This window comes from Adiantum capillus-veneris, chromosome 13, assembly GCF_014529385.1.
Source record: "Adiantum capillus-veneris isolate H3 chromosome 13, ASM1452938v2, whole genome shotgun sequence".
NCBI lineage: Eukaryota > Viridiplantae > Streptophyta > Polypodiopsida > Polypodiales > Pteridaceae > Adiantum > Adiantum capillus-veneris.
In genome coordinates, this window is record NC_140943.1 from 115423552 (window position 1) to 115495640 (window position 72089).

At 43.4% G+C, this 72089-nt stretch overlaps 1 protein-coding gene and 2 pseudogenes across 1 annotated transcript; 2 read left to right on the forward strand and 1 right to left on the reverse strand.

The window, feature by feature from the left end:
• Positions 1 to 12787: 12787 nt before the first annotated feature.
• LOC147444701 (uncharacterized) lies at positions 12788 to 14549 on the forward strand (annotated as a pseudogene).
• Positions 14550 to 19177: 4628 nt separating this feature from the next.
• LOC147444702 (uncharacterized) lies at positions 19178 to 19821 on the reverse strand (annotated as a pseudogene).
• Positions 19822 to 20649: 828 nt separating this feature from the next.
• LOC147444703 (Mitochondrial transcription termination factor family protein) lies at positions 20650 to 59848 on the forward strand. Its single transcript, XM_086527250.1, has 2 exons — positions 20650 to 21367; positions 59559 to 59848. Exon 1 carries the CDS (start codon positions 20725 to 20727, stop codon positions 21364 to 21366), a length of 642 nt encoding a protein of 213 aa, XP_086383376.1. The 5' UTR covers positions 20650 to 20724; the 3' UTR covers position 21367; positions 59559 to 59848.
• The last annotated feature ends 12241 nt before the right edge of the window (positions 59849 to 72089 follow it).

Genomic DNA, 72089 nt, shown 5'->3' on the forward strand with positions numbered 1-72089 from the left:
GATTCGAAAACAATTAAGCAGCCATTTATTTGTATTCCGACAATCAACCAAAAGATACCATAGGCCACCATCCATGATAGTTCCAAGATTCATCTAAATATAATACTTTGAAAAAGTTTCAACCCATAATCCAGTAATATGCAACAAGCCTGTATAAATCTACCCCATCAAAGAGTCTAATGTATATTATGTATAGTAGAAAATCAACCCCAATTTCATAGTTTTCTTTAAGGTTCAGGGTCTCTATCCGTGTATACCAACAATATGATGCTAGTCAAGTTTCTATTGAGCTTGAAGTCAGTACAAAACCTTATAAAATCCAAATGCAATAACCATAACCAAATATGAGTTTTGCCAATAAATCATGTGTCATAACAACCAAGAGATGATACTCACCTCCAAGTACAAACCCTGGATAAAAAGCAGCTCCATATGACTATATTAATGAAAAAGACATAAGAAATAATCGTATTTAAAAACTAGTATGTACCATTCCATCATCTAGATTACCCATCTTTAAAGGAAAAATTTGGACAGCATCTCCTTTGTACAGCGGAAGATTTCCAAATTTCCAGTCAAAGCCATCTCTACGGAGACCCTCACAGGAGGTTAACGGCCACCACAAAAAGGAAAAAAAGTTCAAAATCTATAATGTCCTTGTAGTTCTATTCTTCCAAAATTAATAGCCCTGCATTTGTTTCCGTTACCAGTTTACCATTCATCTGAGTACATATTGTACTTTTTCTTGCCAAAAAAACCTGCAAACCAAATGTCTAAATTCTATATTTGATAGTGAAACAACTATGAAAGCCATCATGTATATGTCTATCTGTAAAGCTATAGTATGCCAAAACGACCAGAACCAGTTAAAAACTAAGCAACCTCCATATCAAACAAAGTACTGAATAAGTGTCGTTCATGGATTAAAGTACTTTTTTGTTGTCAATTGGGAAATTTATATGCTTTATCATAAAGAAAGAATGAATATTGTGCCCTAAATTCCGATTCTCGACATAAGCACAAGTTAGTGTTAAGATTTTGCCAGTATTTTGCCATTGCTTGTGACAATTTCCAAAAGAAACCAGAAGACCATTATCAAAAGACATAATAGAAGTCATAATGAATGTAAAAAACAGAATATATACTTTCTACCAGACTGAGTAGGTGCAGTGCACCTACCTGGACGATGTTGCTTTCCTGTTTGTTGAAGCAAGTGTTGTGTGTCAGAGCCTATGCAGTAGTAGCTCGAAGATATTCCACACTAGCTATTGCAAGGGAGACCATCTTGCTTGCCAAATTGATGTATGTATTGAGACACAAAAGAAGTTGAGAAGGTTGTTTCCAGGCACTGTTTCCCTGCTCGATACCCGATTGCAAAAGGTGCTTCGAGTATTGGAGGAGGCTTAAGGATGGGAGACCAATGGAGGAGGTAGAATGTAAACTCATGTGGTCTGCTGCATCTCGCAAGTATGCAAAAAGAGGGTGAACCCGAAAACGAAAATCATGAAGAGGTTTGTAACACCAAATAGTTATGTGGACAACGTCTCTCAAGAGGAAGGCTAAATCTCCTCTGTGTGTGTGTGTGTGTGTGTGTGTGAGAGAGAGAGAGAGAGAGAGAGAGAGAGAGAGAGAGAGAGAGAGAGAGAGAGAGAGAGAGAGAGAGAGAGAGAGAGAGCGTATACTCTGTAGATAGCATCACCAAGGAAGTGATCCTAAGTTGCACATATTCAAGCACCTGTGTGCATGTGTGTGTGTGTGTGGGGGGGGGGGGGGAAGAACATGTATACCAACTGTTGCAAGGAGCAGACTGAGGGATACGGTGTTCGGAGGTGTAGGAAACGAGCATAGAGCCTGAGGGATACGGTGTTCGAAGGTGCAAGCAATGAGCACATCGCTTCGTTTTCTCTAGGCTGGGCAGTTCACACGATACTGCACTTTTTTTAAGGCATATGAAGTATTCATCGGATAAGCTATTCAAATGAAAGGTCGACATGTGTGCAAGTTCAATCCCTTTAAAGCTCCTTATTGCAAGCCATGTGTGAGATATGTGTGTTTAACTATATGCACTATAAAAAGCAGATGAGCCCTTGTTTTTTTGCCAAAAAGCCTTTAACTACTGGGATCGAAAGGAAGGTAGGTGAGGTAGGTGCAGATAAGATAATGGGTAGCCTTAAACAAATGGATAACCTTGAACACATTACACCATATTTAAGTTGGAAACCAACTACTCAAGCCAGCCAAGTATGATCACGACCCTCAATTTATGGTAAAGAAAATAACTTAAAGGCTACCACCTTTCCTCTAGTGAGTGGGTGCTCGGAAATTTACTTACTTTGTGTGTGTACTGCACACTATTGATCAGGGCGGGCAACACAACAATGTATCGCCAAGCCAAGAGATCCCACATGGACTTCCAGAATGTCGTCATAGCGTAGATGTAAGAATCAACACTGTCAGCTCGTAGAGTCTGAAAAAGGTCGTGATTGGAGAAGGGTCGAAATAGAGAATAGTATCTATATTTACTAAGCAAGAGTGTACGTGGGTGTGGTATACATCTGGTAGAGATTTGCTACCATGAGCCATTACATGTGGTCTTGTCTAGAGACTCGGTGAAACTTTTCTAGAGAGTAGCAGCTCTAGATTAGCACACCAAAAAGGGAAGCGTCAGCCAAGGGTTAGCCATTGACTTGTCAGCTAAATAAGTGTGTGTGTGTGTGTGTGTATGTGTCTGTGGGCTTTCCAATCAACGAGCAAAGAAAAGCGAGCGAAGCCTATTCGAGCAAATATGAGCAGCACCCTTGAACAATTGATGTAAGCGCAAGGTATATTGAAGAAAATAATCATGGCATGTTGGATTCGACCAAGACCTCTTCACAAAAGGGTCATACACCTAAAATTACCACAAAGCAATGGAGGCTTCAAAATCTCAAACCACCTTACATGTTGAGGCCCTAACAAAATCCCAAGTCACGCAAGTACATATAGAGAAATTAATTATAAATGCACCAAAAATACAAAAAAAAGTTAGAACTAACAAAATTTCAGCAAGTCTATGAGGCCATTAGAGTACCTGCCAAGTCTATGACTATCGTGTTAAGCATATTTTAAAACTCAATCTGAGCATGTCTATTCTCCAATGTGAAATCATATATAGGCAAAGTTAAAAGCTCTCAAATGTAAGGATCATAAACATGGGCTAACATAGACAACCATCCTTCCATTCGATGCACATGCTCAAAATGCACCCACATATAATGCATGTTTCCTCCAAGACGCATATGGTTAGCCAAGTCCACCCCACTTCCACGGCCCATTATAGACATCTTGAAAACATGAGGCTGTTGGCCAATACCTAGTTGACCAGGGAAAATAACATTATTCAAGTAGGGATATCTACTCTTACACTTGAGTTTGAGCATTGACTCAGGATCGATAGATGTAATAAGAACGTTTTTCCATATGGCTACCAAAACTACTTTTTTGATGGCTAGCCTGTCGTTTGGAACCCCTCTAACATCAACAACGCAACCCTATACCACTCATTTTTAGTGACTACAACCAGTATGCATTGTCTTCAATTCAAAAGTTTGGGATTGAACAGGAAATCTGCAATTTTGAAGGCGAGAGGCCTTTCGAGATGGTGGTTCAACCACCCCCTAAACTAGCAACATTTCTCATCTCAGTGACACGTTCAAGAGCCCTATGAGGTTGCCTTTTCCATTCAGGGAAACACTATCAAATCAAGCCCTTTTGGAAAAAATTTCAACTAAATTCTTGTCCTCCTTTGGAAGCACCACATGGGTTGGACGTGATGGGGTACGTCAAAGGAATAGTTGTGGTGGTGAACAACACTGTGATCGACACCATCTTTGGGCTAATTCTTGGTTGTCACACTTGGATGGCCTTGTTTTTTAGCATGCCAATGAGGAAGTTTTCCAATCTTCCTATGAACGCTTCACTACACATCTCATTGCTCAGAATTATGCTTACAAACATGGGTTGTGAGTCCAAAAGGCTCCCTACTTGATACAACATTGCCCAAGTTTTGTATTTGAAAAATCCTATCCAACACTACTCCAAAACCTTGATGTGGATAGAAAGGGTGGAGAACAAAAAGGTGGAAGGAGTGGAGGGCTAGGAGGAGGAAGGGAAAAGAACGAGAGGAAAGAGCAAAGTTACAGGGATGCATGCAGCAACATCGCAAATTGTTGAAGTTTATAAAAACTTTGATAGTGTACTTATGATCCTTCAGTCCATGACGCATGTATACATCGGTTATTGTAGATTCGCATGTGTGGTACTTTAATTATGGTGCTACAAAAAACATCACTTCACATTATGACTTGTTTACCTCTCATGAGTCAGTCCCTTGTGGGAATACACTCACTTGTGCCAACAATGCTTGTTATCCAATCAAGGGAGTTGGAAAGATTGTGCTAACTACTACAAATGGTAGTTCTTTCACACTTGTTGATGCACTTTATGTACCAAGGATAAAAAAGAACCTTTGTATGTATCTGCAGTTGCAATACTTGGTCTTGGTGTCAAATTTGTGGATGACATATGTACAATTCATGATCTCAATTTTGGTGATGAAATAGTTGCATATGGCATTTTGTGCGTGAGCTATATAATCTCACTTTGTATGACAAGTGTGGGCAAATTTTTGCAATTGCAATTGTGGATTCAAAAGTTGATTTAGCGCAAAACTTTGGCATGCATGTTTTGGGCATCTGAATTTTTTCACTTTGTTGCGTTTGCAAAAATTTGATATGGTTGCTTCTTTGCCACATCTTGAAGCACCTTCAATGCACATGTTTGTGAAAGTTGTACTTTGGGTAAGATACAAGGTTCAAAATTTCCAAAGGATGGTTCAGTAAGGGCTACATGCAGGTTGTAACTTGTGCATCGTGATGTTTGTGTGCCTCTGCAAACTCCATCCTTAGGAAATTACCTATACTTTGTGACTTTCATTGATTATTACTCTAGGCATGGATGGCTGTATCCACTTAAAGCTAAGTCCAAAGTGTTCATGTGCTTCAAGAATTTTTTGGCTATGGCTGAAAATGTCTCTAAATGTACTATGGGCACCCTTCGTTCAGATCGAGGTGGGGAGTATATGTCTTGTGAGTCTAACACATTTGTGGCTAATCGTAAAACACCAATATAAAGTGTTGTATACACCTCAACAAAATGGTATTTTTAATACAAGAAACATGCCACTTACAAAGATGGCACGATGTACGGTCAAGATTTTCCACATTCGTTTGGCTCGAGGCTATCATGTGTGCTACTTATGTACTTAATATGTGTCCTACAAAAGCAAACTTTGCAGTCTATGACTCCTTATGAAGCATGGCATGATAGGAAGACATCTATTGATCACATGCACATTTTTGGTTGTTTAGCTTATGCTTTGGTGCCACAAACACAGTGCAGGAACTTGGATGATAGGGCTATTAAATGCATCTTTGTTGGTTACAATATTGAACGCAAAGATTACAAGCTATAGCATCCATAAACAAAATGTATCTTGGTTTCACGAGATGTTGTGTTTGTGGAAGATTCTGTTCAGCCTTTGCTATAATGTACCAGAGATAGTAATGTAAGCTCATAGGACATTTATGACACTTTTTTGCCTCTTTTCAATGGTAGAAACTTGAATAAATTCCAATGAGGCAAATGTACAGCCTGTGGAGGTTTCTGAAAATGTTATGGACCAGGCTATTATTGATGCAGATATACTTGATGTACAAAGGGCTGAGAATTAAGAGGCTAGAGGTATGTTAAAATAACTGGTGTATACTCTACATGACAGTAAATTGGATGCACCTATGTCTAGTCGTACTTGTTTAGGTTCTCGCCATGCATCTTATGCGTCAAACTTCTATGCTCTGGCTATTTCTAGTTTATGTGATGAGGAGGAACCTCTTTCTTTTAATGAAGCATAGAATTCAAAAAATTGGATGGTTGCCATGCAATCAAAATATGATGCACTTCTAGAAAATGGCACGTGGACCTTATATGATTTGCCTCCTAGCAAAAAGGCCATTGGTACAAAGTGGGTTTACAAGTTGAAATGTAAGCCAGATGGTGAGATTGATTGCTTAAAGGCTTGACTTGTTGTAAAAGGCCATGCACAACAAAAATGCATAGCTTATGAAGAGACTTTTATTCCCACTTGTCGCATGACTATTGTTCATTTTCTATGTGCATTAGTAGCTCACTTTGGATGGGATGTACATCAATCATACATTGTTACTGCTTTCTTGAATGGTGATATATTTGAGGAAGTTTTTGTAACGCACCTCGCGGTTTTGTCAAGAAAGGACAAGAAGATAAAGTATGCAAATGTAAGAAAGTTTTGTATGGGTTGAAGCATTCTCCTCGTGCTTGGTATGAGAAAGCTGAGACTAGTCATGTTATCAACGGTATTATGGTCCCTTTAAAATCACTAATTGTATTAATGTTAATTCCTTTTTATTAGCTCTCCCTAACTCTTGGAAAATTCACAATACATTATACATAACACCTCTTCATTCTTTCAAAGGTTCTCTACCATCACTCCTTATAATTGATGATCCACCCTTTTTAGAAGAAAATTCCTTGTACTTGAGACCATCATAGACCATCAAGACACTTTGAGATGGAGTGGTATGTTGTATCACAAGTATTTGCTTAAGTATAAGAATCATGGCTTTGAAACCTGAGGTTTGCCCTTTGGCTATTGACTATGGTATATCCTACCCGAGGTTTGACATTTCATTCAGTGGTAATTTGATGTTGAGGTTTGCCCTTTGACAGCTATTTAGTGCATCATTTCCTAATCGAGATTTGTCCTTTGACAGTTCATTCAATGGTAATTTGATAATGGGATTTTCCCTTCAGTGCATCATTTAAAGCAATATTTGACTAAGATTTTGCCCTTTGAATAATGTAAAAGGTGATTGCTTTTCATTGTTGTCATGCTCTTCAGTGCATCATTTTAAGCAATACTTGACTAAGATTTTGCCCTTTGAATAGTGTAAAAGGTGATTGCTTTTCATTGTTGTCATGCTCTTCTTGTCTTTGTTAGAGGGACCGCTAAGAAAGATCTCTTTCAATTCCTTAGATAGATACTTTGATATGTGGATTGCACATATCTTTTTGCTTTCAGTGGGAAGTTCCCTCTGAGTATTTTACTTGCTTCACGAACATATATCGTGTGGAGATCCGCTGGGTCTCCACACACATTTTGAAGATTCCTAGTCTTATTTATTTTTTGCAACCAAGAGCTGCTAATTCCCTACCGCGGAGGATTGTTATCACTATTAGTACTTTCGGACATTTTATAAAATTTTCTTATGTTTAATTCTTAAAAACCATTCAAAAGAAGCAATGTAAATAGATATTGGATGGTGGTGGATATATTACACATAATGAAATCTAACATTGGGACTTGGTTTACTCGGATTGATTCTAAAGTAATCATATTGTTTTTTGTCTATCTTAAGTTGGGAACTTTGATATGGTTCACCCAAATTTGTACTCATAAGCTAATGATGATTAGGAATGTTTGTCATGAAAATATCTTCTTTTGCAAAAGATATGGTCTTGAAAATTTATGTTTATATGATGAGGCATTTTTTTGGCATGAATGAATTTCAGCTAATAGTCTTTCTAGCCGGGATATTCTTCAAATTTGATGGATATCTTCTTTTTTTTGGACTAGATACCTCGATTCCACTACTCTGAGCGGTGTAACCTGATACATTGCTAAAATTGTTTCCTCTTATATAAATTGGCTAAACTTGTGATGGATAAAAGATGGGCGCTCTGCCTCATACACAATTGTTAAACTACGGACATAAACACATCAACTTAAGGATAATACAGACTTGCAAGATAAGTTATATACTATGTTCAGTAAAATTTTTGAATGGAGGAGGTTTACTTAGCTAGCTGGGGTTCTCACTAGTTAATACACTTGGTTACCTCGTGTGTATTCAAGCTTGATTTCTAGCTCAAAACTCGATCGTAAAACTGAGAATACTTTTGATTTTCAATAATTAATACACTTGGTTACCTCATGTATAGTCGAGCTTGGTTTCTTGCTCGAAACTCGATTGTAAAATTGAGAATACTTTTGGTTTTTAGTTGCTTCTCAAATCATTTTTGTAATAAGGATGGCTTAATTTGAAATCTTGAATAATGAAGATGAGGCTTGCAATGATCGGGTAGGTCGACCTTGGAGAATATTGCTTTAGCATTAGAAACTTCAAAGGGACTATCACTTGATAATCGTTCATACTTTTTGCACAAAAAAATAAAACAAACTATATCATATTATTTCCTAAAAACAGTAAAAATGCTTTGTCACACATTAAAATTAAGTAGTATCACTTGCATCAAAAGGTGTGATGGCCTTTCGATGCTTTACATTTATATCTTATGGACTATATACAAATAATTCTTTTTTTGGATGATAGTCTAAGGTGAAAAAAAATATTGTAAGAGAGGACAAGGATAACAAATGATAAGTTCTGTGATATTGTAATACATATTCAAGGCTAACGAATATGTTGTCTTGTTTATATGGATGCATGTGAGAATGCTATCTTTACTTAAAATGGTTTAGCTTAGCTGTTGTCTGACTTTAAAGATCCCAGCTAACTTCAGCCTGGATGACATTCACAACTCTATTACTTTTTTGTAGGATTATTGGAATGATGCCTCATACTATATTGTACAAAAATGAATCTAATACTGAGTCACTTTTGTACAAATCATTGTCCAGTTCTCTAAAGCTAGTTGTCTTTTGAATGTTATGTTGTTTTGTGTATATGTATTAAGTTTAATACAACAACACACACACACACACACACACATAATATCAAGGTAACAAAAAGCAGCCGGATTATCGTATAAATTAGTGGGGCCCTCAAAATATAGGGTGCCATGAAGTCCCCCTCAGAGTCTGTTTATAGATACACACTCGTAACTTGACAACACAACACACATCTGCTTCGTATATTGGTCCAAAACATGCATGAACACTCACATACTTAATACTATCAGTATGGTGGTCCTTACACACCTTAAGTATCGCAATTTCATCCAGCACTATCTTGGTTTTAGCACTCGTATTTACTTAGTAGGATATGATTTCTCTTTAATAATGGTAGTCGAGTCCCCACTGGTTAGTGCGCCTTCAATCAATTGCTATGCAGTCCTATATAGCTTCTCGAGCATCGGAATTCTCATTATCCCAATAGACACATTGGCTAGCCTGTGAAATGATGGAGTAATGGGAGATGCTCTCAGAAGAAGCCTTATCACGTAGGGGCTACATGGTTTGCCAACCCTTAGCCAATCTGGCAATTTATGGAATCACATGGTTTGGTTTTAAAACTCCTAACTTTGATGACCTGGAGTCTACCTAACTTGGAGATTTTAGAATACGGGGAGTTGACTCCTTCTAGCTACAACGAGCCTGCATTTCTTTCTCTATTGCACATGCTGGCCGATATCGTGACTGAGCCATGCATCTGCTGCTCCATGGAGCGACTTGCGCTTTGGAGCCCCCCTCATGCAACCATCACCATGCAGCTCTCTGGTTTGTATCAGCTCTAGCGTATGCTTCTCTGCAAGCAGTCTCAAAGATCTTCCATACTCGACATATTTCTTTTCTTTACACGCCTCCTCTCCTCTCTCTACGTTTTCAGCAGTAAAAACCCCTACTGCTTGGTCGCTTTGACTCTTCTTGACCCTGATGGCTCTTTGCAAGCAACTCGACCATGATTGCTGGCACCGAGTTGGCCCTGGCTTCTTGTGACATGGTCTGCTCTCTCTCTCTCTCTCTCTCTCTCTCTCTCTCTCTCTCTCTCTCTCTCTCTCACTGTCACACACACACACACACACACTGCACATCAGGTTGAGACTACATGTTGGCCCTTTCCGTATGATATTATTTCTCTCTCTAATCTCCCCACTTGTAATTCCTCTTGCTATCTCTATCTCTTTCACACACCCACACACCCATTGGCAGATTCTTGTAAGTTATCATCGATTTCATTGGGTTATTGTCATGGTCATCTACATAACACTCACATGATACCATAACAATGCTCTGATAGGTACACACTAGATATGGGTGAGCATAGCAGAACAACGGGCAGTAACCTTCTCAATCATCCTTGGAATGATGGTTCTCAAATGCGTACTCTTCAATACTAATATGATGCAAGTGATATGGATGGCATGGTGACGTACACACTACGACAAAGCTATGGAGCAACAGATAGGTGATTTTGAACCTACGTAGAAATGGTTATGGTTTATTAGTATTGTTATTGAAGACAAAATTCATAGACATTAACAATAAGTGCATTGAAGTAGCTATGGAACATTCATAATTGATTGAGTTTTGCTTTCCCAATGGTGGCAGACTTTTAAAAAAAAAAGCATGTATGTCAAATGGTAAGGTACATTGATACTTGCTAAGGTTTATTTGATACGACTGGTAAGCCATAAACCTCCCGTGGAGGGTCTCATTGTGAGATGGCATTAAATGGAAATTTTGAAAATTTGTTCAAGTTTCAAACGACATGCTACCCAAATTTTGTCTAAGGGTTCCATATTAGTTTTTTACCTTACCTACTTACCATATGAAATCTTTCTCTCTCTGTTTATAGCTGGTAAGCAAACGGTAACTCCTATCATGACCACACAGAGCTAGCTTCAGCTTATATGCACACACGACCACTATGATACTTGTGGCTTAGGTAGATCTCATGCATAATTCGTAATGGCTATTGGTTCTCATTCATGTTTGAACATATGTGATATATTGGATTGAAAAAAGGAAATGCTTGCAAAGTATCTTAGTCTTAATTCCTTTTTTGAGTTACAAACAAGATGCTAACAAGTTTTTAAGAAGACGGGTATATGAGTTGGTAGCATGCAAATATACTACTAGTTTTTGATACATGAGATACATGTTGTTTTTGATACGGAAGCCTCAAACCTCTTGTGGAGAGTCTCATGGAGAGATGGGAAAAGTTGAGTTTTTTGAATTACTAATCAAATTACAAGGGAGATGCTTTTGGAATGCCTTAAACCTCCCGTAGAGGGTCTCCTTGGAGATGGCGATTGCTGAAATTTTTGAAAAATCGCTAAGAATACAAACAAGATGTTGTCCAATTTTTGATAGAATGGCTTATATTGTTAATAACTTGTAAGACAAATGCTGAAAGTAAGCTTCTTGAAACTCTGAGACTGACAGGGACTGGAGATAGATTCGGGGTTTACATAATTCATAAAGTTTCATAAAGCTCGGATTTTTTTCATAACCATGGTATAAAATATCACTTGTTGCTATGGGATGCATAACATTTACTTGATTGTCTTCTCTTGGATATCGAACACACTGGATATCCCACATGTGGTGGTAGGCTGTAAACACACTCTTAAATTATAACCCCCCTTTTTTTGGCATACAAACACATAGATAGGTACATACAGAGAATTTGGTCAATTTTTGTATCATGAATGGTAGTAGATACTCGCATTGTTTTGAGTACACTCGGGGAATATTGGGATGCACACAACTCTACACTCAGAGGTTATATTACTTAAATTCTGGTTTGATGGCATCGAGGGTGCACAAGTGGGGCGCGCGGAGCAAGGGAATCTGGGTCAGACGCGTGGCGAGCCGCATGGCGGTGGGGGGGGAGGTGGTGCGTCTATGTGTCTGGACATCATTAGTAGGGGATGTAAGGGACGGCTACTTGCTCCTCGAGGTTGGTACCTTAGTTAGTACCTCGTACCCTCGGGGATGGGGCCTGCATTTGGTCTCGCTCTTTCTGCCTCTCTTTACAACGCTCTCTAAGGCGCTCGCCAACTCTTCTCCTCATCTCCTCTTCTCGGGGCTCCCCTGCTCAAAGTGGGGTTGCAAGTAGGGCACAAGGCAGGGCTAGGGGGTGGGAGGTTGTCACCGAAGGCTGAGTGCAGCTGCATATGGTGGGTGGAAAGACGACAAGGAAGGGGAAGGGTGGCAGCATGTGGGGTGCTTATTCCACCCCCCCCCCCCCCCCAAGGCTGCAAAAGGAGGAACCCGCAATGGGAGAAGTAAAGCCCGACCGCAGGTAATGGGGAGGGGGTTCACGGCCATGGGGTTGCTATTAAGGCTTGGCCTTTGACATGGGCTCCTTTTTTGCAGGTGACGATCCAGGAGGAGGAGGACCTTTCCTCACAAGGAGGGGAGGCAGGGATGTCGAATAGTGAACAGGTAAGGGTTTAGGGTGTTGCTCAATTAGCCTGGGTTTAGAGCACGAGGAGGGCATGTGATTCTCACCCTTGCACAAACTACATTGCAGGTCACGACGGAGGTGGTGGTGTCCGAGGAAAGAAAGGAGGACGATCCCCCTCCCACTCCTCCTATGAAAAAGAATCCAAGTAAGCTCCCTGTCAAGGGGGGTAAGGGTGAGAAGGGACCTCCTCCACAACAAAGAAACAAGCGAGCTCAAAGCTTAGTGCAATCCAAAAAAAGATCTAAGTTTCGTGAGGATAAGCATGTTGGAGATGACATCGAGGCCACTTTCTGTCAAAATCAGGTATGTCTGGGTTTACACTTGCTCAGAGGCATGTCCATGGGAGTGCTCGCTGAAATCTGTTTCTGATTACTGTAGGGTGCTAAGAAGGAGACAGAGGTCCAAGTATTGAATGAGGCCACTTCCAAGAAAATGCAGGTATGTCCGAGTTTACGCCTAATCATGGCCATTGGGGTGCGCTCTAAATGTCGCTCTTTATGCAGTGTGTTGAGAAGGGCAAGAAGACAGCCATACCTTCGGACGAGGACGAGTCTCAAATGCCGCGTGAGGATCCCACTGTTGTGGAGTTGGCGACAAAGGAAGGGATGCATGTATTTTCACCTTCCCCAACTCGGGTTTGCCTGGGTTTACATGTTGGGCCCATGTTTGCACATCGGGCTTGCCCAGGTTTTCATGCCATGCCCGGATTGGGTGGGTTTATCTTCAAGTCCGTGGTGCTAAAAGTTTAGGTTTCATGGCTTCTCTTTATAAGGTGGGTTGATCCCAAGGTTTTGTTTGTGGCCAGAGGTTAAACCTGAAGGTTGATGAAGGCCCGGATGGGAAGAGGAAGCTTGTGAAGCCTAAAGAGAAGGCCAAACGAAGGGCTCTGATGCGAAGAGGCCCCTTGTGAAGTCGAAGGAGAAGGTCCCAATGAAGGGTTTTGAAGCAAAGAAGGCTCTTGTGAAGCCCAAGGAGAAAGGTTCATATGTGGTTCAAAAGCCCTCAATTGTCCACTTGAAGGGTCATGAGGTAGAGAAACAATTCAAGGTGGCGAGTGAAAAGGGGAAGGGAAAGCTTCAACTGCAAGAGAAGCCCAAGCGAAATGCTGTAATTGCCACCGCAAAAGAAGCCAAAGGCAGTAAGAGAAAGCTTCTTGAAGTAGAAGGGGCCGGTTCACGGTGTACATCCAAGCGAAGAAAGGCTGGAACCTCTCAAGCATTGAGCGTCAGTCGTGTGAGTCCCTCTTTGACCCGGGTCTACATTTAGTCTCGAGCATGCACGGGTTTATATTTGGGTTAGCAAGGGTTTCATACCATTTCTAAAGTTATGTAGGTATGTTCTTTTATACAGGTGTGGAGAGCCGACTCATTGAAGTCATCCCGGCCATATGTAGAGCTTTACATTGATGGGAAGCTCGTCCGGATGTATCAAGCAGATCCGGCTTGCCCAAGTAGAAACACGCAGATGGACAAGCGGCAACGTATGGGGACCACCTTCGAAAGAAACATGGCCTAAGGGTACAGATTCCACATAGAGTGGGAGGGAGGGTGACTCGTGCTTCTTTAAACCCCATTCTAAAGTCTACACAAAGAGATAGGTTACATGCGAGAGAGCGATTTGAAGACGTGGACCGCAAGTACGAGTTGAGTCACAAGGCTATTCAAGCAAGGGCCCTCATCAGGGGCTTCGAAGCTTGGGATTCTATCAACAAGAAGAAAGTACGATGCACCAAAGACGACTTTCTCCTTGACTTCGTGGTGGCTCGTATGCAAAAGGCTGATGTTGTGCAAGAGATGAAGAAAAATGCTATAATGAAGAAGATATGGCAAGGCTACGAATGCCATGTGACTCTGTGTGTGTGTGTGTGTGTGTGTGTTTGTTGCACATCAATGTCCGGGTCTACACTGTCTAACATTGCCCAAGTTTACATAACCTGTATGTGCAGCGGCATGTTCAGAGCTTGATACCAATGATGGTGATGGCGGGGATGAGGAAGAAGTTGATGATGACCAAGGGAGTGACGAAGAAGGTCAAGAGGATTATGAAGAAGAGGGAAATGGGGACGGGAGGGACGAAGGGACTGAGGGCAGTGGGGATGATGGAGACAGTGGCGGGAGTGAGAGTGGTAAAAGTGAGAGTCAAAAATGGGAATCTGATCCTACATTTTTCTCTAAAAAACCTTTTTCTATATCTCTCTTTATCCTCTCAGGCTATCATTCTATCCAATTAGAGGGTAGGATGCCCAAATCTCACAGATAGTTAATATAAAAGTGTTGTTGTATAGCTGAGGTTTTTTCCAGTTATTCTTAGAAACTAGCATCTAGAATAGACCACTGATAGACAAGATTTGGTTTATATCAATGTACTACAGGGTGTGATGCTATCTATCGGAAGCCAAACTATGGGGGATATACCATCCTTTGAGAATGTGAGCACAAAAACTCGCAAGAGATGCTACCTATCCAATTGAAAGCCACGTCCCTCCGCCATACGTGATTTTTCGGAAGGATGCAAATAAGCCTTCATCATCAAACCTAAAACAACCAGTGTACCAGATGAAATTATGGTAGAGGAAAGTCTGCCAAACAAAATTATGGTGGAAAATACCGTTAAAAGACGGATCATGCCTGCTAGAGAAGCAAAGAAAAAACTCCCTTGAAATGCATATAAGGAGAGTGAAGGGGTTTAGGGCTATGTGACAACAATAACAAGCAGAATAGATTGTTTGGATACCTATCTTCCCATCAAGGTTGCCCATGTTCTAACTGGCTGCTTGTGTTGGATGGTGGCAGGTATAGGTCTATTCTCTCATGGATTCTGAGACTCAATTAGTCTCCTACCAGAATCGGATGTACCAGCTTCATTTATAAAAAGTTGGATTGTGTTGATTTTGTCTTCATATATTGTCTATTGTAATTTAGGTCTTATCTATTCTAGGTCAAGTGTCAATATATGGTTCTATAAGAGGGGATGTCAAATTTAATCTCTCTCTCTCTCTCTCTCTCTCTCTCTCTTTATTTCCCGAGTTGTCCTTGGTCGGACAACTACCATATATTGAACTTGCCTTCATTAATAGCTACTTACAAATTTATCTCTGGTAACATCCTTCAGGTTGGCTGGATTGTATCTCTCACATGATTTGGATACTCCGACGATAAAAGGTTTCATATCCCTCCTATTGGAACACAGTGCTTACTATCATGCTTCAAAGGGACTGGCTTTCATAAGAATCTCCTTGACTATGAAAAAAAAGCAATACAGGAACAAGAGCTTTCAGCATTAAAAACAACATCTGTTAATGACTGGTTAAAACTCTTAGCCCTTGCCAGAAAAGAACATACACAACTAATTAATTCACTAAATTCTTTTCTATTATCATTATGCTTTATTGATGCTCAGGGATGTTCGGATTTAGACTTCTACTTTTCATCCCTACCTTCCATAGTTAATAAGCTCTATTTGATCAATAATCTCCCTATCCTTCCTCTAGCAATTAGACAATCTCAAGAGATTGTGAACCCTCTTTTGGATCTAGATCTCTTGGATCAAGAAGAAAAGGAAGCCCTAGGCCTAATAGAGGACCCTTCTTCTCAAAAAATTGGAAGGTCTATGCCCATACATTTTTCTGAAGTCATTCCGCTACTCCCTTTCAAACAGATTGAGCTCGACGCTATTCGCCTTGAAAACAAACTCAGGGATTTTGAGATACTGAATCAATATGCTCCATTCACGATTGACTCTTTAGCTCTGCTTTGTAGTTTACCACCTGATGTGGTAGAACAATGCAAAACATCAACACTTCAATCAAAACATCTACTATTGCAGGATAAACCTTTTACACTAAAACAGATAAAACTGTCGGACATTGACAGTAAAAAGTGCTTTAATACTTCTATGGTAGCCCGTACAAAAGGACTATCACTAAATGAGAAAGAAAACGACATTTGGAAGTTCTTGAAGAATTGCTGGAAGGCCGTTGTCCATGCCCGAGTTGGGTGGTTGTCACATGCCCTGAATTTGTGAAATGCTTCCCTTTTGTGGAAATTTAATGTCCTTGGGAGCCCTTTCATCTGAAAGACATGAATAATCCGATCGTACCTGTCCTATCAATGATTGTATCTGCACCTCATCACAAGATGGGATACGTCTTTCAATCTCATTTAACTTACTCTTCAAATCTTCAATGCATTGGTTGAGGATATGTGACGAAAGGGATCGTTGGATGACCATGTCATTGGGAGGCTCATCTGGCCCTTCAATTATGGAGCCAACGTTTTCTTGTGTATTCTCCATCGCCATTTCTCTAGCCGTGTCAACGATTGGGAGAATATGGCACAGATGAGGAAAGAAGTCTCTAACTACTAGTCGCATGCCATACAGGTGCTTGCACATGCTTGCCCAATCTGCACAATCACAATAAGAGGATTGCAAGCTGGCATGATACCAGATCTCGTGGCATGACATACTCAACACCTTGAAAAGGAGGTCCGCTTCCTCGATCACTTCAACTGTTGATGGGTCACTTACATATCTGCAAAGCATTTGTTCTCCACCCGACAAGCGTTTCGTTTGCCCCTTATCATTCGCATACATGTTGTGTTTACCTAAGTCAACTGCAAAAGGAAAGGTAGTATAAAGACTCAATTACTCATACTATAAACCCGAGCAAGGACATAAACCAAAGACACAGTTATCGAGAATGCAGGATAAAAATACAGTCACTCAGAGTGTAAACCTAGTCAAGGAACTAAACCAGGGACACAATTACTCAGCATGCAATATAAACATACAGTTACTCAGAATGTAAACCCAGGCTACTGACCTAAACCAAAGACACAGTTACCCAGAATGCAGGATAAAATTATAGTCACTCAGAGTGTAAACCCAGTCAAGGAACTAAACCAAGGACACGATTGCTTAGAATGCAAGATAAAGATACAGCTAGTCAGAGTGTAAACCCAGGCAAGGACATAAACCAAAGACACAGATATTGAAAATGAAATATAAAGACACCGTTACTCAGAATGTAAACCCATGCAAGTACAAAAAAGGACACATTTGCTCAAATTGTAGTATAAAGACACTAATACTCCAAATGTAAACCCAGGCAAAGGCAAAAGGTAGACCGTGGCATACAAAAAACAGAGAGGAATTATCGATCTCCTGTTTCTGTCTGAAGAACTCCACAACAGTACGACCCATCCGCGTCCCTGTGATTGAATCGCCAATAAGGGCATGCAACAAGTCCAAGGCTGATCGATTGATCCGTGCATCCAACAAGGTGTACTTTATGTACTGCCAAAGTCTCTCCACCAAGTTTATGGTGTCAACGTGCCCATGAGGGAAGAGCCGGCCAAACTTTGGCCACAATCGACGCCAAGTGCATGTCTTTGCAGCCCATCCATTGCTAATGTATCTTAGAATGTTATCATGCTCCAAGCATTCCCGAAGGAGTTCTTTGTACTTGAGTTGAACTCTTCCTCCGTCGGGTATTGCATCATACTCTCCATTGCACCATACACATGGTCCTTCATTTCTTTGGGGACCTACAAGAACACGTGAGGAGGGGGAGGCAACATGAAAAATGGAGAGGCAAAGAAACATAAGCAAGCCTTTGGTCGCACCTGTGGCAGTAAATGCTCCACCCGAGCCTTCTTTGTGTGGAACCAACATACTAGCACAATGCATGCAACTTGGGTGATACTACCATTTTCACCCACTTCCCAACAAAATGGATCGACATCAACCACTTTCTTGATGGCTTGTAGTGAAGTGATGCACTTATTAAACACCAACGCCTTTGGGCGGATGTTGTTCAGTCTTTGAAGGAATAGTTTCAAAGTAACCTTCAAGGCGACTTTTTCTTGGCTAGTGCCTACATCACATGTGCATAGCATGAACCACACAGGTAAACCAGCACCATGCTGATTTGGTACCACTGCTTCATACAGTGGCATGACAAATACATTTGTCTTGAAGATTGAGTCTATTGCCCATGAACTATTGCTTGAGAAACACATAGACATGTGAAGCATCCAATCATCTTGGATAACTAGAATGAAGGGCCGGTCTGTCTCCTCAAGTGCATCAGGGTTGTAGGGCTGACAGTGTAGCACCTTGTTATGCTCTTTCAACTTAAGAGCCTCCCTGGACATTGATGACTAGTCGTCACTTCCAAGCCTTCCTACAGTAATGAATATGGTTAACATAGGTAAGTATAAACCAAGGCAGGCAACATATAAACCCGGTCAAGTGTAAACCCAGCTGCATTTCAGTTCACAAAAAGAAAAACCACAGAAAGGTCAGTACCTTCGACACACAATTTGTAGGACATCATCTGGATTTCCTTTGGAATCATGAAGAATCTATAGGATACTTGCTCTACAAGAGATGCCATGTTGATGTGGACGACTTCTTTAGATACACTCATCCTTGCAACATGGCGACATGTACCGACATCAAACAAATCCTCCATGCATCGCTTCTTCACCATAGGATGCAGAGGAAGGTGATATAGATCACTCCACGACCCTGGAAGGTGTCCTTTGTGACCTCCAAATACCCGTATGGTGACCTTCTCTATGTCATGTCATGGAAAAACCACAAAAACCATGAAGGTGCATCCACACTTCTTGGATGTGCAAAGTCGTCGACGCTCCTCGCCGTTTCTTCGCGCGTTGCCCCATCGATGGCACACAAATTTCCATTTTGTTTGTACTACCCAATTTAGTCTAACCAATCTAGCTTCGTGGTTGACAACTACATTATCTAATGTTTTTTGAACATCAGCAAAGCCCACTGTGTGCTGTTCAATACACACGTCTCTCTTGCTAGCACTCTCACCCCTGTCATGTAAACCCAGGCACTGTGTCACATCTCGTGTTTGCCTATCTCCATCCTCCAAAGTTGAAAACTGTACCACAAGAGCAAAGGTCAAGGACCTCCTTTTCAAATTCAAGTGAAATACCATGCATCCTAATGTTGGTGCACTGTGTTTCTGCGATTGCTATCCTGGTTGCGGTCCAATCAAGATGTTCACTTGTGTGGCATGAAAAACAGTCCTTTCCCAATCTTCTATGCATGGAATCCTCTTTCCTGTGCTATTGACAAGATACATATCACCTTCTTCATTGGTGACCATGTGTAATGATGCTTGGACTCTTCCCCATTTTCTCTAGTACAAGAGGCCCCGTTTGTCTACTGCTTTGAGAGAATCTATGGTTAGTCCTTGCCCTTTTTGTATGGAAGCAATCATCAAGCTGTATGCTTGTCTATCAAAGGCAAAGTACCGACTCGATGTAAATGCAAAAGCATTTAGGCATGATTGTTGAGCCATTTCAAACAAATCTTGCATTTCGTGGCTATCACTAGAGTCTCGCCCATCCATCTCCTTATCAGAGGTGCTATAAATTTGATACATGTCAAGAGGACCTTGTCACCCAAGGATCTGGTTTGAAGAGTCTATCCACTGTGGCTGTTGCTCAACGGTTGGGAGTTCATTCAAATCCCAATGACAAGCCATCCTTTCCATTGTTGCCCTTATTCTCTGTCTTGCCCGGGTTTACAAAGACTTTTCCACCTCTTCCCAACTATCCAATGATGAGGCCACGGGAAGAAAGATCCTCTGCCCTACTGATAGCATCAGATTTCTCCATTTTTTGCATTGCAATACCCTAACTTGCCTGGGTTTACAATTGAAGAGCTCAATTGTGGGTGGCTGTGGAGAGATGTCGATTCTCCATGATGAATGAAACTTGGCAATCCAGAGCAGGGACCTTTGCAATTGCAAGCAGGGAGACAGAGGCTCAGAAGTGACGAGCTCTTTCAGAAGAGGACAGGGAGAGGAGAGCTGCATCGACACAAGGCCATGGTGAGCTGCAACATCACCCGCTCTACCTGCTTGCGCTCATGCCATTCGGAAGAGGGGGAGAGAAGGCTCACAATGCCTGTCCCTCGACGCTCTTCCCACGCGCCCTAGAGGAGCATGCATGGAGAACATTCGTAGTACCACGGTGTAACTACCTCCGCAGCCCCCAATCATGTGATTTTTGAAATTGCATGACGTGGTACCCAACCCCGTCATCACCCCTGCCTCGCCACCTCGTCCACCGTGGCTTGCCTCGTAACCCCTCCACGTCCGCACTCCGTAGGCTCCGACGTGCCCGGGTTTACATATCGCAGTGTGCAACCCCCCCCCCCCCCCCCCCCCCCCCCCCCGCCATGCGGCTTGCCACGCGTCCGATCCAAATTCCCTCGCTCCCCGCGCCCCACTTGCGCACCGTCGATGCCATTAAACGAGCTCGTCACCATAATAGTCTACACACGCGTTTCCCGTGGGTTATCCTTTTTCCCGACCACTCGTTCTTGAGTTGGGCCACTCACACGATGCTGGTCGCCGCGCATCCGTTATGGGAAGCAGCAGCGGCTCGTTGCGATGGTGGTGACCACTATGGAAGGTCGCCTTTTACAGGCTACAATTTCTCCTCATTCCGGAAGTAGAGTTTTGCTGTCTCCTATGCGTCATCCTCGGTCAAGAAAAGAATTTGCAGGGCAAACGCCAAGCTTAACAAAGACAGCGGGATTGCAGGTGGTTGTTCAAGCCAAATTAGCAGGCAAGCCAGCAACTGTGCCGTTGGAGGATCAGCTGTCGAATAGCGAGGATCTTGCTAAGTGGCAGGCTGCACGTGCACCTCTTCTAGGGTTTGCTGTGTCCGAGCAAGAAGCTAATCAGGTTCTTGCGAAGTCTTTTGGATGGTTCCCTTCACCGTATTGGGGTGAAGAGAGAGCCAAAACGATGCCAGATCCTGCACTCGTGCAGAAAACCCTTGATTTTCTGTGCAGCCTCGGTCTTTCGGATGCAGATTTGCCTGCATTTCTGAAGAAATTTCCTGAGGTCTTGGGTTGCCTTCTTGAAGAAGAGATGCAGAAGAATGTGCAGATTTTGGAGAAGGAATGGGGCATCTCTGGTACCTCCTTACGCAATCTTCTCCTGCGCAACCCCAAGGTGTTAGGTTACAATGTTGACTGCAAGGGGGATTGTATGGCACAGTGTACACGGTGCTGGGTTCGATTTTGAGGTACATGTTACATGCGTCTAATCTTTCTGCTGTTAGTTATAACATGATTGTACCTCTCAATTACACAAAGAGCTGTACCATTTTAAACTGCATGTACGAGTATAACATTCAAATAAATACATTTATTGTTGTAAATAAGAATTTATGAGCTGGTAGTCTGTGCAGTTTTTTTTTGCATTTTTAAGTGCTGTTTAGTATATGTGCTACTATGTATGATGACTTCTTACATTACTTGTTCAATGTATTGTGTTTGGCTTGAGCATAGTCTCTTTATACCCTCAATGTATTAACTGCAGCAGTTTTATTGCCTTGCTATTTTATGCAAATCCCTTGTATATTAACTTTTTTTCCTTTTGATATGCGTCTTGTCTCATAAGAAGTTGTGTTCAGTTTTCAGTTTTGGATTGTACTTTGGCATGGTGTATTCAGGTCAAGTTAAAGTGCTTTATCCACGGGTCTATACCTTGCACTTTCCTTCACGGGTGAATCGGGGCTTATCCTGGATTCATCTAGGTGTATGCTTTGTCAATGTTTTCTAATTTTTGTGTGTGTCATCTATGTGAGGTTTTGGAAATGAGACTTTGCAGATTAGGGGGGGTAAAGGGGGTGAAGTAAACACGGGTATCCTTCTCGAGATTACTTTGCCCAAGTTTGCCCGAGATCCCACCTTAGATCCCATCTCCTCTCATGCCCGTGTGAGGTATAGTTTGGGGGGGGGGGGGGGGGGGGGGGGGCTCGCCCAATTTCTTGTGGGTCTGGAAACAATGTTTCCTCTTTTTCGCGTATGAGCTAGCGACGTGTGGAGCCATGCTTCTCTCAAGATCTCTTCTACTTCCTTGTCTGAACCCAGCCACAAAGAGGATAGGACTTGGCTCTGCTTTTAAAGGCTCTTTCTGTGTTTCATCTCTCAAGTCTTTTTAAATTTACTCTGTAAGGGCCAAAATAAACTCTCACAAGAAAGGATAATTTTTGTTATGTTGGATATGTATGTCTATCATTTGTCCTCGTTGCATTGGACAACTCCCAAGTTAAAACCACCTTTTTAAAAGCAAAAAAGAGCAATTGTGAAGCTAAGTATAATTTCCTATGTCTACGAGAGGGTTGAGACTGTGCAAGGCAAAAAATGTGAGTCATGTCATAAATAGATGATGTGTTACTACCCTAGGATCCCAAAGGGGTTAGGACCCGACAATGCAAGAGCTTCCTCTCATCAGTCTACATAGGACAGATGCTTCTGTCCCTTTGGTGGGATTTTTTCATCGGATGGGTGCGACACCTACTTTTGCACCACCTCTGCCACCGCCGCCTCACCACCTCCCGTGTTTCATAGTTGGAATCCTTATGCATACCCATAAAATCCACCAGTTCTAGAATCTACATGACTTCCTCAACCCAAGGATTTCAAGGACGATGGATTGACAATAAAAATTTCAGCTGTTTAGGAGTCAAGGATTGGAAGAGAGCTTTACAGTTTCTTTGAACTTACGCATTCGAGAAGTACACAGAAGAATCCAATTTTTTTGGAGTGGCCTTTTCTTAGAGACTATGCAATCAATGGTGGATTCTTTTATCCTCAAAGCCTCACGCTCCAAGGCCATGGCAAGCTTTCAAAATTAGTTTTTGCTCGAATTACCTAACGTCTTTATTTGAAGTACAACTTCTTGTAGAATGGATTAAGTTGAAAATGCTAGCCATTGATAGCATGGAAGATTACAATCAAAGCTGGCCTCATGGCTTCCAAGGATTGAATGAAGATGGAGGCACCCTTTTCTAGAGACTCACTGTCACAAACTGATGATGTGGCATGACCACTTGCGGGCAGATGGGATGACGTGGCACAAAAATTACGGATAGGTTGACTTGGCAGAGTGCCACATGGTAGACAATATGGATTTTCGGAATCTGCGTTGACATGCTGACGTGGTAGATTGTACGGCAAGTTTCGTAATTCGCGCTGACAGCTGTACCGATTTTCGCTTTTTGCATTGCTGCTTTTTGCTTGCAGATTTTGAGATTACTTGCTTTTGGGGCTTTGCTTTTAGCACCGCTTGTAATGTTTATAAGTGACCCAAGGGGGCTCACTTCTCAGAGCATATGGACGCAGAGTCTGAGAGCGAGCATCCGCAGGAATTGTACTTTACCCAAAGATTAATATAAAGAGCAATATCGAAAGGGGTGTTGTCACAAGACGGGCGCCACGTGCCAATAGAAAAGAACAGACTGAACAGACTTTTAGCACTTCAATAACAACTGAATTGAGAGAGAGACGACACGCGACACGGAGTGGCGGAATTTCACCCTAGAGAGTACTGGTCCCAAACCTTGGTGCCCCTTTCGGTATTTCTTTATATTGCATCAACACAGTACAAGCCGATACTCCAGATTCTGAACCTTCTCCAAGAAGCATGCCAGAGAATGAGCTCTAACCTCATATTTAAAGGCCCTTGGCCTGAAAAGCAGTTACAGCGAAAATTCTTCAAAACTCAAAAGCTTCTAGTCCAAAAGCAATGCCAAAAAGCTGTCAGCGCGTTTTGCAAAATTCCGTACAACTACCTCGTCAACAGTCAGCACAAAACACGGAGCGTCCGTACAACTGCCACGTCATCAGTTTGCGTGAGTGTGTGTGGGTCTTGCTTTATTTTACTTCCTTTATGTCACTGGGGCTCCATCGGACAGGGTTCCCATAAGTTGGTTACTTGTTCTTCTTAGGGTTTAGGCCTAGCTCCATTCTTCAAGGCTTTGACACGTCAACAGTTTGTGACATGCGCCAATCTTTGGGGCCAATACCTCTGGGCACGGAACTCTGCCGGGCCCTGTGGACTCTCTCTCTCTCTCTCTCTCTCTCTGTCTATTAAAGTTCAATGATTATGAAGTTTCTGTTCGTGTGCTGCTATTGATTTCTCGCTTGGAGTGTCCAAGCCGGTTACAGTGGTATCAAAGCACAGAAAGATTCTTTTCCTACGGAGGATCCGAACCTTTTTGCAGCGCACAATTTTTGTGAAAGAATCTTCGTGCCTCTATTTCGGACTTATTGCTATTAGCCACTCCCACCCTTCATACATCGCGCATCGGGCGCGCTCTCATCTTCATCGCTCTGTCTTAAAGGGCATAAAGCCATAAAGAATCCCAGATTACATATGACAAAGATAACACCTTTAGGGGGGGGGGGGGGGGGGGGGGGGGGGGGCAGGTAAAAGAAAATCCGGCGCGGGAACCGAAGAAAATAATGAATATTTGGACATATTCTTGGTGGAAAATTTTGCGACAGCGGAGTACAAACGTCAACTGCAGGTTGACACATCTATGAAAAGATTGGTCAAGTACTCCATAGATCCGAGACTAGCGAAACAATTGAAGAATTACCCGATTGATAAGATTTACTAGTGATGGCGTGTGGCCAGTGCTTCTCCTCTCAAGTAGGGAGGAAAGCCGAAAGGACAGATGAGTGCAGAAAAGGGGAACCTATACTCGCAGAAAGAAATAGACAAGAACTCTTGAAAAGAAGATGAACCAAAGAACCACTAGAAGATAAACTTGAGAGTTACAAAGCAGCCATCAAGCGCAGAAGAAAAGGAAAGATGAAAGCAGAACTGGTACCACATTGCGTGGGGACCGACCTGAATCAGATGAACGAAAGCTCAAAACTTTGCCGCACAGGGGGCAAAGTGAAAGATCAGGAAGCCCTCATTTTTCTTTGGTGGAGGGCCAAGGCCAACTTCTTTTCACTTGAATTGGCGATTCGACTTGGAATTACGCCTGACAGGCTGAGGCCACAGGCGGAGGTAGTTCTAGCGGCACTTGGACGGACGTTGCCATTACGCCGATCGTTTGGAATGTCAGGGGTGTTTAGGGCACGAGGACTTCTATATCATGCCTTTGGAAGGGTGTGATGTCCTTTGAGGAATCCCTTGGTACCACAAGAACAATGCCGAGGTTGACTATCCGGCTAAGAAAGCGACTTTGACAAATGAAGGGGAAAGAGATTGCACCTGATGAAATCCAGTTTTCTTTACTCAATTTTTTTGAAAGAACTGAATGATGATTGAAGGTTGAATATGTTTGACCTCAAAAATGAACGACAAGATTTTCTGCAATAGAGGCTGATTGTTTCTCTGAGGGCGTATAAGGCGAGTTGCCTCCTTCAAGTCTTGAAGATCACATGATTGATTCCTGGTAGTACACCACCGAACCGACCACCTTACAGAGTTAGCCGAGGCCAAAATAACAAAAAAACAATGAACATAACAGATTTCCACATTACGAGGATCGATGATACACTCGACAGACTTTAGAATTCTACTTGCCAAATTGATATGAAGAGTGGTTATCATCAGATCTGAATTGTTCCTGGAGACGTCTACAAGGCAGCTTTCAGGACGACTTTTGGGATTTTAAGAGAGTTTTACAGCAGGAGTACAGATGGACCCGGTCAAAATTGAGACTATCCGCGACTTACCTGACTTGAAGAATGTTTATGAAGTTAGAAGCTTTTTCGGCTTGTGTTCTTACTATCGGGGGTTCATTCAGAAGTTTGCCGAGGTAGCTTCTCCTTTTGTAACAAACTTGGACACCCCAAGTTAAGATTCTATCACGACACAACAGGAATTCACTTCAAAATAATTCACAGATCAAAAGAGAGTGGACACGACCCGACGTAGTTCTGTGCCAAGAGATATTGGCCTCAAAGACTGGTGCCCCTTTCGGTATTTATTTTTATATTAATGTTTGGGCAAAGTACAACCGACCCGCGGGTGCTCGATCTTAGACTCTGTGTCCACATGCACTGCAGAGTGAGCCCCTAGGGTCACTTATAGAGAGTTACAAGGGATGCTAAAAGCATAGCCCCAAAAGCTTTCAAAATCAAAAGCAACTTATCCTAAAAGCTGCCAGCGCTTAGAGTGGAATTCTGTACACTGCTGTCAGCGCAAAAGCAAGAAATCCGTACGCCTTGCCACGTCAGCACTGTGAGTGTGTATCATGGAAATCGGTACAACCACGTTAGCAGTCAACGCGTATCGCGGAAATTCGTATAGCCAGCCAGTTAGTGTGAATTACGGTGGTCCGTACTGTCAGCCAGTCAGCCACGTCATCAATTGGCTGTGCGTTTGTTCGAGTGGCTTTGCCACGTCACCAGTTTGTGATATACCCCCCTCTTGAAAGAATTGTGTTCGCCCTCGATTACGCCTGCAAAACAGACAAAGGCCATGAACTGTCTTAGGAGACACTGACTGTTAGTATCGATGGACTAGACACGGCACATCTACCACTTGTACAAAACGACAATCACATCACATGACATCACTCGAGATCACAGGACATCAATGACAAAATCTCAGAAAAATTCATTCCAAATCTTAGACCATGACCATCGACAACGTATTTAGTAATCGCATCTAGATCCATTTCGGATCTCACTGATGCTCGATTAACTAATCCTTATTGCAATCATGTCTATAGAGATTTATGAGACCGAAATGTTGCAGTCATTTCGTCTTTCACATGAGAGAGTACAAATCAATCATATTCATTTTCGAGAATTCCGTGTCTTAAAGTCGTACAACAGAATACTGGTCAACCCATTGGTATCCTTGAAACCCAAAGGGGACATTAGTGACCTTATTCAAAAATCGGGGTAATCTATTGACAAGGAGCGGAGTAACTCCCCTCTTGTGCAAACCCGCTGCAGTAGATTCACCCTCGTTGAACTCGGGGTTCTATCGGAGTAGACTATGCTAAACGGAATGCTTCAGGGTAAAGTTCCAAAATTTGAGGAGTATCTGCTAGGTTCTCCTACTCCATTTACTTCGCATCTAATGCAGGATAGTTCTTGAATTTAACCAAGAATCGCCTAATCACTTTACCTTTTATCTTTTTGTCCTTGTGTGCCAAAGTCTGTTCTGGAACGAGTATCTCCTCGCTTTCCTTCACTTCGGGTTGCTCCTGAGGCTCCCCATTAATTGGCACATCGCCTTTTAAAGGCTTCAGTAGACTCACATGGAATGCATTGTGAATCTTCCAAGTATTAGGCAGTTGTAGTCTAAAGGAGACATCATTTATCTTTTCTTGTATTTGGAAAGGGCCATTATACCTCATGCTAAGCTTTGGAAAAAGCTGCTCCTTTCCTTTTCGTTTTCTTAGGGGTGTCTTCTCAAGACGTAAGAGCACCCAATCCTCTTCCTTTAATTTCAAATCTCGTCGATGTCGATCTGCTGCCTTCTTACGTCGTTCTTGAGATTTTGCTAAAGCCTCCCAGACCTTGGCAAAAGCAGTGTCCAAGTCCCTGTGTACTGGTCGACTTCAAAAATCTTATCTTTAGTGCTAAGGAAGGGTGGAACATTTGGAGCACCTTCAATGATCTCAAATGGTGCCTTCCCCGTCGAAGAGTGAATTGTGTTGTTGTAGGCAAATTCTACCAAAGGCAAATATTTTTCCCATTGAGTCTTCTGATCAGAGACTTCAATAAATCCAGAACAACTGAATTTGCAATCTCAGATTGCCCATCTGTCTGCGGGTGGAAGGATGACGAGAATTGCAACCGTGTGCCAATGTTCTCCCAAGTAGCCCCCCAAAACAAGCTCGTGAATCGGGGATCTCTGTCGGAGACTATTGTCTCAGGCATGCCATGTAGTCGAAAAATCTGTGCAATGAATAGTCTCGCTAACTGATCTTGCTTGATTGTTTTCTTCACTCGAATGAAGTGAGCTTGCTTGCTAAATTTGTCGATGACACTCCAAATGTCATCATGCCCACTCTATGTCTTTGTGAGATCAAAAATGAAATCCATTGCAATACTTTCCCAGGGGCGGGTGGGAATGGGTAAAGGTTGTAGTAATCTCTCTGCCTTATGCGTGTCAAACTTGACCTTCTGCCATACTAAACAACTGTGAACAAAGTCGTCCACATCCTTCTTGAGTCTTGGCCCAAAGAAGTATTGCTCCACACCTTTCAAGGTGGTGTCGATGCCGCGATGACCGGTAAAAGGTGGACAATAGCACTCATTCAAAACCTTTTTTTTCAATGGCTGTGTGACGCACAACATTGTTTTCTTTATCAAGTAGCCATCTTGTATGGAATATCCCGCTACTCCCTCTCCATTCTGTATTCAAGTAAATACATCAAAATATCCGGATCTGTGGCGTACTGATCAACCATATCCTTGAAGCTTCTACGATGAATCGCGGAAATAGCCAAGACTAGGGGCTTTCGAGACAATGCATCTGCCAAGTTATTCTGTCCCTGAACATGGACAATATGGAAGTGAAACTTTGACAAGATGTTAGCCCACCACATCTGCTTTTCTGAAAGCTGCTTTTGTGTTAAGTAGCAACGTAAACTCTGATGATCAGTAAAGACCGTGAAATCGGCTCCGAGTAGGTAATATCGCCACTGAGTAAGAGCATGGATCGCTGCCAAGAGCTCTTTCTCATAAATCTGTGCTGTCAATTCTGGCCTTGAAAACAATCGGCTTTCATAGGCAATCACATGGCCTTCATGCATTAAGACCGCTCCCAGACTACGACCACAAGCATCGCAATATACTTCGAATGACTTTTGCAAGTCCGACAAAGTCAACAGTGGTCCAGTAGTCAAGTTTTTCTTTAAGTGTTTGAAAGGCAGTCACCTCTGTCAGTCCCCACGAGAAAGGGACTCCTTTTGAGTCAATATGTGCATAGGGAAAGCTACCTCTGCAAGCTTTCGAATGAACCGTCGGTAGTAAGAACACGAGCCCAAGAAGCTTCTCACTTAATGAACATTCTTCAAATCTGGCGAGTCACGTATAGTCTCAATCTTGGCCGGGTCCTCCATCTGTACTCTTGCCGCTGAGACGATGTGTCCCAGAAAGTGTATCTCTGGTAAGAAAAATTCACTCTTTTTGGCATTGATAACTAATTTGTGATCCCGCAATGCCTAAAAGACCTATAGCAGATGGTGTCGATGTTCTGCTTCATCCTTGGAGAAGACTAATATCATCAAAGAAAGTGTCAACAAAAGATCGATACTCTCGGAAAATCCTATTTATCATTCGGTTGAAAGTCGCTAGAGCATTGGTAAGGTCAAAAGGCATCACCAAAAATTCATACAAATCGAAACTTGTTTGAAAGGTTGTCTTATAGACATCTCCTGGGGCGATTCTGATGTGATGATATCCGCTTTTCAAATCAATCCTTCTGAAACAAGAGGATTCCTGAAGTAGGTCAAGAATATCATCGATCCTTGGAATTGGAAAATCTGTTTTTGATGTGATTTTATCGAGAGCTCTGTAGTCAATGCACATTCTCCAAGATCCGTCTTTCTTTAATACCAACAACACCGGAGAGCAGTAGGGTGAAGTACTCGGTTGGATAAGACCCTTTTCAAGAAGGTCTTTCACTTGGTTCATGATCTCTTCATTCTGGGCTCGGCTAGCACGGTAAGGTGGACGGTTCGGTGGTGTGCTTCCAAGAATTAGACATTCTTCAAATCTGGCGAGTCACGTATAGTCTCAATCTTGGCCGGGTCCTCCATCTGTACTCTTGCCGCTGAGACGATGTGTCCCAGAAAGTGTATCTCTGGTAAGAAAAATTCACTCTTTTTGGCATTGATAACTAATTTGTGATCCCGCAATGCCTAAAAGACCTATAGCAGATGGTGTCGATGTTCTGCTTCATCCTTGGAGAAGACTAATATCATCAAAGAAAGTGTCAACAAAAGATCGATACTCTCGGAAAATCCTATTTATCATTCGGTTGAAAGTCACTAGAGCATTGGTAAGGTCAAAAGGCATCACCAAAAATTCATACAAATCGAAACTTGTTTGAAAGACTGGCTTATAGACATCTCCCGGGGCGATTCTGATATGATGATATCCGCTTTTCAAATCAATCCTTCTGAAACAAGAGGATTCCTGAAGTAGGTCAAGAATATCATCGATCCTTGGAATTGGAAAATCTGTTTTTGATGTGATTTTATCGAGAGCTCTGTAGTCAATGCACATTCTCCAAGATCCGTCTTTCTTTAATACCAACAACACCGGAGAGCAGTAGGGTGAAGTACTCGGTTGGATAAGACCCTTTTCAAGAAGGTCTTTCACTTGGTTCATGATCTCTTCATTCTGGGCTCGGCTAGCACGGTAAGGTGGACGGTTCGGTGGTGTGCTTCCAAGAATCAGATCAATAGTGTGATCCTCAAGACGAGATCGCCTGGCAGGCTGTCACGAGGACGTAGCAGTTATTAACCATGTCACAGAGATGTGGCAACTGCTAACCTTGGTTGTTGGTTTCTTTCCAATGGGGTTTATTTTATTTGTTTAAGACCCTCTTTTTGAAGTAGCAAACGGTCGGACATTGTATGGCCAATGTGAACGGTAGATTCACCCGCAGACGGGAAGTGGTCGGCAGTGGAATTCGTATGGTAAGAGGATGTCTAGGCTCAGAGCAAGATCATATAGGTCCCCCCGTCGCACTTAGCAAGTTGGTGGATGCTAGGAAGTGAACTCAATTAAGGCGTAAAGTCAAGGTGGGACTTCCAACAAAAAGTATGCGACAGTTGGGCCACATTGCATTTTTGGATGCGGTCCCAATGAGGATAGATGGTCAGAAGACCAGTGGGAGCCCAACGGAAGCATCTCCTAAAATTTAGGGAATTGCTATTTTGGGCCGTGAAATATGTTCGCGTCATTACCTTCGGTATGACTAGGGGAACACTTTATAACTCTGCCGCGAAGTCAACTGACGCGTCGGTTGGGATATTTTTAAGCGGCGAACCCGAAACGGGAAAATGCTTGTAAATGCGCCAAGTGTCACATTTTCAGGGACTTGCCTCTTCCAGAAAAATGGGCGCTGATTTTTAAGCTGGGAGAAGCCTCATTTGCAACCTGTCACAGGTTAAGAGCTATGGAGTGCTTTCTTTCCCTCTCATGTACAGTGTGGTGCTAGGAGTGATGCCCTGCACACTACACACTACTCGCTTTCTCCCCTACGTGCAGTTATGTGATGCCCCACAAGAGGGCTACTCATTTGACTGATGTACAGTTGTGTGGGTTCATGCTTTTGTGCTGAGGCAAGAGCCTCCTTGAGCAGGAACAGGGGTAGCTAACTGCTGCTCCAAAGCAGGCACTGGTGAGGGTCATAACCTCACCGTACAGGTGCAAAATCAGAGCTGTGTATGCGCTGTAATTTGACTGTTTTTCAGCCATACGGACGCCAGGATCATTGGGAATCGTGCCCCACTGGCAAAGGACAGTTAGGGGACTGTTTGGGGCTGAAAACAGGGCAAAAACCAGTAAATACAGCGTGCTGAATTTACTGTTTTTGGACAGGAATCAGAGGGTATACGACTGTGCAAGCGAGTTCCAGCAGGGGAATTGGTTTCGCGCAAGTTTTGGGGCTGTTATGCTGCCGAAATTTGGCCAAATCAAATGGTATCTAGGTGGATACACGTGAAGGATTCCCAGGACCTTACCTTGTAATTTACCCTCCTAAAGAATAAAGAAATACCGAAAGGGGCGCCAATTTTGGGGCCTACAGGTTGTCGGCGTTTGCTCGGAGCATTCTAGATTCCGAGCTGTGTGTGTGATTAAGTGTTAATTCCCATAGCAGGTTCTCTTTGCAAAGTGCTCTGTGTGTGTGTATAAAGTAAAGAATTTCGAGTGAAAGCCAACGCCTACCGCCCTACGGGCCGGTTACATGGTTCCGTTGCCGGGACATCAATCACTTTTTCCTCAAAGAGTGAGCCTGGATTGTTCAGGGTAAAGTCACACAGTGCAAGAACGCGGGGATTACACTATGGCCGACAAGGGGAAGGGAATTATGGAAGAGGGTTCCTCTCCAAAGGACAGGCAGGAGATTCCTATGGTTTTTGAGATTGGCGAGAGCTCACGGCCACGTCAGTCTGTACCTACTGTCAACGTGAATGTCCCTCCAGTAGTACAGGGCTTTATGACAGGGCAACTTGAGGATGATGCGTTTAAGACTCAGTTAGTTGCCGCGGTGAATGTCTTTTCGCAGCTGGTGCAGAATCCGAGGTTTATGGAATTCTTGCAAGCGCCACCAGTGCAACAGCAAAATAGGCAACGTACGCCGCGTACGGAGCTTGTTGAAGCTCAAGCCCAGGTACTTCATGAGGCGCAGGAGGAAAGGGAACACTCGCATGTTGCGGAGTCGGGGGCTCCAAAGCAGATTCCTCCCGTGCTTGAACAGGTGGCTAGAACGCCTATTCCACAGGTTATGCCAGTTCAGCCCGCCACCTTTCAGAGCCAGCATGCTGTCTTGAATGGACAGGGAGCTGGATACCAGGCTATGCACTCAGTTTTTCCACCACCCACGGTACATCCTAGGTATTTCGGGGGTGGATCAGTGTTCCAAAGTATGGCTGGTTATGCGTCTGGAAGTCAGCCGTACATGCCAGGAACAGTGTTCGGGGGTATGCAAGGCATCATGCCAAACCCCATGTATGGTACTATCGGCATGCAGCAAGGTTTCCACGGCAACCAGGGCCAGTTTGGGGTGCCACAGGGTCATTTTGGCATGGCTGGTTTTTTTGGACAGCAGCCAGATATCGCACCTCTGACGCAGAATGTGAATGGCCAACACGTGCCGATCATGCCTAGTACAGTGCCCATGTTGCAGACCATTCCGTATGACAATTTGGGGGCACTAGAGAAGCCGAAGGCTTACAAAGAAGGTGGTGCAGCAGTAAAGTTCAGTACCTTCAGTGGTTTCGAGGACAAGACAAAGGCACTCACTTTCCTCCAGCAGTTTGATACAGCTTATGCGGGAGGGAATTTTACAGAGGCCTCGAAGGTTAGGAAAGCTGCCACTTTCTTAAAGGACAATGCGCTTACATGGTGGACGACATTGTTAATGCAAGGACAGGCACCCGCCACTTGGGTTTACTTCAAGCAAATGTTTGCATCTGCTTGGCTATCAAATGAATTTGAAGCCGATGTCTTGACAGATTGGCACCAGCTTACGGCAGCTTCGTGCAAGAGCTTGCTGGAGTACAATAGGAGGTTTTGTAAAGCATTACTCTCAGTGACCTCCTACAGATTTGTGCCACTGACAGAGCAGATAGAGAAGTATTGTTGTGGGTTGCCTAAAGGGCTTCGCGATTACTGTACAAAGAATAGAGTGGCTACCCTTACTCAGCTTATGGAAGTTGCGAACACTGGTCTTGCCCTGTTGAAAGGAGAGGACAGTGGATTTCCGAGCAGTGATAAAGGAGGGCAGCAAAAGAAAAATTCAGCGAAGAAGCCCTTTGTGAAGACGGCTCCTGATGCGTCATAGGGGTCTGAACAGGCCACCAAAGACAAGGATTCAGCTGGGACTTCTGGAGCGCAGGCAAAGAAACAGAAAAGGAAGCCTTTTGTGCGCAAGTCGCTCGAGGAAAAGAAGGTCCTAATGGCTGAGAACAAATGCTTTATATGCGAGCAGCCTGGTCACTTTTCTATCAATTGTCCACAAAGGAAAAGGCCAGCTGACTCAGAGGATAAAGAAGACCAGAAAGGCAAGAAGCCTAAACCCACGGCAGGTTTAGTGCCAGACATGGTGGGTGACAGGCCCAGCACAGATGGCAGTGAGTTATGCAGGGCATGGGGTAAAGTTAGGGATCAGACGGCACTCATCTTCTTTGATCCAGGTGCCAAAGCCAACTTTATCTCACCAGAGTTAGCTATGAAGCTCGGCATCAAAGCTGAAGAGATGGGGTACACAGCAGAGGCAGGGTTGGCATGTCCTGGCCACTCAGAGTGTGTTACTCCTATCATTGGAAAACTGCGTCTGCATATTCAGTCGTATGTGGGCACTGAAGAGTTTTACATCATGCCGCTGGAAGGTTGTGACGCCTTGATGGGGATCCCGTGGATGTTCCGAGTGCATGGAGTCTTGGATGCCTAGAACAAAAAGATCACTGTACAGCATAGGGGCAAAACTCACATCTTGGATGTAAAGCTTAAAGGAGAGTCAGTCCCTATTGTATCTGCTTCTGCTATCACTTCTGTAATAAAGAATCATCTTTTTGTGTACTTGATTTTTGCACGTGATGTCTCAGATAGGGATCAGTCAAATTTATCTGTGTTAGATAAAGAAAGGTCAGCATTTTTGCAAAAGTTTAGTGACTGTTTTTCTGATTCATTACCGTGGCAATTACCGCCAGAGAGACCTGAGGACCATCGGATAGATTTGGTGCCAGGGTGTAGCCCACCAAATAGACCTCCCTACAGGGTTAGTGCGGCGCAGCAGAAAGAGATTATGGGCCAGGTTGAGGAGTTATTAGAGAAGGGGCTGATTCAGCCTAGTTCTTCACCCTTTTGCTCCCCAGTGCTCCTAGTGCAGAAGAAGGATGGCTCATGGCGCATGTGTATTGATTAACGTGCGTTGAATAAGAATACCATCAAGAATAGGTTTCCTATTCCTCGCATTGATGATATTCTCGATCGTTTAGAGGGTGCTGCAATTTTCAGCAGGATAGACCTGAAGAGTGGGTACCATCAGATTCGTATAAGCCCAGAGGATGTGCACAAGACTGCGTTTAGAACGACATTTGGCCTTTATGAGTTTCTAGTGATGCCGTTTGGGCTAACAAATGCTCCTGCCACGTTCAACAGAATGATGGACCGGATTTTCCGCTCGCATCAATAGTTTGTTGGAACATTCTTCGATGACATGATTGTGTATTCGAAGAATGAAGAGGAGCATAGGCGGCACTTGACCATTGTGTTCGAAGAGCTGCGCAGTCACAGGTTACTTGTCAATCCTAAGAAAAGTGAATTCTTTCTTGAAGAGATCCACTTTCTGGGCCACATAGTCTCAAAGGATGGTGTTAGAATGGATCCCGCAAAGGTCGAAGCTATCAAGACATGGCGAGACTTGAAGACTGTGCACAATGTCAGAAGCTTCTTGGGATTGTGTTTCTACTATAGAAGGTTTATCAGAAATTTTGCAGAGATAGCATCGCCTCTTCACGCATTGCAAAAGAAAGAGGTCACTTTCAGATGGACCCAAAAAGAGATTTCAGCTTTTAGTCTCTTAAAGGAAAAGTTGACTTCAGATCCAGTTATTGTTTTGCTAGATCTTAGGAAGTCATTTGTGGTCCAATGTGACGCGTGTGGCAGTAGCATCGGAGCAGTGCTAATGCAAGATGGACGGGTAGTAGCCTATGAAAGCCGAATTTTGCAAGGGCCAGAGAGGACTATGCAAGTCTATGAGAAAGAACTCTTGGCCGTTATTCATGCGCTTTCTAGCTGGAAGCACTACCTCTTAGGTGCTGATTTTGTTGTCCAAACAGATCATCAGACCTTGCGATACTTCTTGACACAGTCAAAGTTATCCGAAAAGCATATGCGATGGGCAAACATTCTTTCCATGTTCCACTTCCAGATTATGCATGTGAAAGGCAAGAAGAATGTTGTGGCTGATGCGTTATCAAGAAAGCCACAAATTTCAGCTGTGTCAATTCCTTATCATCATGAGTTAGATGACATGAAGGAACAGTATACTGCTGATGAAGATTTTGCAAGGATCTTTGAACAATTACAAGAGGGGCAACATCACGAGCACTACCTCCTCAGAGATGGTTTTATGATGATGCATGGCAGACTTTGTGTCACTAGGCCACTGCGACATAAGGTCATGGAAGAGAGTCATGTCCCACCGTATGCAGGGCATCGTGGCATTGATGCAACAGTTAAAGCGGTAGAGACGTTCTTCTATTGGCCTACCTTGAGGAGAGATGTGGATGCCTTTGTGCGAGCATGCATAGTTTGCCAAAAGGTCAAGTTTGACAGGCAAAAGGCACCAGGGTTGTTACAACCACTGCCGATTCCGGATAAGCCATGGGAAAGCATTGCTATGGACTTTATCTTTGATCTTCCAAGGACGCCAACAGGGAATGATGGTATATGGACCATTATCTGCAGGTTCAGCAAGCAGGCCCATTTTATCCCTGTCAGGAAGAAGATAAAATCTGATCAGATGGCACGCTTGTTCATGTACAATGTGTTTAAGTACCATGGTATGCCACAATCGATTATCAGTGATCGTGATCCTCGCATGACCAGTTTGTTCTGGAGAGGATTGTTTGAGAACATGGGTACTACGCTCAAGTTCTCGTCTTCGTTTCATCCACAAACTGATGGACAGTCAGAAGAGGCCAATTCTACTGTCTTAGATCTGCTGAAATGCTATGTGTCACATAATAAGGGCAAGTGGGAACAGTATTTGCCTATGCTTGAGTATGCGTACAATAATACGGTGCATTCGTCTACTGGCAAAGCACCTTTTGAGATTGTTGAAGGCGGCAAAAAGGTTCCTCCCATTTTGCACACCAAGGACAGGATCTTTGAGGCAGATCGATATGTTGAGAACATGGATGAGATGTATAAGAAGATTAAAGTTGCCTTGGAGAAGACTCAGGCAAAACAGAAAAAGGCTGCTGATCGTCACCGTCGTGAATTGCTACTATCACCTGGTGATTGGGTTCTCTTAAGGTTCGAAAAGGCAAGATTAAAGAAGATGAAGGGCAAGGAACGGCTGTTTCCTAAGCTCAGCATGCGTTACTATGGGCCTTTTCAAGTGCTTGACAAGATCAGCGATGTGGCTTACAGGCTGAAATTGCCTGATGCATGGAAGATTCATAATGCGTTTCACGTGAGTCTTCTAAGACCCTTCGTGGGTGATGTGCCAGAAGATATGCCAGTTGAGGATCAGCCAGAAGTTGAGGAACTTGATGAGATCCTGGTACCTGAGCAAGTTTTGGCACATAAGGACAGAAAAGTTAAAGGACAAGTTGCAAGACGCTATTTGGTGAAGTTCAAGAACTATCCGCCTATGGATGCAAAGTGGATGGAAGAGCATGAACTGTCAGAGTCACCAAATGTATTGCAGCTTTACCTTGAAGCCTTTGGGTTACAGCCTACTTATGCCCCAACCCAACGTGTGCAAAGGAGGGGTAATGATAGAGCTAGTACATCAAATGTACATATGAATTCAGTGCCATAGATGGAAATGGCAAAAGTATGAAGGCCTCATTAAGTCATTTGTATCTATGTATGTTACGACCTTTCTTGCGGATACATGCGATGATAAAAGAGTGTTAATAGCACAAGATCATCAGTGGCGTGTATTTATGGTATGCAATCGAGGACGTTTGCGATTTCAAGAGGGGGGTATGTCACGAGGACGTGGCAGTTATTAACCATGTCACAGAGATGTGGCAACTGCTAACCTTGGTTGTTGGTTTCTTTCCAATGGGGTTTATTTTATTTGTTTAAGACCCTCTTTTTGAAGTAGCAAACGGTCGGACATTGTATGGCCAATGTGAACGGTAGATTCACCCGCAGACGGGAAGTGGTCGGCAGTGGAATTCGTATGGTAAGAGGATGTCTAGGCTCAGAGCAAGATCATATAGGTCCCCCCGTCGCACTTAGCAAGTTGGTGGATGCTAGGAAGTGAACTCAATTAAGGCGTAAAGTCAAGGTGGGACTTCCAACAAAAAGTATGCGACAGTTGGGCCACATTGCATTTTTGGATGCGGTCCCAATGAGGATAGATGGTCAGAAGACCAGTGGGAGCCCAACGGAAGCATCTCCTAAAATTTAGGGAATTGCTATTTTGGGCCGTGAAATGTGTTCGCGTCATTACCTTCGGTATGACTAGGGGAACACTTTATAACTCTGCCGCGAAGTTAACTGACGCGTCGGTTGGGATATTTTTAAGCGGCGAACCCGAAACGGGAAAATGCTTGTAAATGCGCCAAGTGTCACATTTTCAGGGACTTGCCTCTTCCAGAAAAATGGGCGCTGATTTTTAAGCTGGGAGAAGCCTCATTTGCAACCTGTCACAGGTTAAGAGCTATGGAGTGCTTTCTTTCCCTCTCATGTACAGTGTGGTGCTAGGAGTGATGCCCTGCACACTACACACTGCTCTCTTTCTCCCCTACGTGCAGTTATGTGATGCCCCACAAGAGGGCTACTCATTTGACTGATGTACAGTTGTGTGGGTTCATGCTTTTGTGCTGAGGCAAGAGCCTCCTTGAGCAGGAACAGGGGTAGCTAACTGCTGCTCCAAAGCAGGCACTGGTGAGGGTCATAACCTCACCGTACAGGTGCAAAATCAGCGCTGTGTATGCGCTGTAATTTGACTGTTTTTCAGCCATACGGACGCCAGGATCATTGGGAATCGTGCCCCACTGGCAAAGGACAGTTAGGGGACTGTTTGGGGCTGAAAACAGGGCAAAAACCAGTAAATACAGCGCGCTGAATTTACTGTTTTTGGACAGAAATCAGAGGGTATACGACAGTGCAAGCGAGTTCCAGCAGGGGAATTGGTTTCGCGCAAGTTTTGGGGCTGTTATGCTGCCGAAATTTGGCCAAATCAAATGGTATCTAGGTGGATACACGTGAAGGATTCCCAGGACCTTACCTTGTAATTTACCCTCCTAAAGAATAAAGAAATACCGAAAGGGGCGCCAATTTTGGGGCCTACAGGTTGTCGGCGTCTGCTCGGAGCATTCTAGCTTCCGAGCTGTGTGTGTGATTAAGTGTTAATTCCCATAGCAGGTTCTCTTTGCAAAGTGCTCTGTGTGTGTGTATAAAGTAAAGAATTTCGGGTGAAAGCCAACGCCTACCGCCCTACGGGCCGGTTACACAGGCCCTCAGAGAAACAATCAGCATGTGTGGGGAGAAAATCTTGGCGTTCTTTGTCAAGTTCAGACATGTTTGTTCTATGTTCATTATTCAACTCTTTCAAATAGATCAAGTAAACAAAGAGACCGGATTTCATTAATTTAGAAATGGCCGAAGCCGATATAATAGGGACGGATTCGCCCTTTAGTTTTACATCAAGTATAAATTTTCGGCCCTTTTCATTAGTCAAAGTCGCTTTCTTGGCTCGATAGTCGACCACGGCGTTGTTCTTATGGTACCAAGGGACTCCTAGGAGGACGTCACACCCTTCCAAAGGCATGATGTAAAAGTCCTCGTGCCCTAAATATCCCTAACAATGCAAATGAAGTTTGCCAATGACAGGCGTAATGGCTATGTCCTGTCCGGGCGCCGCTAGAACTGCCACTGTCTTTAGTCCGTCCTTGCTGTGCCTTTTTGGGGCACTTTGCGGAGATGTGTCCTTGTTCCCCACAACCAAAACACTTTCCCTCTTTGAGATAGTTAGCCCTTTCTCGAAGAGTTAAGATCTCGTCAGTGGAGTTAGTCAAATCCCCGAAATGTATCGAGAAACCCCGTTTCGCATGACCCATTAATTCTTGGATAGAATTCGACTCTTGTTCAAGGCAGTAATCTCGGATCTCTGTAGGGAGTCCGCAACAAAACCACTCAATTTGTCCTTAAAGGTGACATTCTTAAATGAAGAGGTTGGAGTCTCAAAACCTTCGCAATAAGCGTCCAAAGAATCTCCCTTGGTCATTCAAAGATGGTTCCAAGCGGTTCGTACATACCGTTCGTACTTTTGAATTGCAACCACTTGACTCGAGCTTCTTTCCTTAGAAGAAGATTGGACCACCATGTTCGAGCATTTCCTTTGAGAAAAGATGTAGCATCCTAATCTTGGAGTGCTCTGAGTAGTGCCCTCCAGAGAAGGCTATGTCAAACTGCTCGATGAAGGCCAAAGTTTTCAGAGCATCTCAGAATCTAGAAAAGGATTCAAACTTTATCGATTGTCCACCTTCTTTAAATTCTTTTGTTTTCTTGCTCTTGTTTTTGAGGAAGTCATATCGCAATGTTGGCTCTGTAGAAGTGCTTCTTCTTTGCATAAAACATGTGGTCATTTGAGTTCGAACTGTCAGAGGATGACTCCTCCGTAGAGCTATCAGAAACTGGTCGGAATCTGAGTTTCTTTACCTTTTTCTTGCTCTTTCCGAAGCTTTGCTTTTCGCTTCGCTTTTTGCCCTTTCTGTCCTCCTCGCTCGTGTCGGAAGAGCTAGAAAATCTGTCAGAAGAAGAGGAAGAACTAGGTAGTCCTTCAAAGCGTACATGCTTCTTTTGCTTTCTTGCAGATGCAAAAGAAGATTGACGGCCCAAATAACCAGGGTAGTCAGTTCTCTTCTTACGCTTTTTCAATTGCTTTTTGGATTGATTCCTCGTGTCCAAATGTTGACTGATGTGGGTCTGAACCACCTTTTGAAGTTCTTGTTCTGTAAACATCCTCGGAGAAGGAGGTTTCTTGATTGCCGCTTTCACTGGTGGTTTGTTGGCTTTCTGCCATTGAGTGTGCACTTCAGCGGCGGATTGCTGAGACAAAAATTTTGCAAATTGAGGGTCTTTCGCAAACTGAATCATCTGCTTCGTGCAATTGTCAACCTGTTGTCGACGTTGCATCTCTTGAAGTTCATACTGTGTAGGCTGAGGTGGCCCGTACTCTTCTTCTGTTAATTTGTTTAAATCTTATGCATGGTCTCCTCCCGCCTCAGCGGTTACAGAAGAAGTCGATTGATTCATTTCGGAATCCATAAGTGTGGCGAGAAAAGGGACCGGATTTCATGATAGAAGAGAAATCGGCTTTGTTTTGATACTACTGCAATAAACTTGGACACCCCAAGTCAAGATTCTATCGCGACACAATAGGAATTCACTTCAAAATAATTCACAGATCAAAAGAGAGTCAACACGGCCCGACGTAGTTTCGTGCCAAGAGATGTTGGCCCCAAAGACTGGCGCCCCTTTCGTTAGTTATTTTTATATTAATCTTTGAGCAAAGTACAACCAACTCGCAGGTGCTCGCTCTCAGACTTTGCGTCCAGATGCTCTGCAGAGTGAGCCCCTACGGTCACTTATAAAGAGTTACAAGGGATGCTAATAGCAGAGCCCCAAAAGCTTTCAAAATCAAAAGCAACTTATCCTAAAAGCTATTGGCACTAAAAGTGGAATTCCGTACACTGTCGTCAGCGCAAAAGCAGGAATTCCGTACGCCTTGCCACGTCAGCACTGTCAGTGCGTATCACGGAAATTCATACAGCCAGCCAGTCAACGTGAATTACGACGGTCCGTACTATTAGCCAGTCAGCCACGTCTTCAATTGGCTGTGTGTTTGTCTGGGTGGCTCTGCCACGTCACTAGTTTGTGACATCTTTGCACTTATTGACCCAGAAAGGAGTCCCTTTCTCGTGGGGACCGACATAGGTGATTGCTTTTCAGACACTTACGAAAAATTGACTACTGGACCAATGTTGGCTTTGCTAGACTTGCAAAAGCCAGTCAAAGTTTATTGTGATGCTTGTGGTCGTAGTCTCGGAACGGTCTTGATGCAAGAAGGCCAGTTGATTGCTTATGAAAGCAGAATGTTTTCAAGGCTAGAATTGGTAGCACAGATTTATGAGAAAGAGCTATTGGCAGTGATCCATGCTCTGATATTGTGGCGATATTTTCTACTTGGAGTCGATTTCACGGTCTTTACTGATCATCAGAGTCTACTTCTTGACACAAAAGCAGCTTTCAGAAAAGTAGATGCGGTGGGCTAACATCTTGTCACAGTTTCACCTCCAGATTGTTCATGTTCAGGGGCATAAAAATTTAGTGGCAGATGCATTGTCTCAGAAGCGCCTCATCTTGGCTATTTCCGCGGTCCATCATACAAGCTTCGAGGATATGGTTGACCAGTACGCCACCCATCCGGACTTTACTGATGTTTTTACTCGGATACAGAATGGGGAGATAGTGCCAGGATATTCCATACGGGATGGCTACTTGATGAGGAAAACAATGTTGTGTGTTAGACAACCTTAAGAGGGAAAAAGTTTTGAGAGAGTACCATTGTCCACCATTTACGGGTCACCGCGGCATCGACACCACCTTGAAGGCGGTGGAGTCAAGGTGGTGGAGCGTTATTTCTTTTGGTTGAGACTCAAGAAGGATGTTGATGACTTTGTTCGCAGTTGTTTAGTATGCCAGAAGGTCAAGTTTGACAGGCATAAGGCACAAGGATTACTACAGCCTTTTACCCATTCCCACTTGCCCCTGCGAAAGCATTGCGATGGATTTCATCTTTGATCTCCCCAAGACTCAAAGTGGGCATGATGGCATTTGGAGATCATCGAGAGATTCAGTATACAGGTCCACTTCATTCCGGTAAAGAAGACACTTAAGCCCGATCATTTGGCGAAACTGTTTGTCTCACAGATTTTCCGAATATGACATGTGTGAGTCCATTGTTTTGGACAGAGATCCCCAATTTACTAGGTTGTTTTGGAGATCCTCGTTCCACCCGAAGACAGATGGGCAATTTGAGATAGCAATTTAATGGTTTTGAACTTGTTTAAGTCTTATTTTTTGGATCAGAAGACTTAATGGGAAAAGTTTTTGCGCTTGGTGGAGTTTGCCTACAACAACACACGGCAAAGGCGCCATTTGAAGTATTCGAGGGTGCTAAGAAGGTTCTTAAATTTCTAAGCACCTAAGACAAGATTCTTTTGAAGTAGATTTTTGAAAGAAAGTCTAGCAGGCATGGAAGGCCATCTAGCCGTTCAAAGGAGGAGAGCTCGTCCTCTTTTGACAATAACTAGATCAACAAGAAAACCAAGGAGTTCAAGGAAGGGAGTCAAGGCATGAGGTTTCAGACGTTTGGGCTACCGGGACACCCATCGAGCCCTTGAGTTTGTACAATAGTTTGACGTCGCCTTCTCTGGAGAGCGGTTCTCAGAACATTCCAGGGAGCGGAAGGCGGCATCTTACTTGAAAGAAACGATGCAAGCACAAGGAAAGAAAGGAAAAAGGGAATCAGCTGGTAGATCAGAACATTCCCCAGACCCAGAATAAGATGTTTGAAGCAGATCAATATGATCTAGATCTAAATACTGCTTTTGCCAAGGTCCAATCTCAAGTACGACATAAGAACGCAGCAGATCGACATCGACATCGACGCGACGCGATGCGACTTGAAATTAAAGGAAGACGATGGGGTGCTCTTTCGTTTTGAGAAGGCACGCCTACAGAAACGAAAGGGAAAGGAGTGGCTTTTTCCAAAAGCTTAGCATGAGGTATTATGGCCCTTTCAAGATTAAGAAAAGATAAATGATGACTCCTTTCGACTCAAGCTGCCCGATACTTGGAAGATTCACAATGCATGCCATGCGAGTCTCTTGAAACCTTTTAAAGGTGAGGTGTCACTTGATGGGGAGCTTGATGAGCAACCCGAAGTGGAAGAGAGCGAGGAGATACTCGGTCATGAACAGATTTTGGTACACAAGGAAAGAAAGGTGAAAGGTAAAAGTGATTCGGCGGTTCTTGGTTAAATTCAAGAACAATCCGACATTAGATGCGAAGTAGATGGAGGAGGAGGACCTAGCAGATACTCATCAGATTTTGGAACTTTACCTTGAAGCATTCGGTTTAGCATGGTCTACTCCGATATATCCCCGAGATCAGCGAGGGTGAATTTGGTGCAAAGGGATTGCACAAGAGGGGAGTCACTCCGCTCCTTTGTCAACAGATTACCTCGATTTAATAAGGTCACTAATGTCCCCTTGGGGTTTCAGGGGTACTGTTGGGCTCTGACAGTATTATGTTGTATGACTTTATGAACGGAATTCCCGAAATTGAACATGAATGATTTGTACTCTCTCATTTGACTTGTTTGAGTGCAGGATTGAAAGACGAAATGATTGCAGTATTTTGGTCTCAAAAATCTCTATATTCATGATCACAATAAGGAGTAGTTACCGGCATCAGTGAGGTCTGAGATGGATCTAGATGCGGTTACTAAATACGTCGCTGGCAATCATGGTTTGAGATTTGGAATGAATTTTTTTGTGATTGATTTGTCATGTGATGTCCTGTGATGTCATGTGCAGTGATGTGACTCATCTTTGTAGAAGTGCTAGATGTGTCGTGTCTAGTGCGTCGGTACTTAGGGAGTATGTATGTCGTGGCGTGACCACCCGCGAGCAGATGGGCCGACGTGGCACAAAAATTACGGACTGGCTGACGTGGTAGACTGCCACACCGCAGAGAATATAGATTTACAGAATCTGCGTTGACATGTTGACATGGCAGATCGTATGGCAATCTGACATGGCAGACTTTTTACATGCAGTTCCGTAATTCGCGCTGATAGCTGTATGGATTTTCGCTTTTTGCGATGATGCTTTTTGCTGGCAGATCTTGAGATTACTTGCTTTTGGGGCTCTGCTTTTAGCACCCCTTGTAATGTTTATTAGTGATCCAAGGGGGCTCACTTCTTAGAGCATGTGGAGGCAGAGTCTGAGAGCGAGCACCTGTGTGAGTTGTACTTTACTCAGATTAATACAAAGAGCAATACCAAAAGGGGTGCCAGTCTTTGGGGCCAATACCTCTGGGCACGGAACTCCGCCCGGTTGTGTCGACTCTCTCTCTCTCTTTCTATTAAAGTTCAGTGATTATGAAGTTTCTGTTCGTGTGTGGCTATTGATTTCTCGCTTGGAGTGTCCAAGCCGGTTACACCCACCTACGCTTGACTGGAAATGCCTCTCCCCTCCCCTATCAAAAACATGGGAGTTTCACCCATCTTGTCAATGCAAAATGGGATAAGATGTTTGATCTATGGCACTAAGGGACAACAAATGGATTTCTTATGTCGGCTTTTACTGATCGTAATTTTGCAAGGTGTGAATGGACAAGGAGGAATGGTCTATGGCTCATTCATGGTCACCATGGAATACATTGCAATAGGAGTGACACCTTGAAACCTTAAAACTTCTGAAACATTTTAGGTGTTGCTATAAAACTCTCCACATGAAAACTTGGGTGAAACGCCCCTTGTTTCTTTACAAGTTTTACACATTGACGTTTCGTCTCCTCTTTTCTATGGGGTGAAATGTTTCAAATAGAAACTCTACATTTCGGAAGAAATGTTTCGGGGTTGAAACGTTTCATGGTGACATTGTAACAAACTTGGGCATCCCAAGTCTACATTCTGCCGCGACACGAGAGAGGATCACTTCAAATACTTCACAACTTTAGAATTCACAATTCAATTTGGTTGACACGGCCCAGCGTAGTTCCGTGCCAAGAGAGATTGGCCCCACAGACTGGCGCCCCTTTCGGTATTTCTTCTATATTAATCTTTGAGCAAAGTACAACTCCCGCAGGGATCTTGTCACGAGGACGTGGCAACTGCTAACCTTAGTTGTTGGTTTCTTTCCAATGATTTTTGTTTAATTTTTGAGACCCTCTTTTTGAAGGTGCAAATGGTCGGACATTGTATGGGCAATGTAAACGGTAGTTTGACCCGCAGACGGGAAGTGGTTGGCACTGAAATTTGTATAGTAAGAGGATGTCTAGGCTCAAAGCAAGATCATGTAGGTCCCCCCGTCGCACTTTGCAAGTTGGTGGATACTAGGAAGTGAACTCAATAAAGGCATAAAGTCAAGGTGGGATCACCAATAGAAAGTATCCGACACTTGGGCCACATTGCACTTTTAGATGCGGTCCCAATGAGGATAGATGGTCAGATGACCAATAACTCCAATTTTCAGCCATTTCTCTCCATTTTTGAGCTTCCCATGACTTTACCTAGGACTGAGGAGCTCATTTTCAGCATTGGAAGGCATCCGATGCGTATTTATAGGGCTGTTTTGCTACGTTTTCAGCGATACGCAGGTTTTGGCAGCCATGGAAATCTTCCCCTTTTGCATCTATTTGTTCACAGATGCATTACAGGTCAAGGGCAGAAGAGGGGGCGCTCGATTTATGCTGGGGGGATGCTTCATTGAGAACCTGTCATAGGTTAAGAGCTATGGAGTGCTTTCTTTCCCTCCCATGTACAGCGTGGTGCTAGGAGTGATGCCCTGCACGCTACACACTGCTCTCTCTCTCCCCCCTACGTGCAGTTATGTGATGCCCCACAAGAGGGCTCTTCATTTGGTTGATGTACAGTTGTGTGGGTTCATGCTTTTGTGCTGAGACAAGAGCCTCCTTGAGCAGGAACAAGGGTAGCTAACTACCACTCCAAAGCAGGCACTGGTGAGGGTCATAACCTCACCGTATAGGTGCAAATTCAGCGCTGTGTATGCACAGAAAATTGACTGTTTTTCAGGCATACGGATGCCAGAACCTTTGGAAATCGTGCTCCACTGGCAGAGAACAGTTCGGGGACTGTTTAGGGCTGGAAACATGGCAAAACCAGTAAATACAACGACCTGAATTTACTGTTTTTGGGCGGGAATCAGAGGTATACGCCAGTAGAAGTGAGTTATAGCAGGGGAATTGGTTTCGCGCAAGTTTTGGGGTTGTTATGTTGCCGAAATTTGGCCAAATCATGGAGTATCTAGAGGGATACAGGTAAAGGATTCCTAGGACTCTACTTTGTAATTTACCCTCTCAAAGAATAAAGAAATACCGAAAGGGGCGGGGGCCTACAGGTTGTCGGCATCTGCTCGGGGCCCTACAGGTTGTCGGCGTCTGCTCGGGGCATTCTAGCTTCCGACTCGTGTGTGTATTCAATTCTTAATTCCGGTGGCAGGTTTCCTTTGCACGTTCTCTCTATGTGTGTCTAAAGTAAAGAATTTCGGGTGGAAGCCAACGCCTACCGCCCCACGGGCCGGTTTCATGGTTCCATTGCCGGGATATCAATCACTTTTGAGCCTCGGTTGTTTTGCGTAAAGACACAGAGTACATGAACTTGGAATTACACTATGACTGATAGGATGAATGACACCAAGGAAGAGGGTTCCTCTTCACAGGACATACCGGAAATTCCGCATGTTCGCCTTGCCAAAAAGTGGTCAAATTAGGGCTGATTTTCTGTTGCGTTTTTAGGATTTGCAAGTATGAACCAAGATGAGATAGGGAGAGGTCTGACGGTGGTAGATTGGCCACTAGATCTTCTGCGGGAGTGATGTGGGTTTGCCAGGTGACACGCTGCTTGCGGATTCTCTGAGGCAATTGCTTGGATTCTATGACACATTGGTAAATCATCTTAAAATTTGAGCTTGCTTGGTCGTGGGTGGTACGTGAGTGTTGTGGAATTATGCTCGTTTGCAGAGGCAAGAGCCTCTTGCGCAGGTAAAAAGTTAAGGGACAGGTTGCAAGATGCTATGTGGTAAAGTTCAAGAATTATCCACCTATGGATGAAAAGTGGATGGAAGAGCATGAACTGTTAGAGTCACCAAATGTATTGCAGCTTGACCTTGAGGCCTTTGGGTTATAGTCTACGTATGCCCCAACCCAATGTCTGCAAAGGAGGGGTAATGATAGAGCTAGCACATCAAATGTACTCATGAATTCAGTGCAACAGCAGTGTACAGTTTGACAAAAGTATGAAGGTCTCATTAAGTCATTTGTACATATGTTTTGACAGTCTTTCTTGCGGATACATGCGATGATAAAAGGGTGCTTACCACACAAGATCATCTATGGCATGTATTTATGGTATGCAATCGAGGACGTTTGCGATTTCAAGAGGGGGGTATGCCACGAGGACGTGGCAACTGCTAACCTTAGTTGTTGGTTTCTTTCCAATGATTTTTGTTTAATTTTTGAGACCCTCTTTTTGAAGTTGCAAATGGTCGGACATTGTATGGGCAATGTAAACGGTAGTTTCACCCGTAGACAGGAAGTGGTTGGCACTGAAATTTGTATAGTAAGAGGATGTCTAGGCTCAGAGCAAGATCATGTAGGTCCCCCCGTCGCACTTTGCAAGTTGGTGGATACTAGGAAGTGAACTCAATAAAGGCATAAAGTCAAGGTGGGATCACCAATAGAAAGTATCCGACAGTTGGGCCACGTTGCACTTTTGGATGCGGTCCCAATGAGGATACATGGTCAGAAGACCAATGGGAGCCCAACGGAAGTATCTCCTAAAAATTAGGGAACTGCTATTTTGGGCCGTGAAATGTGTTCGCGTCATTACCTTCAGAATGACAAGGGAAACATTTTATTACTCTGTTGCAAAATCAATTGATGCACCAGTTGAGAGATTTTTAAGCAGTAAGCCCAATGCGGGGAAATTGCATGTATGAGTGCCAAGTGGCACTTTTTGGTGAATTTACCAAGTTTGGGAGAACAGAACTCGTAATTGACTTTTTGGAGAAGTTTTGGAGGCTGATAACTCTAATTTTCAGCCATTTCTCTCCATTTTTGAGCTTCCCATGACTTTACCTAGGACTGAGGAGCTCATTTTCAGCATTGGAAGGCATCCGATGCGTATTTATAGGGCTGTTTTGCTACGTTTTCAGCGATACGCAGGTTTTGGCAGCCATGGAAATCTTCCCCTTTTGCATCTATTTGTTCACAGATGCATTACAGGTCAAGGGCAGAAGAGGGGGCGCTCGATTTATGCTGGGGGGATGCTTCATTGAGAACCTGTCACAGGCTAAGAGCTATGGAGTGCTTTCTTTCCCTCCCATGTACAGCGTGGTGCTAGGAGTGATGCCCTGCACGCTACACATAGCTCTCTCTCTCTCCCCTACGTGCAGTTATGTGATGCCCCACAAGAGGGCTCTTCATTTGGTTGATGTACAGTTGTGTGGGTTCATGCTTTTGTGCTGAGACAAGAGCCTCCTTGAGCAGGAACAGGGGTAGCTAACTACCACTCCAATGCAGGCACTGGTGAGGGTGATAACCTCACCGTATAGGTGCAAATTCAGCGCTGTGTATGCACAGAAAATTGACTGTTTTTCAGCCATACGGATGCCAAAACCTTTGGAAATCGTGCCCCACTTGCAGAGAATAGTTCGGGGACTGTTTAGGGCTGGAAACATGGCAAAATCAGTAAATACAACGACCTGAATTTACTGTTTTTGGGCTGGAATCAGTGGTATACGCCAGTAGAAGTGAGTTATAGCAGGGGAATTGGTTTCGCGCAAGTTTTGGGGTTGTTATGTTGCCGAAATTTGGCCAAATCATGGAGTATCTAGAGGGATACAGGTAAAGGATTCCTAGGACTCTACTATGTAATTTACCCTCTCAAAGAATAAAGAAATACCGAAAGGGGTGCCAATTTTGGGGCCTACAGGTTGTCGGCATCTGCTCGAGGCATTCTAGCTTCCGAGCCGTGTGTGTATTCAAGTGTTAATTCCCGTTGCAGGTTTCCTTTGCACGTTCTCTATGTGTGTGTCTAAAGTAATGAATTTCGGGTGAAAGCCAACGCCTACCGCCCCACGGGCCGGTTTCAGGTCCTCTGCTCTCAGCTCTGTGTCCAGATGCTCTGAAGAGTGAGGCCCTTAGGGCTCTTTTATTCTTACAAGGGATGCCAAAAGCAGAGCCCCCAAAAGCAATTAAACTCAAAAGCAAATATTGCTCCAAAAGCAACTTTTTCCAAAAATCTGCCCAGAATAGCATCAACGCGATTTGCGAAATTCCGTGTCATGTGACACATCTAACCCTATGTGTACGTGGACAAGCTACTTCATGACATGGATTCAGTGCAATTAAGATTAGGAAGTGATCTGACACTTTTGTGAGTTTGTTCGCAAACTGTGCATGTCCAGACACTTAGATTAGATGCATATCCTCTGGTTGCACAGATCATGACCATCAGATTTCAGTCAGAACCCACGAGGAGCATTTTTACAATGCATAGACCTATTTTCCCTATTTTAGCCAATTTTCACTCATTTATTTTTAAATGACTTTTGTTGGGAACAAGGAAGGGCAAATTTTACAAGCATATATAAAAGAAAACCTTGTGTTAGCACTTTCTGGCAGAAGAGGCAGCAGGAACCGTGTGTTCAAAAGGCACCTTCTCAGCAAGACCCTCCCCGGCAAGAGACTTAGCGTTTTCAGCCAAGGACAGCCAGCGTTTTTCTCCACTGTAGATCAGCCCCAACGTTTTGCATTGCAGACCAACGCGGCGACAATAGAATAGCCCAGATCAGCCCTAGCGTTAGCAAAACAGCCCAGATCAGCCCTAGCATTTTTGGTTTGCAAATTAGCCTTGGCAATTTGCAGATTCATCGCGACAAGATCACTAATAGCATCAGCGTTTTCAGTTTTCAGTATCAAGACTCCGCAGAAGAACCTCGAAACCTCGCAGATCTCACCTTCCCGCAGTAGATCCTCGCCGCACGGTTAGATCTAGCGTAGTTTGTAGATTCAGCCCAGAAAATGCATATTTCAGCATTTGCGTTTTCAGTTCGTCGTCGTCACATCGTCGCCATCGACATCGTCACTGACATAGAGTCAAAATTCAGCAGAGACAAGGTTTGCAGATTTCAGCTGTTAGCATTTTCAGATTTCAGCCCATCTCGTCGTCGTCCTCGTCGTCGTCGACAAGTCCAAGCATTGTAGAGATTTGTGCAATCAATAGTAGACCGCTCTCGCCATAGAGGGTGGGGCCTTCGGAGGAGGGATTGACAACATTCTGGTGTCGTATTCTTCTCTCTCTATCTCTCAGTTTCATCACCTTCATTCACAGTGTTCACCACTTTGTTTGTGTCCATTGCACTCTCTCATTAAAGGAACGGAAGGCTCTCCCTTCCGTAAGTAAAAGGAACCCTTGAGCACAGTTTGGAGCACTCATCTTGAGCAAAGTTCAACATTCACTTCCGCTACATCTAACATTGGTATCAGAGCTTTGGCAGTGTTCTGTATCACTCAAGGAAAGAACCACAAGAATTTTTCTTGCTTGTTGTGGTCGCACGTAACCCAAGTCCACTTGGGCGTGTCGATTCCTATTCGTGTTTTGAAGAGTGACAGAAATCCCAAGAAAGAAGGGCTTTTCCAGCCTCCCCTTGTTTCTCTCTTCACTCATTGAGAGCGGACCGTGCACTTAGCGGCCGACCAATCGACGTGAGGTGGGAAAAAGCAACCTTGGTGTAAGCGCAAGGCCGCCAAGAGGTGCGCCCGCCGCAGGACAGAGAAGAACTCGGGTGAAGACAAGATCCTTCTCTAACACACATTACAAGCTAAAGAAGAACCTCAAGACCTCAAGAACTCAAGCACCTCAAGACCCTCAAAAACCCAAGAACCAAGAACTAAGAACCACAAGAACCAAGTTCCTCGTGAACTTCAGAACCCAAGATTTAAGTGGATGGTCATCACCCGAAGAGGAATGGATACGTCGCATGGAGGTGGTGAGCATGGGAGTGGCGAAGAAGAGTTTTCCCCACCAGGAGGTTTTTTCGACCCTCCCCTTCCCCATCTACGCCAAGGATTGCACTAACTCCTATGGAGGCTTTCGACAAGATGATGATGGACATGAAGTCAAGAAAGCGAAGAAAGAATAGCAGCCATAGAGCGCAAATATGAAAAAAGAATGGTAGCCATAGCGCGTGAGCACGAGCAAGCAGCTTGGAAGCCAAAGTAAGAAGAGCCAAATTGGATCGTGAGCGCGAAGAAAGACGAGCAAAAGTTGATCGCGAGAACAAGGAAAGACAAGTAGAATTTGATCGCGAAAACAAAGCAAGAAAAGCGATGAGCGACCAACACATGAAAGAGTCGTTGCGACTTTTTTCTAATGTGCAGGCGCAATTTGAAAAGGAATAGGAGAAGGAGACTCTTTTAGTCTTTTCTTCTCCAAAGCACGACACACATGATTTGCATGATAATGATAAGCATTTGCATGATCAAGATGTGAATATTCACGAGCATGATGATTTGCATGATCAAGATGTCGGACTTCCTTTCGAGACAAAATTCTCGAATTTCTCTTGGAAGCCCACAATAAAATCGTTCAATTTGCTCCTTAAATTTGATCTTCTTAAAGGATGAAACAAGTAGAAAAATTTCTTACAATCTTTCACAGTAAGAATCCAAAGATTCTGTCTTGACCATCCGAACATGGTTCCAATCAGTAATCACATCTCGTTCATATTCTTGTGTGAGCCATGAAGAAATAAAGAGTTTCTTAAATTTCAACCACTTTGTCGGCGCTTGTTTCCTTAACAACAGAGTGGACCACCATGTCCTTGCATCGCCTTTCGGAAAGGATGCCGCCCGTCTGATCTTGGAGTGCTCTGTATACCGGCCTCCAGAAAATGCTATGTTAAACTGTTGGACAAAGGCCAAAGCCTTGGGAGCATCTCGGAACCTTGAAAAATGCTCAAACTTTAGTGCTTGTCCTCCCTCTTTGAATTCTTTGGGCATTTTGCCCTTGTTGTCGAGGAGATCATATTGATTGGCTCTGTAAAAAGGCTTTCTTTTTGCATAAAACATGTGCTCTGTCCGTCGTTTGTTGCCTTTCCTGTCCTCATCACTTGAGTCAGAAGAAGATGAGGTGTCCGAGCTATCAGAAGATGAGGACGAATTGGGCAATCCTTCGAAGCGTACACGCTTCTTCTGCTTTCTGGCATTTTCAAAAGTGGATTTTTGACCTAAGTAACCAGGGAAATTAGTTCCCTTGTTACGTTGCTTCAATTATTTTTCTGTCGGCTTCTTCGTATCCAGAATCTGATTGATTCGGGACTGGATCAAGCATATCATGGACTTCTTCTTTAGTAAACATTCTCGGAGTAGGAGGCTTCTTGATCACCAGTTTGATTGGCGACTGGGTGGTTTTCTGCCATAGAGTGAGAACTTCAGTCATCGCCTGCTGGGTCAAAAATTTTGCAAATTGGGGATCCTTAGCAAATTTAATCATCTGCTTCGTTGCCTCGTCAACGAGTTGTCTACGTTCCATCTCTTTAATCTCAGCTTGAGTAGGCCGAGGTGGGCCGTACTCTTCGGACTGCTCATGAGAATCTTCTCCGCGATCTCCTCCCGCATTGGTAGAGGCAGAAGGACTCGACTGATCTTTGTTGGAATCCATAAGTGGCGCGAGAAAAAGGATCAGAATTCCCGGTAGAAGAGAAATCGGCCGTGCTCTGATACCATTGTAACTGCCGCGACACGGAGAGGATCACTTCAAATACTTCACAACTTTAAAGTTCACAATTCAATTTGGTCGACACGGACCGGTGTAGTTCCGTGCCAAGAGAGATGGGCCCCAAAGACTGGCGCCCCTTTCGGTATTTCTTTTATATTAATCTTTGAGCAAAGTACAACTCTCGCAAGGGTCCTCTGATCTCAGACTCTGCGTCCAAATGCTCTGAAGAGTGAGGCCCTTAGGGCTCTTTTATTCTTACAAGGGATGCCAAAAGCAAAGCCCCCAAAAGCAATTGAACTCAAAGGCAAATAATCCCTAAAGCAATTTGCTCCAAAAGCAATTGTTCCCAAAAATCTGCCCAGAAAAGCATTAGCGTGATTTGCGGAATTCCGTCCAACTTTCAGCTCAAAATCTCGCCCTGTCCGTACGGAACTGCCACGCCAGCATGTCATTGGAATTTTCGGAGGTCCATACTGCCACGTTAGCACTGCTGTACTACCACGTCAGCAATCAACGTTTGTTTGTGTGTGTGTGTTTGTCCGGGGGCCTGCCACGTCACCAGTTTGTGACAGACATTGCTTAATGTCAGGTGTAGTGGAATTGAAATGGTGAAGATCTAGTTTTACACTTCCACAAATCCTTCAACTTCTTTCCTACTTAGATGATGTTTCCAACTTCCTTTTACTTTCCCCTGAAGAGAGGGGTTGAGAGAATGCAATGGAGATGTGTAGAGAGAGAGAGAGAGAGAGAGAGAGAGAGAGAGAGAGAGAGAGAGAGAGAGAGAGGAGGGAGAAGAGCGACACCTGATGGGGTCCCAACCAACCCTCTCAAGGGCCCCCTACACCGTTGCCGATGTGGTATCTGCTTTTGATTACGTAAATGGAATGTACACACAATGCAATACCTCAGTGCGAACTCTACTGACTCGAATGATGGCAATAGCTGCGGTAACTTCTCAGGAAGAGGCACCTCTAGGCTCGAGGCTGATTTGATGCACCTTGTATCCTTCTCTATGTGGGATTGCGGATGGCCACCAAGGGGCTGATTTGCACTTCTGATGTGAGAGGAATGAAGGGCTGATCTTGACGCTGAGGTGAGGGCTCAATGGGCCGCCGAAGCACTGGACCGCAACGGGAATATGCGAGAGCAGTTTCCGAGCCGTTCTGTTGCGGGAGGAGGGCTGAAAACTGAAAACGCTGGACTGATCTGCTGCTGGTTGAGGGCGCTAGTGGCTGAAATCTGAAAACGCTGGGGCTGATTGCAGAAAACATTGGCTGCTCTTGCTCCTTCACTTAGCGCTTTTCCAATCGATCTCTAGCGCTAGCTCCCTTGGCCCTTTTATAGGTGAGGTTTGTAGGTTATAGGTTTATTAGGCCTTAGGTAGGGCAACTGTCCACCAACTTACCCAACAAATAAATCAATAAATTGATTTATTAAAATTGAGTCAGGGGGTCCAATTTCAGGTGAAACTGTCGCTCATCCGCCCACCCCGGAATCTGATCGATGTGGGGAATGGCTTGTCGTGTCGCAAACTAATGATGTGGCATGGTCACCTGGGCAAACAACTGATGACGTGGACAAATTGTACGGACAATTAGCTGTACGGACATGCCCGAAAATGGCGTTGACATGCTGAGGTGGATTACTGTACGGATTTTCGTAAAAAGCGCTGACACATGCTGACGTGGCATCATATTTTAGCAAATTCCACTGGCAGCTTTTGGGCCAGTAGGTTCTGAGTTTAGTGCTTTTGAATTGAGTGCTTTTGGGGCTTTGCTTTTGGGGCATCCCTTGTAAGAATAAATTTAACCCTTGAGGTCTCACTCTGCAGAGCATCTGGACGCAGAGTCTGAGAGTAGAGGTCCCTTGGGTGTTGTACTTTGCTCAAGCGTTAATATAAAAATAAATACTGAAATGGGCACCAGATTTTGGGGCCAATACCTTTGGGCACGGAACTACGCAGGGCCATGTCGACTCTAATTTTAAAGTGTGATAAAGTTGTGAAGTATTTTCAGTGATTCTCTGCTCTGTCGTGTCTGATTAGCGACTTGGGGTGCCCAAGTCTGTAACACGTTGGATTCCTCTAACCTAAACTAAATGCTCGTCGTGCCAGACGCCCACCGTAGTGTAGTAACATTTGTCCAAATACATGTACAAACCATTTATGCAAGAGGTTCCAAAACTGGAAAAGCTAATCTTAATGGACTCGTCTGGACATGCAGGTCTTGCGAATAAGCTCACAAATTTCCCGGTACTAATCCTCCTAGGATTCTAGACATTCCTATCTAGGAAGAAGGGGAAAACTGACTCTAGAAGTTGATGAAGCATGTCCACGTGGCACATAGTGTCATGTGCACGTGACGTCCCCTCCTGCTTAAGGTGAGGTACGGGTACCGATCTGCATGGCCTCTTTGTATGAGGCTAGCAAATCTTCGTAGTCGATGAAGAACTCCTCGTCTACCCACACAACTTCATGTGTCCCTCGATCCTTGAATTTGAGAAAATGTTACTTCGTTTCCTTTTTATTGCCAAACTGAAGTAGAAGCATTCAAAATCGCTTCAACTTGGTGACAATGATCTCCGATGGTTCTTCTTTCGGATTTTTCTCCCAATCGATAATGAGCAAAACCACTTAATGCCCAAAATGATGTCACATCCTGTAGACTACAAAACGACGAGTGAATTTTGTTGAATTCTCAACTTGACATCATCACATTGTTGAAAGATCGAAGCGTCCATGCCTTCAGAGAACCCCTGCATCGGGAGGGTTGGGATGGAAGAAGTTTGAAGATATGCACGTTTCACAAGAGATTCACTTATGACATCTTGAGAACTTCTTGAATCAAACAACACAATGACCCTTTGACCAATAACATGTCCATAACATTTGATAAGTTCATCCTCTTCGAAAGTCCCCTCCTGCTTAGCTTCTTGCTCTACTACACTCATAGCATTCACTTGAGGAGTAGAGTTTGAAGTTGACGCAGTTGAGGTTTCCTTTCGAGATTCTTCCTTAGGACACTCCCTTTTCATGGGACCTACTTCGTGATTGAAAACACTTATGTTTCTTTGCATACAATGCCTCTTCTTCTTCACTTAATCAACCACCTAAAACTCCTTAAGCAATCTTTTCATCAAGTGTGAGGTGAGGTTTATCAAATTTTTCTTTACCCTTATCCTTAGATGTATCGCCCTTTGATTAAGATTGAGATGGAGAATTAGATTGAGAAGAAGAACTGAGAGAGTTCTTTTTATGGTTACCATTCCCTTTAGAATTCTTGTCCTCAGAGGAGTCATGAGAGGAAGAGTTACCATTACCTGAGGCCGTCTTGAGCTTACCCTTATTGTGCTTCATCTCTTAGAGTTGAGCCAAGCGTATAGTGTCTTGCAATGCCGATTTCTGCAATTGTCCACCTAGCTGCGACACACGGTTAGCATACGACATCACAGGTTTACTTTGTTGAGACAAAGCCCGAAAATGCTCTTTCAATCGTTTTAGGCACTGTGGAGGTAAGAAGCGAGTCTTGAGATATTCTCGAACTCCTCCCAACTAAGCTCGAGAGGGGAACACGGAGAGACTCAGAATGGGCATCCATGTGGGCTTCTTGTTTCTTCTCCATCCACTCATCTTTCCAAGTGATGGCATCACTCGTGAGATGCATGGAAGCCAAGAGAACTTTGTTATTATCAGACTTTTTAACAACCGCAAAATAGGATGTAAATTGATGCAACCAAGAGTAACTGACAATAGCATCCATCTTACCGCCATACTTACTAAACGTGATCTTCTCGGGAATTGGTTCAATAGTTGTCCATGTAGCAATGGTCGCCTCCGCGATGGTCTTGGCAAGCTTTTTATAATCAAGCTCCGAAGAAGGCGTATCGGATCTCATTGCCAAGGTGGTGATGAGATCACGCATGGTTGCCCTTTCTTGCCTACGCGCCTCGGCCTCAGCCGCCAAGCGACGTTCCTTGCATCCTGCTGCTTCCACACGCTCGTTGACAGGCCTCCACGTCTGCCTCATGCTCCCGTCCATGATCCTCGGCTTTGCCCGCCAATTGACGCTCTTCACGCTCCGCCGCTTCCACTTGCTCTTGTCGATGTGTCTCTTCCTGCTGCACGATCATCTCCATCATCATCCGCATCATAGCATCCATGGGATTTGGTGGCGAAGGAAGGAGGGGTTGGGGGATCCGTAGGTGGCATTTACTCGCCTTCTTGATTGGTGTTGTCCATACCATTCAAGTCTTGACCATGCAAGGATTTCTCCTCTTGGTTCAAGGAAGGTCGCGGGCTAATCTTCGGGAGACTATCTACCTCGTCGACGCACCACGCATGCAACACCTGATATACAATTGGTTGCTATTTTCCAACGCTCAAGGTGCACGGCTCTACACGCAATGGCAGGCCTGTTGTTCCAAGAGTGGGAGGAGTATACACTGAAGGGTTGCCAACACAACCCAAAACACAAGAGAGAGAAACTTTTTGGGGATTAGTGGATTAGTGCAAAATCTTCAAAGCTATGATACCAATGTCAAGTGCAACGGAATTGAAGTGGTGAAGATCTAGTTTACACTTCCACAAATCCTTCAACTTCTTTCCTTGCCTTAGTGATTTCGTTTAGCTTAGATGATGGTTCCTTTTACTCTCCCCTGAAGAGAGGGGTTGAGAGAATGCAATAGAGATGTGTAGAGGGAGAGAGGGAGAGAGAGAAGAGAAGAGCGATACCCGATGGGGTCCCAACCAACCCTCTCATGCCCCCCCCTGCTCCGTTGCTGATGTGGTGTTTGCTTTCGATTGCGTAAATGGAATGTACACACAATGCAATACCTAAATGCTGACTCTACTGACTCTAATGATGACAATCGTTGCGGTAACTCCTCAGGAAGAGGCAGATTTGATGCACCTTGGATCCTCTGATGTGGGATTGCGGATGGCCACCAAGGGGCTGATTTGCACTCATGATGTGAGAGGAATGGGGGCTGAAAACACAGATCTTGACGATGCCGATGATGGAATGGGGCACTCGACGACGGCGAGGGAATGGCCGAGGTGAGGGCTCAATGGGCTGCTGAAGTACTGTACCGCAACGGGAATATGCGAGAGCAGTTTCCGAGCTGTTCTATCGCGGGGAGGAGGGCTGAAAACTGAAAACGCTGGACTGATCTTCTGCTGGCTGAGGGCACCAATGGCTGAAATCTGAAAACTCTGGGGCTGATTGCAGAAAACGCTGGCTGCTCCTGCTCCTTCACTTGGCGCTTTTCCAATCGATCTCTAGCGCTAGCTCCCTTGGCCCTTTTATAGGTGAGGTTTGCAGGTTATAGGTTTATTAGGCCTTAGGTAGGGCAATTTGTTCACCAACTTACCCAACAAATAAATCAATAAATTGATTTATTAAAATTGAGTCAGGGGCTCCAGTTTCGGGTGAAACTGTCGCACATCCGACCACCTGGGAATCCGATCGACGCGGGGAATGGCTTGTTGGATTCCTCTAACCTAAAACTATATGCTCGGTGTAATAACGTCTGTCCAAACGTGTGTACAAACCAGTTATGCAAGAGAGCTCCAAAACTGGAAAACCTAATCTAATGGACTGGACTGGACATGCAGGTATTGCGAACAGGCTCACAAAATTGCTGGTACTAATCCTCCTAGGATTCTAGATACTCTTATCTAGGAAGAAGAGGAAAATTGGTTCTGGAATTCGATGAAGCATGTTGACATGGCACACAAAGCCATGTGCACGTGACACTTAATGTTTTACCATTACCAACCCCCCCCCCCCCCCCCCCCCCCCAATCCCCGTGAGTCTTAAACAAAGCCCAACCTCTTAGTCTCTTTGTAAGAGCCCCGTGCACATATTTGACCCTTGTATGCAAGTATGTGACCCTTACAAACAATTGGACCCTATGTCCAGCACACGATGCACACTATGCCCAAAAGCCACATTAATGCCGTCAACAGCCACAAGAAGTTAAAATTTATGCTGAGCACTCTGGGTGCTTGTTGTGAACCTTAGGCAGAGTGCTCATTGCCCAGCCTTAGTTTCTATCAATTTGAAATGGAATGATCAATTAGCTTAACCCTTTTAGTTGATTGGATCTTTCAAAAGAAATTATCTAACCTATACCTCTTAGGCACACAAAGCGCACATATAGTAACTTGGATTCAAAAAATAAGGCACTCCCAACAAAGTAATACATACTTTCATATTAAAAGAGGGACGCATGATTTCAAAAGCCTTTGTAAAAGAAGTTCTGGGAATGTCATTTTAGAACGGCCGAATCGGTCAAAGAAATGGCGTTCCATTTCAGCTGGCCAGAAACAACGTTTCTTGTGACTAGTAACTTGGAATGAGCCCAAAGTAAATACCATCCTTTATATGCTTACTAAATATCACATCAATGTAAGAAAGTGAGCCAAGATGTTGCTGCCAATCTTGCTTGAGATGCCCGACGTTGCTTTGATATCAATTGTTGGATTTCAGGGTACGAGAATGCACACGTGAAGCTTTGAGGAGAAGGAGAAGGTCAAGGGCATATGACGTTGGAAGTACTGATACATAGTGATGCCCTAGGGCCAACTACACATAGACAAGTCGGGGGAAGAATAACTCAGGGAAAAGTACTTTGACGGTGTTAAGTGTGTTTACACACACAACTACCATATCATGGTAGCAAAAGTAGCATGCTGATGAAAATTTTTATTAGATTAAAAATGTGCGGAGAATTTGATGCAATCTACATAGGACTTGTCCCTATAATGGTTTAGTTCCTACATCATTTTCTTTTCTCTCTTTATGGTTCTACTCCACTAACTTGTCTTTCGCTACTTGTGTTGTAATTTTTTGGTCGAACTTTTGTCGATACGAGTATCTAATTGTTGTATCTGACTCTCCATGTCTCTCTAGTGCATTTGTCAAATGTCATTGCTTTTCCAAATCTAAACATTGCTTTGCTAGTGCAACGAGTAAGTATCCATCAACTTCGAAGCGACGTTAGACTTTGCCAGGGATATTCCACTAACTTGTCTTTCATTACTTGTTCCATAATTTTTTGGTCAACATGAGTTTCTAATCGTTGTAACTGACTCTTCATGTCTCCCTAGTGCATTCGCCAAATTTGGGCTTTGCTTTTTCCAAATCTAAGCATTGCTTTACTATTGCAACGAGTAAGTATCCATGAACTTCTAAGCGACGATGGACTTTGCCAGGGATAATTTAAATTCCTCCATCAACTCCGAAACTACGTTAGTCTTTGCCAGGGATATCTTAAATTGCACTAGCCTCATTTGGGTTTTGAAAGTTGTTTTGCAAGACCATAGAGATAGACTACTTTTTATCTCAATCCTTGGACTATTTTCTCGAACATACTATCCATTGTTTTTGAACTTTTCAGTTTGCCCATAAGCAGCGGGCATTACTTCATTTCACCCTTTGATAACTTGTTGAGGAAGTGTCTTTCTTAATCAGTTAATTGTAACAACTAAGATTTTTTGGTACAAAAACTTTACCTTGTGCGATAGCTAGTGGTAATTAAAACGAACATATATAGTCTTAGTATCTAGATTTATTGAACCCCCATGGTCTATCATCCCCCATTTGTTTTAAGAAAATCTTTTTTAGAGAGGCATCACATCCAAAGGATAACGTCTACTGTCTCTCTAAACAATTCAGAAGTTGATTAGCATATTGAAATTGATCATTTAAGATATTTAGCCACGAGGGAGATGGACTTTGATTTGCATATCTATCTTGATAAGTGTCCTCTTGATATCCCTTCCTGGTCTTCATTTTGAGGACAGCCACTTGTTCATTATCTCTTGATTATCACATCAATCCGTCTTTTGTAAAGAATTCCAACAATGTGCATAAACTATTTGCTTTATAGCGCTAAATTTTCCCTTTTGGCTCCATAATATTTTTAAGGAATATCCCTAAATGAATAAAGAATACCATGTAATAATCTCCTAATCATATTAGTTACCTATTTTTGTTGTATAGATTTGAATGATTGATGCTTCCAAAACGTTTCTTGGTTTGTTTGTTAGGTTGTTCACTTAATCTAATTTTACCATCATGATCTATAACCATATGGTGGAAACATCACTCTTTGATGTAGGCTCTACTAATGCAAAAAGAGACAAAAGGGCTACAATAGCTAATCTATTGTGCAAGCAAATTGTTGTCAAATACAAAAACAAACTAATCAGTTATTGAGAGAAGAATTAAGAATGATTTACTCACTTAAAAACACTCAAAACACTAGCTCCTAGCTAGTTGGGTTATTTGCCATGTGGATCATCAAGCACTAAATTCCTATGGGTAAGCAAAATTGCAAGATGGATAGTGTTGTTGCTCTTAAAGATTGCATCCTTAATGCTGCATATCCAAGGAAGAAACTTGTTTAAAGTCCCCCAAAAAATGTGTATCTTGTGAGTTTAGGCAAAGGATAATAAATATAAGATATATATCTTAAATAAACAGTATGCCACCATCTTTACTGATTGTAGGTGTAAAGTTTATAAGGTTCAATGAAATTCCAATAATTCTAGTTCTATTAAACAAAGTTTGAGGTGATTAATATGGTCACTGTTTCAACAAAGGTACTAAATTGTTTGGAAACACTCCTACAGAGGTGGTATGCAACTCACACGCACACGTGCGCGTGCACACACGCACACACGCACATGCGCACATGCACACGCGCGCGTGCACACATGCACACATGGTGCGCGCTATGAATGCTACTCTCATTAACACAGCTAATCGGACAAATCTATGTTTTGCACTACCATGGTGCTTAATTGAAAGGATGCCATAAATTGGTTATACCGAAGGTCCCTTGCACCTCAGTTATAGGATTTGGATGGCTAGATAGTTTGTGGAATTCTTGCAGTGTAGCACACACATGCAATAATAGTGCTCGGATGGGGGTACCATTGAAAAGTTGCTCCCCCATGTAACTTCATGTCATGGTCGATAGAGAAAATGGATCCATATTTGTAGCGACATTTCGGTTTGTATACCGCATGCATACCTTGGTTCATCTATTCTATGTTGGCCTCACCACACTTGGTGATAAGCACATTAGCTCAACGACATGGCTACTGAAACCCACTATGAAAAGTTTGTCAAGTTCATGGTTTAAACATGGATTTGTTATGCCCCTCTTGAATAATGAGTACTACATTCCTTTTGAAGTTAATCTTAAGTTGGCAGACTTTGGAATTCACTCTTTATATTTACATAATGTCAAGAAGAATATCCTTAAATTCTCTTAATAATTGATTTTTAGAGCCTTTCTAAACTACCCTAAAATATTAAAATATTAATTCCGGTTTTAACATGCTAAGTGTGTTCCAGTGCGCTAAATTAAAGCTTTTTGAATCATCCTCTTTGAATCTTGTGCTCTTAGCCATATGTTCATCATAGCTTTTTTCTACTTCAACAGTTGCTTTTGAAGCGTCCTTTGACTTTTATTTGGAATCTCCTTGAGGTGAATTGCTTAGAACTTCCTCTAAAATTCCCCCCATTAGTCACCATATTAACATAAAAAACAAGCATTTATGATTGGTTGTACTTCTTCTTATAAACCTCATATTGATAGTCTCTAAGATTTGTAGATTTCTCTTTTAATGTAAGATATGATCTAATCACTGTCTTCCTTTCTTTACAATTTGATTGTGAAGAAAAACCCTCTCTGACAATGGCTACCTAAGTTAGGTCTTTGTCAAATGATCTTGGGTAATGACTTTTTTCTTATTCTAAACTTAGCACCACAAAAGTGATAGAGAAATACAAATTTCTCTTGCCTTTTCTCTCCTCAAAGACTTTGTGAATCCGCTTCAAGTCAGTTGAGTGTTTTTGCCAATCTTAAGCTACGTTTATGTCTGGCCAAATAGGTTGGTTTACCAAATATATCATCAACCAATTGTTTTGAAGCTTCAACTTTAATTAGAAAATTGATCCACTTGAAGGGAGTAAAGTTTCATTGACTGTAAAGAGCTTCAAAAGGTGATGTGCTTGTACTATGTTGGTATAAAGCATCACCAAGAAAATTCCACAAGGTAAAGATACTTTGTCCAATTTGAAGATTGGTGCATGCTATATGTATGCGTATATATCTTCGAGTAACAATTATTTTAACTCAATTTTCTCATCAATCTAGGGATGGTAAAGCTATATTGAAGGAAACACTACCTCTTGTAGCTCGAAACATGGATTTCCAAAATTGGAGGTACATTTGGTGTCACGATCGAAAAAAAATGCCAAGGGGTAAACACGGTCCATGAAATTTCCCTTATAAAGACATAGTAACTGTCCTTTGTTGTATGTATCCTCTTTACAAGGAATAGAGGAGAAAATTTTGCAAGAATATCAACGACAATAAGAACAAAGTCATAGCCAAGAGAAGTTAAGTTGGTAAGCATATGATCAATAGCATTGATATGCATTTCCACGTCATTTGCAAAGAGCTTAAGGGTTGAGGCTTACCTAGGTATCATACTCTTTCACCCTTGATTATTTGACAAGCTAAGAAGCAAGCAACATTTATGAGCATATCACTCTCTACAAACAAATTTTGACAAGTTGTAGCATAAGTCTTTAATATATCCTTGGCTTCTTGCAATGGGTGTATCATAACTTCTTGCACATAGGTTGCCCCGAGGCTGCGATAGAGAATCGTGCAAGCGATCTCCCTCTGTCCCTACAACGGGGCTTGCACCCGTCCTCCCACATTGACTTCGGCTGGTTCCAAAAAATATCTCCCCCCTCTCTGCTCTGTCTCTCTCCTCCACGTGCCTATGCCTTCCCCCCTTTTTTGCATCACTTTTCCAAGAGGTATCCCTCGAGATACCCTCTAATAAAGCCCGGAGGCAAAATTTTGGCACGGCTTACTGGGTGTATCATAGCTTCTTGCAAGATCCTAGATTTTAAAGTTTTGTTCTCTAGGATGCACAATTAAGAGTTAAAGCATAAATCTTGATCATAGTATCTTGCAAGATCCTAGATTTCAAAGCTATGTTCTCTAGGATACACAATCAAGAGTTAAAGCATAAATCCTGATCTTGCTCATGAAAGCCTTTGATTCCTCGCTTATGGCTTTCAATCCTGTTTTTGAGATGCAAAAGAGAATGAGTATCCAAGAAATACTTATGTTGATTACATAAACTAGTGCACTTCATTAGTGAAAATCCATTTTAGACTTTAATGATTGGTATGGGCTGGGAACTTATTCCCTTGAGTGTATCAGATTAGTGATTAGGGAATTTATGGTAGCATACCCTTTCATGAAGGTGTGGTACCAAAAGTCCAAGGTACTCTACCTTCTTCTTGGTGATGAAGAAGGTGCACTTACCTTTTTTTGCATAGATTTTGTTTTCTAAAGAACTTGAGGCACGCAAAGCACCCTTTGTAATTTTTATTCTAAAAAAATGCACATTTGTAAGGCTCTTATTATGAAGAGAAGCCATCGTGTGCGATAAAAATCACTCATCGAAAACCAAAAATCACTCGTTTGTGAGAGTGCGAGAGAGAGAGAGAGAGAGAGAGAGAGAGAGAGAGAGAGAGAGAGAGAGAGAGAGAGAGAGAGAGTGTAAGTATAGACCACAAACGAAAACGTTCGAGTAGGGAAGAGTGGGCGATCACCCCCCCATGACTACCAAAACAGAAGACCCACCCTACCCTCAGTACATTAGACGATAATGAAATGTGTACGTCCCTGGCCCCATATATATGCGTGCCCAAGATAGGCGCCCAGCTCAAGTGGCCGGCCGGTCCCAAACTCGGGCGGTTGGACAAGGTAAAACCTAGAATATGGGTGGCCATCCCGGAGACACTAAGCGTACAAGGAAGTTCCCTAGACCTGTGTGAAGTAGTAGAGTGGTGTAAATCTAACACCCCCTCTGAGCACCTGATGCTAAACAAACCTCGTGAAGCCGAAGATGTGAGGCAAATGATGAAGATGTCTGCTGCCATGTCCTATGAAGGATACTCCATGAGTGTAATAGTAGTTTGGGGTGTCCCAACCTCCGAGAGATCTCCATGGTAAAGTGCCGTCACAAGCAGTGTATCAAACTGTTGTACTCCACCGATACACAGTGAAGATACTGCGTGAAGGTCCCGAACTGAGTGTGAAAACAACTCCTTGTTGTTGAGAAAGAAGTGATCTGGAGAAAATGAGGAAGCCCAAGAATCGTCATGAGAATGATCGAAAGCCTCTCAATGCATGAACCTGCAACCCAAGGTGGCCTGGCTAAGCTGTGAAAAACTTCAGGAAGGCCAGATGTAGCAATCTGCACCATAAACGTCCTTCGAAACAAGGAAATCCAGACCAAATAGTGTGCACCATAGAAGCTACCGTAAGCTACAATAGTCACCAATAGACCACACGGACCACCACTGGACGATGTTCTGTCAGTAGGTATAATAATCCAAGATGAGGGGAAAGCCAAACTCAACCAGTCTGCACTATGAAGGGCCTCTGAGAAGCGGCGTGGTCACGTCAAGCTGTCTGCACCGTGATCATCCTGTATGAAGAAGGGAAGCCAGAATGAGAAGTTTGCATTGTGAATAATCTCTGAGAATAGGAAAGGCCACATCAAGATGTATGTAGATCCCACTCCAGTATGTAGATCCAAGCAAGAAACCTGTCCAAGAAGAGATCCAAGATTCTCTCCCTAAGTCCATGTAGATGCTTCTGTGTGAACAAGTGATCGACATGTCGAGGTCAAGTGGTAAGTGTTTGTCCACCAAAGATGGTGGTGTTGTCTCTGGGAATGTCGGAATCCCATATGCCATGAGCATGGCCATATCTCGTGTGAACTCCTTTGATGAGTGCATAGGTTAGTCCATAGCAAACCATAAGTCACCACCCCCTTTTGAGTGCGCAACCGCCAAAATGGATCTCCCAAGGATCATACGCCCGTAGATGATCAAGCCAATGTCGAAGATACCGAGTATTGCAGTAGTCACTGAGAGACTGCATGGACCACCACCGGGATGGGTCCTGGTACGAGGTAACTTCATCCTTTGTGAACAACACAAGCCATGTGGCTGGTGTCCACCCAAAAACAAAATTGCAAGGTGATGAAAACACTATTGTCTAGATTTTCAGCGTGCTTGTACGCTCTCGGCAGAGTTCGGAGCAGTGTGGAGGGTGTGAGAAGGATGGTGAATCCCTAGTGCAACCCCAAGTGGGCGAAAAACAAAGAAAATAGTAGTTGTTTATGACTGAAATCTGCTGGATTTGTAGAGGAATTTCAATGGTGAGGCACCATATGCCAAGCCATGTAGGAATAACAAGATCCAATGGGCAAGGCCTATCATTTTCCCCTCTTGCAAAAATGTTGCACTATTGTTAAAAAAAAGCTGGTATTTCAGCCCTAAAAATGCAAGTGCCAAAAATGCAAATACTGGCTGAAAACGCAAGTGAAACAGAGGGTTTCTTTGGCGAGGAAAAACTGTCCTGTTGCTAGCACTTGGTGGGGGAATGCATATCTGGTGTGCAAAAACACAAGGGAAGAAGGGTGTCTCCGCGATGAAAAGACTCCAACTGATGGCGCCCCCCCTCTCGTGTAAAAACGCTGGCAGAAACACTGGTTGATCTGATCTTCTTGGGAGGAGAACTTGATGTAGAAGCGCCATAACATGAAGAGCCTGAAGCTGGTGATACCATGTGAGAGTGCGCGTGTGCGAAAGAATGAGAGAGGAGAGACCACAAACAAACACGTTGAAGTAGGGAAGAGGGGCGATCAACCCCCCATGACTACCAGAACAAAAGACCCTCAATACATCATATGATAATGAAATATGTACCCCCTGGCCCCATATATATGAGTGCCCGAGGTGGGCGCCAAGCTCAAGTGGGCGACCGGCCCCAAACTCAGGCGGTTGGACAAGATACAACCTAGACTATGGGTGGCCATCTCAGAGACACTAGCCGTACAAGGAAGTGCCCTAGATATGTGTGAAACTACAGAGTGGTGTAAATCTAACATCGCCAAAATATTCCTTTTTGTTGGAATATCTCCGTCGGACGACAGCCGAAATGTGACCCAAAAACGATCAATACTCAATGGCCGGTTGGTCGATGGCCAATAGTCAATGGCCGATGGTCAAAAGTCAATAGGTGATGGACGAATGCAATGGACGGTAGCCGACGTTCAACGACCGGTGGCCAATTTTTAGGTGGACTTGTCTACCAAAGAGCGGCTACACATGGACACATGGGAGAGTTCTACTTGAACTTGTCTACACAAGGGTAGCTACACACATTTGTGTCTCATGAGAGAGGGCAACTTGGCCCATAAAAGGAGGCCTCTTCTACACACAAAATGCTTGTAAAGTTTTAAGGTGTGTGGTGAAGTGTGTGAGGTGGTAAGAGAGCAAAGCAAGGTGCGAGTTCCATTGAGGATTGCTTATCCCTTTGTAACCTACTTCAAGATTGAAATGCAAAGCCATTAAGTGGCTGTTTTCTCGTGGACGTAGCCCACACTTGGGTGAACTAGGTATATTGTGTGCGCTCTCTCTCTCTCTCTCTTATCTCTCTTGTGTGTGAGAATTATCTCTCTCCATTAGATAGACCACTCTAATCTCTACTTAGCTACTCCTTTATTCTTAACAATTGGTATTAGAGCAAGTTTGACTAATAACTAAAATATCTGAAAAAAAGGATTCCTTGAATTGAGTGGGAGTGATGGTAGAGGAAGGTAATCTCAAGATAGAGAATTTCAATGGTAAAAACTACCAACACTAGAATATGTAGATCAAAGACTATCTCTACCAAAAGGATCTCTATTTGCCACTAGGCGGTCTTGCTTAGCGTCAATGGTAGCATTCACTGTTCGGAGATTAAGACCACAAAGGACTTGATGAAATCAATTGACACCATCTATGAGAAACCATCGACATCAAATAAGGTATTTCTCATGAAGCGATTTTTCAAATTAAAAATGGCAAAGAGTGGCTTAGTTGCTAAACACCTAAATGAATTCAACGTCAATATCAATCAATGTCGATCGGTGAAGGTCAACTTTGACGATAAAGTGTGAGCTCTCCTAATACTATTATCTCTGCCAGATAGTTTGGATAGACTTGTGATGGCTATAAGTAACTCAATCTCTGGTACAAATACTCTCAAGTTTGATGATGTTGTGGGGTGTTTCCTTAAGCGAGGAAATACGAAAGAGAAGCACATTTGAATAATCAAGTGCTGCACTGTGAGTGAAAATAAAGGAAGATCAAAGAAGAGGTTCAAGAATCAAGGGATCGTGATCGCTCAAGGTGGAGCAAGTCACGCACAAAGTCAATTCTTGAGTGCTAGAACTACGGCAAGAAAGGCCACGTCAAGAAGGATTGCTTGTCTTATAAGAAGAAGGAGTTGAATTCTAGACAAAAAGACAACATCGGAGGCCAATGTGGCATGTAAAGTGGAGCAAGATGCTCTAATTCTCTCATTAGGCAATGTGTTCAATTGTTGGGTAGTATGCGACACCCCACAAGCAATATTTCCAAGATTACACCAAAGTTATTTTGGGTATGTATACTTCAGAGATGATGAAGATTGTGAAATTATTGAGACAGGTATAATTGTCAAATTGCAAATGAAAATGAACCCTCTCTTTGTAGAAACTTAATCTCTATAGGTCAATTGGACAATGAGTGTCACAATGTTGCATTAAAAAACAAACGTTGGTGTAACTAAAGTTGGTCGATGCTATGAGGAGTGCAATGTAGGGCTATGTGTGCTCACAAGGGCATGATAAAGTGATCAAGCAGATATAAAGGTCAAGAGTAGGCAAAGGACAACGGATGTGTATGCTATGTGGGTTTTTGGGCGAGAGTTCTCTGCTATTGTACCTATCCAAGGTGGTTGGTCAAAGTGTGAAAAGCATAGAAATGGAAGTGCTAAAGGTGTCCCTCAATGTGATCTATGAACCGGTCTAGACGGCTCCTCAATTAGTGCTACGAAGAGCAAGTTATGGCGGTTTGAATTTTAAAATGGTTGTAGATCCTTGCCGGATTGGACAATAGCAGATGGTTGGTCATGGTGGACATCAGTGCATGGACTTGAAGTTTTCGTCTTATGGTGCATGTCGGTCTTTCCAGATTGGCAATCAGTTCAAACAACCAAGTTATGGGTTCCAAAGAGAAGTATGCGGCATAACAAGCCTAATGGAGTTGACAGCTTGTCAATCAGAATCTCAAAGCGGCGAGATATGGCAGGTTGAAGTTTGTGACAGTTGTCGACGTGGTAATGCCATATGATTTTTGTCTCTAGACTGGTTGTTTGTGGTCACAGAGGATTCAAAATGCAGTGCAATTCTTGGAGATCAAGGCCAATTTTTTGGACTTTCATTGGGTCTTTATTGGGTGCATCAGGCAAGGGGGCCTTGAGATATGCCAGCTTCAAGGGGGCAACACAAGTGGAATTTTCCTAAAGTTCAAAGAGGTTTTTTTGGAGGCCCAAGGGGGAGGACTCACTAGGCTGTGCCATGTGGTAGCATTAAAAACCCACATGGGGTGCATTGAATAGAAGCCAAGGGTATATATATTAAGTCAATACCTCTCATGAGAGAGAGAGAGAGAGAGAGAGAGAGAGAGAGAGAGAGAGAGAGAGAGAGAGAGAGAGAGAGAGAGAGAGAGAGAGTGCTATAATGGCGCTTTCTTCATGAAGTGATTATATTTGGGGCCAATGGCGCCTGGCTTAGTTGCTTGGAATAGAGGAGTCCCTCCCATGCCGTGAGAAGCAAAAAAATTGGTAGAAAAGGGGATGATTCCCATTCACTCAGAGGACTAGTGTCCAAAAAAATAGAAAATGCTAAAAAAGGAGTACTCGCCCTAATAAGGGGCACATTTTTTGCAGATTTGGGGGTTTTTTTCATGCAGCAAGTGTCTCGAGAGTCGAGGAGAGAAGGTCGATTGTAGAGAACTCTGTGGAGAATATTTTAATCCAAATTTAGAAGAATCAAGATTTTACTCCCCCCCTTCTGCTATCAATTCCCGATCCCCCCTCTGCTCTCTATTACTTTCTCTTCCATTGTTAGTGCCGACGTGTGTGTTGCGCCCGGGCCGTTTTTTGTCTGGTGCACGCATGCGTGCGCGTGCGCGTGCACACACACACACACACACACACACACACACACACACACACACACACACACACACACACACACACACACACACACACACACACACACACACACACACAGAGAGAGAGAGAGAGAGAGAGAGAGAGAGAGAGAGAGAGAGAGAGAGAGAGAGAGAGAGAGAGAGAGAGAGAGAGAGAGAGAGAAGCCTTGTGTAGTGGTGGTGTGTGCAATTGAAGCAATGTGGGTGCTATGCAAGTTTGAATTCTTCAGAGTGTGTGCATGCTTATTTGAAAATGGTGCAAGAGTTGTTATTGAGTGGATTGGGGTGTTGTGATCATCTTGGGCTATAGAGAGGCATTCTGTGAGTGTTTCTAGGTGTGTTTGTATTCCAACTTTCCATCTTCTAGTGCTCCTTGGTTGAAGAAAAAATAGGTTTTGAAGATGTTGGATAGACAGATTTTGAAGAGCAGGTGTGGCTGAAGAGGTATGATTAGGATTTTCAGTTTTCACTGGAGTTGAAGATGGAAAACATGGCCACAAGATTATGGACTATTTCTGCTAGAGAGCATATTGTCGAGAGAAAAAGGTATGGTTCAAGTTTTTCTACTTTTGGTTGGTGGTAAAGCAAAGAAATGATACGATGGGTTGTGCGAGGACGAGAAGGCAAATTGGGAGTATTTGGAAGTGGCTCTTTGGAGCAAATTTGTGACAGATGTGTAGCTGGATGAGATAAAGCGGAAGCTGGGAAGTGTGAAGCAAAGGTTGGATTGGGACTTTCGAGAATTGAAATTTGTGCATTATCCAGATGGTGCGGTATGGCACTATCGGCTTGGCTATATGAGTGCCAAAGGAACGAAAATCCTTCAATCAAAGAAGCTTCTACTAGGTTTGAAATAAGTGGACTTGGAGTTCTGTGAGGATCATGTTTACGGTAAACAAAAGAGAGTAAAATTCCTAAAAGTAGGAAATGAAAGAAAAAGTTAAAAACTTGAATTGACTTATTCTGATGTATATGGTCCCTGGAGTACACCATCCCTTATTGATAGTTTGTTGTACTATGTAACATTCATAGAAAATGCAATTAGGAAAACATGGGTTTATGTAATGAAAAATAAATATGTGTTTTCTTTATTTCAAAGGTGGAAAGCCTTTGTGGAAAGTGAAGCAAGTACTAAGTTAAAATGCTTGAGATCCAACAATGGAGGTGAGTATTGTAACAAAGCTTTTGAAAGATTTTGTGCTAGTAATGGCATTCGAAGGCAAAAGACAACCCCAAGGGCACCTCAACAAAATGGAGCTTTAGAAAGGATGAACATCACAATCATGGAGCGAGCACAAAGCATACAACTACATGCACACTTTCCACTTGAGCTTTGGGCAAAAGAAGTAAGTAAATCTATTTACTTGATAAACGGATCACCCTCAATGGAACTGGATGGAGGAATTCTAGAAGAGGCATGCTTGGACAGGTAAACACGTGAATTATGCATTTTTGAAAGACTTGTTTGGATGTGAGGCTTTTATGCACATAGATAGAAGTCTAAAGTCCAAACTAGATGCTAGAGAAGTGGACTTTGGGTATCGCCTATGGGACCCTGAAGATGGTAAAATCTTTAGGAGTAGGGATACAATTTTCAACAAACAAAATATGTACAAAGATTACTTGGAAAGAAAATAAACAAAAAGTACAAGTGATGAGTACATGGTGCTTGAGGACAATGAAGTCTCAATGAGTGAAAGTGGTGACAAATTGCAACAATGTCAACCAGATAAGGAATCTCAATCTATCTCTGGAATATTTACGAGAGTAAGTAGATCTCTAGAGAGGTTCATTCCTTCCTTCAATCATCTCTTGGTCTCAAATTCTAGAGAGCCAAAGTCATACAAAGAAGCCATGCAATACGAATCCAAAGAAGAATGGATG

Coding starts and splice junctions, on each gene's coding strand:
- LOC147444703 (XM_086527250.1), top strand. CDS start 20,725: ATGGTGGTGACCACTATGGAAGGTCGCCTTTTACAGGCTACAATTTCT.